We start from the raw sequence: 72,089 nt of genomic DNA on the forward strand, positions 1-72,089 counted from the left end.
ACACTACATTGCCAAAAGTATTCACTCACCAATCCAAATAATTGAATTCAGGTGTTCCAATCACCCCCATGGCCACAGGTGTATAAAACCAAGCACCTAGGCATGCAGACTGCTTCTACAAACCTTTGTGAAAGAATGGGTCGCTCTCAGGAGCTCAGTGAATTTCAGAGTGGTACCGTGATGCCACCTGTGCAACAAGTCCAGTTGTGAAATTTCCTTGCTACTAAATATTCCACAGTCAACTGTCAGTGGTATTATAACAAAGTGGAAGCAATTGGAAACAACAGTAACTTAGCCATGAAGTGGTAGGCCATGTAAAATGACAGAGCGGGGTCAGCGGATACTGAGGCGCACAGTGCGCAGACAGACTTTCTGCAGAGTCAATCGGAGCAGTGGAGACGTGTTCTCTGGAGGGACGAATCATGCTTCTCCATCTGGCAATCTGATGGACGAGTCTGGGTTTGGTGGTTGCCAGGAGAACGGTACTTGTCTGACTGCATTGTGCCAAGTGTAAAGTTTGGTGGAGGGGGGATTATGGTGTGGGGTTGTTTTTCAGGAGTTGGGCTCGACCCCTTAGTTCCAGTGAAAGGAACTCTTAATGCTTCAGCATACCAAGAGATTTTGGACAATATCATGCTCCCAACTTTGTGGGAACAGTTTGGGGATGGCCCCTTCCTGTTCCAACATGACTGTGCACCAGTGCACAAAGCAAGGTCCATAAAGACATGGATGAGCAAGTTTGGTGTGGAAGAACTTGACTGGTCCTGACCTCAACCCGATAAAACACCTTTGGGATGAATTAGAGCGGAGACTGCGAGCCAGGCCTTCTCGTACAACATCAGTGTCTGACCTCACAAATGCGCTTCTGGAAGAATGGTCAAAAATTCCCATAACCACACTCCTAAACCTTGTGGAAAGCCTTACCAGAAGAGTTGAAGCTGTCATAGCTGCAAAGGGTGGGCCGACATCATAATTAACCCTATGGATTAAGAATGGGATGTCACTCAAGTTCATATGCGTGTGAAGGCAGACGAGCAAATACTTTTGGCAATATAGTGTATATTGCATAAATTTATAAGCAATTCTGCATTCTTATTTAAGTTGCACAAATTAAACACCTCATGGCAATTTGTAACATACAATGCAAATAAAGTGGTGTGTTGCTATAACTTTAAAGCAGTCACTTTTAGTGCACATTATAAGTTTTTTCAGTATTGTTGTTATGGAAAAAAAACAAAAACAACAACAATTAAAATGTTGGCATTTTGATTCAGACCATATCATCTATCAAAGGTCTTTCAATTTGATACAATTTGGATGAAGCTTTAAAATATTGCTTAAAAATGTAGTAATATATTCAGACTGTATAATGTTTAAGATGTACAAGATTTACATATTGCAGAGCTGTCTCTGGTTTAGTTTAGATTAAACTACCACTTAAACTGGGCAAACTGGTTAACTGAGAAACCAAGGGAGGTGATATGCATTTAAAAGTTTAAACTTTCTTCCTTAAATAAGTAAAATTATGTTTTACCAAATAAAGCATAATTTATTGTTTTTGCTCATCTCCATGTAACATTACGTTTTTAAATCATTCACTGTGACAAATACACATGCCATTTGTAAATGTTTCCTTCATGAGAAAACAAAATAAATTATAAAAATGTTAAATTTTCTTTCTGTAGAACCCAGAGTGCATATTACAGTTATGTAAGGTGTGGGGACTACTATTACATTAATATTATTTAATCCCCCGGGGAAAAAAATGTATTTAAGTAACAAAGCAAAATATAGTGAGATGCCTTCATTTTCAGCTTGTTACACATAAGGTCTGATCAAATCAGAGGATCAATTTAGAGCTTGGCATCACATAATGGAGACTTTCAGCGCTGATGCTCATTGCATTGCAGTTAAATGAGCTTTCAATATTTCATTGAGGAGCTCATGTTACTGCTCACACTGCTAGAGGTCAGTTCCTTAGAACTGGCTTGCACTACCGCACACATGCGCAGCTACGTCTTGTTTCTCTAAAACTGTATAGCCTATGTTTTATGCTTCTGTTTTTTAAAACAAAAAATGCATTAGTTAATTAAATTTGAAAACAGTGACTCAATAATAAAATAACTGTAATAACTAATACAATTTAAACTATTAGTGTGCAAAGGCTAGTGATCTTACCCATTAATGTGACTAATATACCTTTATCTTGATTGCACACTGCACCCCAGCACAAACGTTTTTGTAGGCTATGCATACCGTCAGAATTTAGGACCACATGGTATTATTTTTTTAATCAAAGTATTAACTTATTTTTTTTTTAACCCCTACTTATTTGTTTTTACATTTTTGTAAATGTTTTCACATACATTTTATACAAATTAGTTTTATTTAGATGTTTAATGACATTATACTTTAAAGTATACTTTAAAGGCTACTTTAATGCAATTTGTTCTCATAATGTGGTTATGTGAAATGTGTAAGTACAATCATATAAAAATAAATAAAAACAATAACAACCAGTGAGGAACAACAAAAAGGTAAAATATAAAAAAAAGAAAGGAAAAGGAAAGGAGTAAGGTCACTTGATCCTGCATCACATTGTTTTGAATAAACAACTCAAAATAATTAAAAACAGTTAATCATCACAGTATAATGCAAAGTCATTTAAGGTTTAGGGATGTTAATCAGTCCAGTTAGTAACCATAAGCGATTGTGAAGCAATTTTACCTGCTTTGGTGCAAGCGAAAGTGACAAGAGATGCACAGGAGAGGCAACAGTAGGACCCCACCCTCAACAAAAAGGGAATGGTTTTGCAAGTGGTGGCCACAAACAATTATTCTTTCCTTATTCTTCCTGACAATTATTTTCTAGTTTTGCATTTTGCTTGTGTCCTCTATGTGATAACCAAAAAAACTGCTGTTAGGTAGCAGGATGAAATCCTCAGAGCCCTTGTCAGACTTTATGCTAGTGCAGTGGGCCCTGTGTTTCTCCTGCACCTCCTGGACTATCCATCTCCGGGACCAAGTTCTTCGATGATGAAGGCATTGATGCCATTGACTGGCCCTCACATTACCCAAACATGAATCCAATTTAACGTTATGTACCAGTGCCTATGACACCGCCAATTAGTCATACACACTATTGAATCACATTAAGAACTACCATGATAATATTCACGCAGATTGGATCAGCCTGTGACTTCTTATTTTGCTTTTGAAGCCATGTCTTAATTTGTTGATGAATTTTGGTTTCCAGTGACAGTTGTTGCGTCATTTTGTTCTCAACAAATTACACAATTCATAACGGTAATTTTCACCATAAATGCTTCGATAATTTGAGCGTTCCTTTACCATTTTTGAGCAGTGTTGTCTTTCGATGGATTTCATTTACAGACGAGTATGATTAAACCTTGATTATAAAATCATTTGTTTGGACCACGAGTGACGTAAAGAATTGACTTAATACTTTGACTTTCCGTTCACAAATTTGGTTGTAAACTTGCTTTTATTTTAATTAACAACGCTAAACCTGGTGGCGAACCATTACTGTATTTTGGTTTGGTCTTGACACACTCACTGTGTGGTATACATTCTCGTCATTTGTAATCCATTAAATGTATTCATCCACAGCGCCGAGGATGGTACATGTCTGCCATCAAGCGGAGTCACAGAGAAACAGCGTTCAGTTACTTCTGAAAGAAGCCTTAGATGTTATTGCTTACTCATTCACGAATATCCCAATTTAAATATGAACTTTTTATTACAAAAGGTTATTACAGGTTACTGTACACAACTGCTTAAGAGGTTATGATATAGATAGGGAGCAATTAAACGAATCATGCCCACCAAAATATGCAAAAGGAAAACAATGAAAAATTCAAAGGTCCTAATTGCCTTACTATATAAACTGCATTAATTTAAAAAAAACGACTGTAAAGTTTAAGTGATTTTGATGCACAGAAATGTAAGATGGAGAACTTAATAAATGTCCAATGCCTATGATGAAGAACAAGCTTTTAAATTTTGTTTATAAATGATACTTAATACAGTGGGCACAATGATCACATTGGTCAATATGAAACAAATCCCAGTTCATCACACTGTAATATGCTAACACAAACAATTAAAGACACTCGGAACATCTTTCTCTTTTGTCTTAAAAAAATAAAAGTGTGAATGCATGTTTGTGCTTAAATGATTTGGGGATGCTCACTAATTCCTTTGCCATTGCAAAAATAGATACAACAGTATTGTTTTCTGGTCTGGAAAATGTACATGTCAGTATAATAAAATGGCTAAGTTTAGGTTCCAACTAATGGTGTATACACAGGCTGTGTTGCTATAGTAACCACAACTACAGAGGCAATCCTAAGAAACAAGGTTGTTATTTCAGAACTTTCAAACCACAACACCTGCAAAAAAATATCGTAAAGCATGAAATGTACTTCAACAAAATCAGTATCTAGTATTTGTCTTCATATAGCACAATACTGCATAAAGTTAAGAATTTAATTTTATACAATATTTAAAATGTATATTTATAATTGGACTTGCCCTACAAAACTTTTGACTAATAATTTTTGGGAATTTGGGGGCAGTAAGGAGAAAATTAAAGTAAGATAATTATGGCTATTTAGAAAGCCCTAACAAAAGCACCCAGGATGTGTACAATGACTCCCTTCATATCATTTTCTTTAAACACAGACTTCATTGTCTGGTTTAACAATCATAAATTGGTTGTAAATGTTTTATTATGAATATTATTTTAGTATTAGGCTTTTTAAAACAACAGTTAAAATAAACATATGAAGGACAATGTACAGATTGTAAATCAATGTACGTCTTGTTTGAACACTCTACCAAGTCACACTTAACACCTCTTATAATTATGCAAAATTAATAGGCTAGTTGTTTACTTATGTTATACGTTCTACCCTCGGCATTTGTATATATATAAAAAAAAAACACAACACCATACCTACAGATCATTAAATCACAAAAGACAGTTTTATGTAAAGTTCTGGACACCCCTGGGCAAATTCCATGCTTCGTTGATCGAAGAAGTTAACACACTGATCAACAAAGAATCAAAATTAAGTTTATTCTCCAGCTCTATTTCTATGTACTTTCTAAGTTTAACATATTGAAATTTTTTTTTTTAAAGAAGTCTCTTTCTCTATCTGTCTCTCTTTTACACACACACACGCACACACTGCGCGAAGTATTCAGACTCCCTGACTGTCTGCACACTTCATTGTGTTGGATTTAACTGAACTGCCATTTTAACAATCAATCCGTATGTATCATTTGCTAAATACAAAGTAAAAGCATGTTTTTAGGGTTAAAAAATATTGGCCAATTGGGCAAAAAAGACCTTGGTTAGGGAGCTGGGAGACAATAACGGACCAAATGGTAACTCTAAAAATGTCCTATGCAGAGATAAAAGGAACTGCTGGACAAATATCTCTGCAATTCTTGATGGATCATAAATGCAGAGTTATAAGACAGAAGCCTGTTTGGAATTTGCTAGACAGTATGTGAAGGACTTACATAACAAAAAGAGATTTTCTAGTCTGGTTAGACAAAAAATTGCACTACACCTCTGCCTAGCCAGTAACCATCCATATGATGAAACATGGTAGTGGTAGCATCATTCTATAGGGGCATTTTATAGCAGGAAAGAAAAAGACACTGGTAAGAAGTGAGTTGCAGATACATGCAGCCTAAAACAGGACCATCCTTGAGGAAAACATTCAAACACAGACTGGGCCAACTTCACAGAATACAGCCCAAACAACAATGATGTGGCTTCAAGGAGAGTTTTTGTATGTCCTTGAGTGGGCCAGGCAAAGCTTAGACTTTCATAAAATTTTGAAGGGTCTGAATTCTTTTGTGAGCAAGCTGTTTTGTATTTTTGCTTTGGAAAAACTCTGAAACTTTTTCCCTTAGTCATTATGGGCAATTAATGCAGATAATGTGTGTAGATAATACTAAATTTAGCAAATAAATAGTAATTGCTTTGAATTTTTTTGTACAGTTTATAAAGAAGTCTATTTTGAAGTTCAAAACTCAGTCTGAATGTGTATGCCTACCCCCACAGTGTGGAAACTTAACAGAACTTAAATCAAATTGTATTTGCAAGAGCACCTGCTGCTTGTCAGATGTTTTTTAGACTTGGGCTTTATGCTTATACTTTCTGTCCACAATTAAACCTATTTAAAAATAGAGTTACATCCAATTAATCGATGGAAGTATGGCATTTTAGTCAAATAAACAAAAAATTTTACAAAGCTAATTTAGGAGAAGTGAACTGACTGATGATGAAAAATGGTACTAATATATGACTAATAAACACTAGGCTATGGATAATATTTACCAGTTTGACAGAGATTGTGTTGTTTAAAAGTATGCTAAATATTGAAAAAATTCATAACTACACCAGTTTATAAACAACAACCAAAAACCCAAATATATTTGGCATGTCCAAACCATTAGCCCTTCTAAAGTCACAGTACATTATTTAATTGTGATATGGAATATTAAGTGAGTTTCTTCCAGATGTATTTGATGTAAAAATGCATCCTTTACCAATACAAATCACTTTTATTTTTTTAAAACATGCAAGACTTCATATAAAGAGTTAAATAAGTAAATTTTCCCCCAGTAACCATGTAAAATGTAGTCTTGAATTTATAACAAAGCTAATTTAGGAGAAGTGAACTGACTGATGATGAAAAATGGTACTAATATATGACTAATAAACACTAGGCTATGGATAATATTTACCAGTTTGACAGAGATTGTGTTGTTTAAAAGTATGCTAAATATTGAAAGAATATAAATTTCTTGGTATTTCAATTTGGTCGGAATGTATTCTACAGTGGTAACTAAACTTTTATATACTGGCCATACCAGACTGTTTTGTTTTGTTTAAAAATATCCTGAAAGTAAAAATGACATTTAATAAAACATGCAGACGTGTTTTGCCTAACAGATGTGTCTAACAGTGTAAGAGCCTGAGCATGGTAAAATGAGAACTGTGATTAGACATATTCTAGCCATACCAAACGGAATGCAGGGGAGCAGTCAAAGTTTGACCTAGGGGGGTTGTTTGACCTAGATAACCATAAAAAAATTATTAAGTCATAGTAGTAAGAATGTTATTAATAATAATAATAACATTCTTTTTTAAATATGAGTTTTCTAATCGGCTTCTTATGTTAAGTAAATTATAGAGTCTCTGCAATAAAGAGGTGTAATTGTGCTTCACTACAACTCCATATCCTGTGCCTCATCTTCCGAGAAATCAGACATGGAGCTTTCAGATGAAGAGTCACCTGCAGCATCCTCTTGCTCCTTTAGCGCCTCTTCTGTTGCATATTTCTGAATGTATTCTGTATTCAAAAAGAGAAGAACACATGCACCAATTATTTAAAAGAAAAATGTTTGCAAAAATGTGTGATCAGTTACTTTGTTGTACAGTTGTACACAAAAATGTTTTACACCTTAAGTGGGGGGGGGGGGGGGGGGGGGGGGGAGAGCACTGAATCCCCACTATTTTTTGCCAGCAACCAAGGCGATTTTTACAGCCCTAAAGAATAAGGTAAAAAACAAAAAAAACAAGTGCCCCCGAGTTTGATTCTAAGCTGGTCATGGCACTGCACGAGAGATGGATGATTCAGACAGCAGCAACTCTGGTAGTTGAAAAGAAGTGGCCAGCAACTGCAAGCATGTAAGAGATAGTTTGCTGCTCTCCTCAATCAGGTTGGGTTGTGCAGCAGTAAGGGAAGCTACAATCAGGGAATATAAAAATAACTACATTGGGAGGAAGGGGGCATTTCCTTTTTTGATAACAGGTACTGCAATAATTTTACCTATAAATGCTTTCCAACCTAGGTATACCAAAATTTGAGCAATATATTTAAACCAGCAATTCCTTAAACTTAAGGCATTCTTGGTTCAAAAGCCTTTTCAGGAAACATTAGAACATTTGGTAAAATGCAATAAAAACAAGAATTTGTAATTTGATCATTTTCTTGAATCTTTATTTAACTGGCAAACACACAAAGAAATAACTATATAACTAATATTTTTTCTTTGTATTTTTAGCTGCACATAACATAATGTTTACATTTGATTCCTGCAACATACTAAAAAAGTTGGGACAGACAAAATAAGATCTTTACAAGTTGCACCATTTTAAGCATCCCACAATGAGCAGGTGAATTGGTAACAGGTAAGGGTATCATAAGATCATAAGTCTTTGCAGACAATGATGGGTCATGGCTCACCACTTAATGCTGAACTTTAAGAGGGAATTGTGAATTGGTTCAAAAAGAACATCTCAATGCAAGTTTGCAAATAAGTTTTAATACAACTTTGCAAATAAGAAAGTCTTTCACCATCTATCAAACATACCAGTGTAAAAGATTCTGGGAATTTGGAGTAATCTTAGTCTATGTAATGCAAGGGCAAAAACCACTGTTAAATGTGCGTGACCTTTGAGCCATCAGATGACATCACTTAAGAAAACATCATGTCAGATTCTTGCAGCAACATGGTAGTGACAGACAAGAAAACACGTAGCCATAATTACAAGACATGTCGGAGTAAAAGTTTCTTCGTATCGGATGATGTGCCTCTTATGTTTACCCGAAGATACGAAAATATCGGCATTTTAGACCATCAAACCTCAAGAAACACACTGATGTTAATACTTTGTTTTAAAAATTCATTTGGCTGTATAAAGACTAATACTAGCAAAAGGACAAAAAAACACATGCCCTATTTTCATGTAATTACAATCCATTTGAACTACAAAATATTTTATTCAAAATCAAACACTGAAATTTTACAACCTACTTCTGTGAACCTTTGTGATAGCTTACTGAACTGTGTGTGTGTGTGTGTGTGTGTACATAATATTTCCTTGGTTTTGAACAGTTCTAAGCCCTTTTTTGCCCATGTTTCACACAATCCTCATGAAACTGGTGTTCACCTAAGAAAAAAAACGGTAGAGGGTTGCGTGGCAAATGGCAAAGTCCTTTGCCACAGACCTCACTGCCTGCCTTTATCCTTAACTATTTTTTACTTCTACTTTTAATACTTAAGTACATTTAATATCAGAAATTTACTTTTGATACTTAAGTACATTAAACATCAAGACTTATACTACAGTAATATTCTAAGAGGCGACTTCTAACTTCTACCAAAGTAAATTTCTGGTAAGATACCTTTACTCAAGTATGGCTTTCAGGTACTTTATCCACCACTGATTAAATACAATCAAATTGGTAAGTGAAAACATTTGAAATCTTTTACTTGTACTTGTGTTTGAGAATAAACAAAAATGAACAATTCATAGATTCTTGTTTTATCCCAACTTTTATGGGGTTCGTACACAGGATTTGCACACCTGAATTTGGGCACTTAATCCCATTAGTCATAATAGATGCTCCCAAGCATCAGACTGGATAGCGTACACTGCCATCTTCAGGCCTCTTTACAACTTTTAACATGGTTTAAGCTTAAAGTTTTGGTTGGGCCACCAGAGGACATGGAGTGATTTGCCCCTAAGTCAGTTCTTATGCTTTCAGCAAGGATGATGGGTATCATCTTCTTGCTCATGGTAAATTTGATGAATCGGCCATGAAGGTAAATATCTTGGTATTTTCAGATTTTGGTTGAAGTTGTGGGTTTACTTCTAGTGAACTGGTGGTGGGAGCTTTCTCACCTTGGTCTGCTTCAGCATCAACTACTGATTAGGAATCATTTGAAGTGTCTGTCCATTGACCTTTGCACTTTTGAGCTGGGCAAATCAAATATTTTCCATTCGCAAAGACACAATGTAGGCTATAGGGGGTATAAAATAGATTTACGACATCACAAGATATTTCCCGTAAGCAAACAAATATTTTCTTGTCCCATTACTTGCCATTGGTTTTTACTCTTCTTAATCAAATGCAACAAGAGCCCCCGCTAGGCTCACTGAGGCCCCCTGGTGGGCTGTGCCCGCCTGTTGTGAACCACTGCTTTACATGTTTTTAGCAAACCCCAACTCAGCAGTGGCTTTTGTCTTGCCACTCTGCTATAAGGGCCTGATTTATCATGTGCTGCAGAAACGACTATTGATATCTTTATTAGTTTCCCATCCAAGAGCTTCTTCTCAGCCACAACATTAAAACCGCTGACATGTGACAAACAACAGTGATTAACTTCTTACAATGGCACCAGTCAAATAGTGGGATAAGTTAGCAAGTGAAGTCAGTTTTTGAAGTAGATTTGTTTGAAGCAGCAAGCCAAAGAATCTGTGCGACTTTAACAAGTGCTAAATTTTAATGGCTAGACTCATCATCCCAAGGATCATTGATGATGTAGGGAGCAAATGCTAGCCCATCTAGTGTGAATGCACAGAAGAACTCCAGTAGCACAAATTGCTGAAATATTTATGCTGGCTATAATAGCAAAATGTCTAAACATACACAGTGCATGGTAGTTTGCTTTGTATGGGGCAGCATAGCTAGAAAAATGGTAAGAGTGATCCAGTGAGTGGTGTTTATATTTTAAGTGTAATATCTTCAATAAATATATGTAAAAATACTTTGAGATAGGGCATCAGCACCAGCATACAAATCATACTACATATTTCTAAGCTATTTACAAAAATGCATGTTATCATAACGTGTGTACCTTAGTGCTGTTGCTGAATTGCTTAATTTAAACACATTGAAAATGTGGGTAATTGGCCAGGCTAACTGTAAAACAATGGACTAACTTAATATTGATTTTATCTATATTGAAAATCACCTTTGATTTTCTGCTTGTACTCCTCTGGTCGGTGCAGGTACATGGCTGCAGCATCCCCATTTAGAGGGTCAATGGGGTTGGGATATGCAAGAAGCTGTGGCAGAAATGACTCGAATATATTGGTGAGATCTGTTTGGAGCAAACAAAAGGAAAATTGCTTAAATATATATTTAGATAAAATGTACCTATCACACCTAAATTGCACAAACTGGCAAGTATATACAGTGTATCACAAAAGTGAGTACACCCCTCACATTTCTGCAAATATTTTATTATATCTTTTCATGGGACAACACTATAGAAATAAAACTTGGATATAACTTAGAGTAGTCAGTGTACAACTTGTATAGCAGTGTAGATTTACTGTCTTCTGAAAATAACTCAACACACAGCCATTAATGTCTAAATGGCTGGCAACATAAGTGAGTACACCCCACAGTGAACATGTCCAAATTGTGCCCAAAGTGTCAATATTTTGTGTGACCACCATTATTATCCAGCACTGCCTTAACCCTCCTGGGCATGGAATTCACCAGAGCTGCACAGGTTGCTACTGGAATCCTCTTCCACTCCTCCATGATGACATCACGGAGCTGGTGGATGTTAGACACCTTGAACTCCTCCACCTTCCACTTGAGGATGCGCCACAGGTGCTCAATTGGGTTTAGTCCATCACCTTTACCTTCAGCTTCCTCAGCAAGGCAGTTGTCATCTTGGAGGTTGTGTTTTCGAAGGGAGGGGATCATGCTCTGTTTCAGAATGTCACAGTACATGTTGGAATTCATGTTTCCCTCAATGAACTGCAGCTCCCCAGTGCCAGCAACACTCATGCAGCCCAAGACCATGATGCTACCACCACCATGCTTGACTGTAGGCAAGATACAGTTGTCTTGGTACTTCTACCAAGGGCGCCGCCACACATGCTGGACACCATCTGAGCCAAACAAGTTTATCTTGGTCTCGTCAGACCACAGGGCATTCCAGTAATCCATGTTCTTGGACTGCTTGTTATCAGCAAACTGTTTGCTGGCTTTCTTGTGCATCAGCTTCCATCTGGGATGACGACCATGCAGACCGAGTTGATGCAGTGTGCGGCGTATGGTTTGAGCACTGACAGACTAACCTCCCACGTCTTCAACCTCTGCAGCAATGCTGGCAGCACTCATGTGTCTATTTTTCAAAGCCAACCTCTGGATATGACGCCGAACACGTGGACTCAACTTCTTTGGTCGACCCTGGCGAAGCCTGTTCCGAGTGGAACCTGTCCTGGAAAACCGCTGTATGACCTTGGCCACCATGCTGTAGCTCAGTTTCAGGGTGTTGTTGTTCAGGGCAATCTTCTTATAGCCCAGGCCATCTTTGTGGAGAGCAACAATTCTATTTCTCACATCCTCAGAGAGTTCTTTGCCATTAGGTGCCATGTTGAATATCCAGTGGCCAGTATGAGAGAATTGTACCCAAAACACCTAATTTAACAGCCCTGCTCCCCATTTACACCTGGGACCTTGACACATGACACCAGGGAGGGACAACGACACATTTGGGCACAATTTGGACATGTTCACTGTGGGGTGTACTCACTTATGTTGCCAGCTATTTAGACATTAATGGCTGTGTGTTGAGTTATTTTCAGAAGACAGTAAATCTACACTGCTATACAAGTTGTACACTGACTACTCTAAGTTATATCCAAGTATCATGTCTATAGTGTTGTCCCATGAAAAGATATAATGAAATATTTGCAGAAATGTGAGGGGTGTACTCACTTTTGTGATACACTGTATATTATACCTATATTGCACAAATTGACAAGTATATACAGTGGGGCCAAAAAGTATTTAGTAAGCCACTGATTGTGCAAGTTCTCCTACTTAGAAAGATGAGAGAGGTCTGTAATTTTCATCATAGGTATACTTCAACTATGAGAGACAAAATGAGAAAAACAAATCCAGGAAATCACATTGTAGGATTTTTAAAGAATTTATTTGTAAATTATGGTGGAAAATAAGTATTTGGTCAATAACAAAAGTTCAGCTCAATACTTTGTAACATAACCTTTGTTGGCAATGACGGAGGTCAAACGTTTCCTGTAAGTCTTCACCAGGTTTGCACACACTGTAGCTGGTATTTTGGCCCATTCCTCCATGCAGATCTCCTCTAGAGCAGTGATGTTTTGGGGCTGTCGCTGGGCAACACGGACTCCACGAATTTTCTATGGGGTTGAGGTCTGGAGACTGGCTAGGCCACTCCAGGACCTTGAAATGCTTTTTACGGAGCCACTCCTTCGTTGCCCGAGCGGTGTGTTTGGGATCATTGTCATGCTGGAAGACCCAGCCACGTTCCATCTTCGATGCTCTCACTGATGGAAGGAGGTTTTGGCTTAAAATCTCACGATACATGGCCCTGTTCATTCTTCCCTTAACACGGATCAGTCGTCCTGTCCCCTTTGCAGAAAAACAGCCCCAAAGCATGATGTTTTCACCCCCATGCTTCACAGTAGGTATGGTGTAACTCAGCATTCTTCTTCCTCCAAACACGAAGAGTTCAGTTTTTACCAAAAAGTTCCATTTTGGTTTCATCTGACCACATGATATTCTCCCAATCCTCTTCTGGATCATCCATATGCTCTCTGGCAAACTTCAGACGGGCCTGGACATGTACTGGCTTAAGCAGGGGGACACGCCCGGCACTGCAGGATTTGAGTCCCTCTCGGCGTAGTGTGTTACTGATGGTAGCCTTTGTTACTTTGGTCCCAGCTCTCTGCAGGTCATTCATCAGGTCCCTCCGTGTAGTTCTGGGATTTTTGCTCACCGTTCTCATGATCATTTTGACCCCACGGGATGAGATCTTGACCCCAAGGGAGATTATCAATGGTCTTGTATGTCTTCCATTTTCTTACAATTGCTCCCACAAATTTATTCACACCAACCTGCTTGCCTATTGTAGATTCACTCTTCCCAGCCTGGTGCAGGTCTACAAATTTCTTCCTGGTGTCCTTCAACAGCTCCTTGGTCTTGTCCATGGTTGAGTTTGGAGTCTGACTGTTTGAGGCTGTGGACAGGTGTCTTTTATACAGATAACAAGGTTAAACAGGTGCCATTAATACAGGTAACGAGTGGAGGACAGAAGAGCTTCTTAAAGAAGTTACAGGTCTGTGAGAGCCAGAAATCTTGCTTGTTTGTTATTGACCAAATACTTATTTTTCACCATAATTTACAAATAAATTCTTAAAAAATCCTACAATGTGATTTTCTGGATTTTTTTTTCTCATTTTGTCTCATAGTTGAAGTGTACCTATATAAAATTACAGACCTCTCATCTTTCTAAGTAGGAGAACCTGCACAATCAGTGGCTGACTAAATACTTTTTGACCCCACTGTATATATTAATACTATAACTGTTAATACTGCCAAGTCACAATTAGTCAACCTCTATATAATACAGCTGATCTTAAAACTTATTGCTAGTCTTTATGACCAAAAGTTGGATTACAACATGATTAAACATTTGGGGACTCAATAACAACCCTTTGTTTCAACATGTGGTGTTACCAAGGAGCTGCCACAAAGGGTGAGAAATTGTCATTTTATTGCTCTTAAAGGACAATGGTTATAAAAATATTTTGAAGACCTTAAACATTCCATCAGACACCATTAGGAGTACTGTCTGGAAGTTTCAAACTCATGGCGAAGCAGCAATCCTGCCTGGCTATGAGAGAAGGCCCAGATTTTTACCCTGAGGCATTAGAAATTTGACCAGGACAACGTAGATCAAAATAAAACTAAAGAAGGCTGGGACAAAATTGTCAGTGAAAACCATAAGATCATTTAAGAATCAAATACCTAATGTCTGGCATACATGACACATGCTATTCTTAAGCAAAAGAAGCACAGAAGCACAGAAATATAGTGTACACTGTCTCAGCCATACTAAGCACACAGCATTGGTATATTTATGTGATGTGTTTGTATAAAAAACATTTGACAGTTGTTTTGTCATAAATAAAAAAAGTAAAAATGCTTTAAAACATGGTGTTCTTAATGCAATCTGAATTTTAACGGTATTGTCCTGGACTGGCCCTTTATTGTGTAAAAGAATTTGTTTAATTTCATTTAATAATATAGGTTTTTATACTGTGGAACAGCCTTATTACAAATTCAAAAAGAACTGTGCCATCACACATACCATAGAGTGCTGTCCATGTTTGATTTATAACATCTAAACACACCGTCCCAGACCTGTAGTAAAGACAGGAACAGGTATTTACAGATTACACAAGTGCATTGCAGTCTGGATTTTGTAGCATAAATGTATTAGTCTATTTAACATTCAGAAACATTACATTAACTAAATTAACAGTTGTGCATATTTAAAAATGATAATTACTTGGTTTGTACATTTGATATAGCAGTACATAACTAACTTCATGTTAATTATTTATAAGTAAATACATGTCACAATGGGGTCCCTAAAATGTAAATACATAGAAAAATGTCTCAAAATGATTTGACACTTTGTTTACATCTTTGTACAACCCAAATTCTAAAAATATTAATGCAAATATAAACAAAAAGCATGGATTTGTGAACTGTCCTTCAGGTATTTACAAATGCAAGAGCAAGAATCTACTACACAAAGTGGAAGCCATATCAACCACATTCAGAAACAAGGCTGAAGTCTCTAGGCTCATCAAGTGGCCAATGGCCTAGATAACTTGCACAACTGCAAAGACACCAATAATATTGGGTGTTCCATATGCATTTTAATGCGACACAAACAGTCATGTAGACAATATCTTTAATGTGGCATATGCTGCTACCCAGATTACAGAGCTGCTTGTTTTAAGACAAATCAAAGTCTACATGTGTTACAGTTAGGCTTTTCCATCACCTATTGAAATTGTGTGCCCTTAGAGATTCCAGATTGTGGGGTCTGTCAATTAAGTTCTATTAATACTGTTCAAAAGAAAAGCTGTTAAAAACTAGTGGTAAACATCATGTCACAACTTATTACTGTTTTTAATTGAATATAGATCAAGAATTACATAAAAATTATTATCTGTTTTGTTAACGTTCTCCCTACTATCCCAAAGTTTATGCGTATAGGTTCTGCCAGAGCTAATGAAAATGTAACTGAAAAAACACCATGTTCTCTTGTCATTTCATATAGCCAAGGCTTAAAAAATAGTAAACAGTTTCCTGGGTCAATTCAAATCTAACCTTTGAGTAACATTTGTCATGCCCTGTAAATTGTTATTACCAGTAAGAAAACATTTAATAATTAAAATAATAAAATGTGATTACAAAAAAGTTTTGTTTTTAGCATTGTTTAGCATAAAACACTTCCAGTTTACTCTCATCTGCTTTCTCTCAATTTGGAGTGGTGCTTTTGTCCTTACCCAGGGTTTTAGTAATATAGTGCATGCATGCAGCTGCATTATTTTGCCTGATTTATGAAACAACAATAACGAGCAGACTGTGCTAACTGATAATCTCTGCACATGTGGATCTGTGTATGTGTTTTTTATAACAAAACAGATTTGAATGTAATTTGCATAGATCATCTTATACCAACAGCACTAATGTATAGTCTTGGCCGAAAGTTAAGACTGACACAAATTTTGGTTTTTACAAAGTTTGCTGCTTCAGTTTTAGATCTTTTTGTCAGATGTTTCTATGGCATAGTGAAGTACAATTGTGAGCATTTCATACATTTTAAGCTGTTATTGACAAATACATCAAGTTTATGCAAAGACTCAATATTTAGTGTTGACTCTTCTTTTTCAAGACTTCTGCAATTTGCCCTGACATGCTGGATATCAGCTTCTAGGCCAAATCCTGACTAATGGCAACCAATTATTGCCTAATCAGTGCTTTGAGTTTATCACAATTTCTGTGTTTTTTGTTTGTCCAACCCAATTTTAAGAATTGACCATAGGTTTTCAAGGGGAGTTTTCTAGCCATGGACCCAAATGTTTGGTTTACCGAGCCACTTAGTTATTACTTTGGATTTGTGACATGGTGCTTCATCATGCTTTACATGCAGAAAGCTTTACTGTTGGCATGACACAGGACAGTCTGAAGGGGGCTTCATCAAAGAAAATACACTATATTACCAAGAGTATTCGCTCGTCTGCCTTCACACGCATATGAACTTGAGTGACATCCCACTCTTAATCCATAGGGTTTAATATTACATCGACCCACCCTTTGCAGCTATAACAGCTTCAATTCTTCTGGTAAGGCTTTCCACAAGGTTTAGGAGTGTGTTTATGGGAATTTTTGACCATTCTTTCAGAAGCGCATTTGTGAGGTCAGGCACTGATGTTGGACGAGAAGGCCTGGCTCGCAGTCTTCGCTCTAATTCATCCCAAAGGTGTTCTATCGGGTTGAGGTCAGAACTCTGTGCAGGCCAGTCAAGTTCTTCCACACCAAACTTGCTCATCCATGTCTTTATGGACTTTGCTTTGTGCACTGGTGCGCAGTCATGTTGGAACAGGAAGGGGCCATCCCCAAACTGTTCCCACAAAGTTGGGAGCATGAAATTGTCCAAAATCTCTTGGTATGCTGAAGCATTAAGAGTTCCTTTCACTGGAACTAAGGGGTTGAGCCCAACTCCTGAAAAACAACCCCATACCATAATCCCCCCTTCACCAAACTTTACACTTGGCACAACGCAGTCAGACAAGTACCGTTCTCCTGGCAACCGCCAAACACCTGAATTCAATGATTTGGATGGGTGAGTGAATACTTTTGGCAATATAGTGTAACTTTACCCAAGTCCTCTGCAGTCCAATTCCTGTACTTCCTGCAAAATGTCAGCTTCTCCTTGATGATTTTGTGAAGTTGCTTCTTTGCTGCCTTTCTTGACACCAGGCCATACTCTAAAAATCATTCACTTCACTGTGCATGCAGATGCACTCACACGTGCCTGCTGCCATTCTTGAGCAAGCTCTGCACTTGGACAGCCCTGGCACTAGCTGGACTTTCTTGGGTACCCTGAAGCATTCTTTATAGCAATTGCAGCTCTCTCCTTGAAGTTTTTGATAATAAGATAAACAGTTGATTTAAGTGCAATCTTACAAGCAGCAACATCCTTGCCTGTAAAGCCCTTTTGATGCAAAGTAATGATGACTGCACATGTTTCCTGAGGTAACGATGGTTAACAGAAGAAGACAATGATTTCAAGCACCACCCCCTTTTAAAGCAACCAGTCTGCTCTTTTAATTCAATCAGCATCAGTGTGATATCAGCTGCCTTGTCCTTGTTAACACTTTCTCCTAAGCTAACGAGAAGATCACTAAAAACATCTTAGCATGTCAGTGTGATGCAGGGCTGAAATGCAGTGGAAATGGGGTTTTTGTAAGTAGGTTTATTTTCATGGCAAGGAATGACTGCAATTAATTGCAATTCATCTGATCACTCTACATAACAATCTGGAGTTAATGCAAATTGCCACAATAAAAACTAAAGCAGCGAAATTTGTGTCAGTCTCAAAAGTTTTGACCATGACTGTAGTCAGGAAAAGATTTAATACACTGACTGTTTCGTTAACCCTTGAAATAGAATACATTACAGGGTTGTTGCATATTTTGTTTCAGAATTGTCCACAAACTCTGTCTTGGTATATGAAAAATCTTGGGTTCATACTGTCTCCACATGTAATTTGTTTTTATATTTATATTAACTTTGGTTGTAAATAAAGCATCTTGTTATTATGACACTTTGTGATTTACATTTTAATAGGCTGCTGTGTGCATGTCAGTTATTGGTTAACTGCTGACTAATGACAGTCAGTTATTGATTAAAGGTATTGACAAAATGTACACATCTACTTTGTAAATACCTTCTGTCAGATAAGCATGTTGTATGAAGAAAATTTTCTCTTGCAATTTACAAAATGGGACCAAAAACCCCCAAAGCAGTTTTTGCCACCCATCCTATTCCAAGAGGACAGTCACAACCACTATTACTTCTCAAATTGATTAATTGTACTATCCTGAACATACACATTCAATATGATTCCAGAAACCCGTAGGACACCCAATTATGGAAAGGTTTACAACTGTCTTAAAGGCTCTTCACCAACTCTTTTCAACATAGAATGGTGAATTTTTTAATGCTTGAAAAAGCCTTCCCACAACAATTGCTTCTCTAAGGTTATGGCTGATGTCCTTTTTTGCCTGATGTAGACACACACCTAATACAGTGGCGTATTGCTGCCTAGAAGTTTTTATAAAATTATAATGTCATTCAAACGACATAGTGAAGGGTTTATGTCATTTAAATGAAAAAGTATGTCGTTTTAACAAGAGAAGTATGTTGTTCAAACTAGATATGTTAACAGCAAATGCCGTAAATCATAACAGCCATGATTTAATTTGCAATAACAATGTTGAATTGCTTTTGTTTTTTAAAATAAATAATGCATTTTAAAGGTATCTTCACGATCTTAAAGAAATTCGAAAATATCTTAAATATCTTCAGCTAAAAAGTAGTTTCACAACAAAGTAGTTGCTGCTATGCAACTGTAACAAATAATTCCCTAACCTGGTTCTACATAATAGGTGTCAAAAGGCATCTGGTTAATATAACACTACCATGTAACGATAGCATAACCCATCAGCATCATCACTCATTACATGGCAAAGCGTTTTTTTTTTTTTTTTTTAACCTTTCCTCTTCACTTATTTGCACTTTGTATATTAAACTATTGTTACCTGGTAATGTCTATATGAATCGGTATTTAAGCTTATTCAGTATGAAATTTGGGGCTATTTTCATATTCATATAGTTTATTGTATTCAATTAATTTTTTTATTGTATAAAAGCAATAAAACACTTAAGGTTGTGTGTTGTCGAGCTGTGATGATGATGAGCTGCGATGATGTATGACACTTACCTGAACACATGTTGTTCGAATGACATACTTTTCTCATTCAAATCACATACTTTTCTTAAGTAAACAACATAACTATGTCCTTTGAATGACTTTTCTTGTTATGACAATTATGCCATTCAAACAACAAACTAAAGGGTTATTTCAAAAAAGGGGAAAAAAAAGCTAAGCAGCAATACCCCACCATCACCTACAGAGCACCAAGCTTGTTTTGGGGTTTACTAATGTATTTTTTTGTAAATTGTTAATTTGTAGAAGCTTGTAAGGACTACACAATTGTCATTTATGTAATTACAGTGGTTATAAAATAGTTAAAAATATCAATTAAACTGTAAAGAAAAGCCTAGCTAGGAACAGATAGTTAGCTATAAGTAAACAGGAGTGCAATCGTTTGTGTGTTTAAAAAAAAATCTAATAATTATGGAGTTATTATATAATTATAAACAAATAACTAGGCTAAATAAATGTACATAAGAGGGCATTTGTATAGTGTCTCATGTAAAGTACTTTAATTCAAGATTGTACAATATTTATGTGGATGTATTATTGGCCCGTTTGTCACCAGCACACATCACAAGCCTTTCCTTTGAAGTTTAAAAAAAAGCATAACTTACGCCTCATCGATATTTGGATGAAAGATCTTATTCATGAACCCTGCAAAAAAAAAAAAAAAAAAGAAGTTTAATAAGCAAGTTTAATAAAAAAAGAATATTTTCTACCATGTAAGCACATGCTGCTAAGCACACGCTGCAATACTGTACCTATGGATGGAGATTTAAAGGGGTATTTATCCGGAAGATCTACTCGAACCTTCCATACACCCCCTTCATATGGTGCTGCAATGAGGCAAATAAATTTTTTAGTATTACATGATGCAATAAAAGTTTACTTCTTTTTAATGAAAATCATTTAATATATTTATATTATATTATATTTATATTTATATTTATATATTTATAGTTATTATTAGCATACAATATAAAACATTTTTTCCAATACATCACTAAACTTATCTGACATACAAGTGTTGACATTAAAAGTCTACAGACCCTTGTTAAATTTGAAAAAAAATCTGACTAAAAGAAATGATTTTTCACATCACACCTTTAATTTGACCTATAATCTGTGTGATTCAATTAAAAAAACAAACTTAAAATGTGGTTGCGTAAGTGTGCATGCATTCTTATAACTAGGGATGTGGCTGTGTTTAAAATTAACCAATCCCTTTTAAACTCATGTTAAATAGTAGTCAGTATGCATCTGCCATCAAATAAAATGACTGTGATTTACCCTATATAAGGATCATCTGTTCAAATAGCACTTTTTTACATTTACTTTATTGCATCTTCAACAAAAGCATGGTCCACAAAGAGCTTTCAAAGTATTAAAGGGATCTCATTGTGAACTGGATGTCCCTCCAAAATTGATAAAGACAAGAAGAGAACTGGTCCAGGTGTAGGAAATTATGAACAGTTCCAAATATTAGTCAACTTTGGCACAAAACCTTGATGAAAGTTTTCAAATGACCCAGCCAAAACTACACTGAACTTCATAAAGTCCTGAACTCAACATCACTAAACACTTTGGAATTACAGTGGAACTCGGATTTAACGAACTAAAAGGGGGGAGCAGTGGTCCGTAAAATGTGATTGTCCGAAACAGCAAGATTTTTTTTCCAGGGAGTGCGAAAACACACAAACACACAGCACTAAGGTCCACAAAAGGGCTAAACATGCACATACTACATGCACATAAACAGTAAAATAAACAACGTAAATAGATATGTAAATATGTAATAAACAACCTGTAAATAAATATTAAAATTGGTGTACTGTACTACTGGGGAGAAATTTCATTTAACATGTGTGGTAAAGAAGATGGTTGGTTTTTTTTTTTTATTGCCGTGATCGTATAGTCTACTATTCCGAGTCTGAAACACTGCTGGTGGCTACTGGAGCAGTGCTGGAACATAACTAAGCACTAAAACTTGCAAAAATTAAGCATAAAACACCAAGAAAAAGGTGAGAACAAAGCAAGCTTTCAACAAAATAAAGCCTATCACTCGTGTAAACAGAGAGACATGCACCAGCTAGCGGACAATTACTAAACTACTAGTCTTTTAAACAATTGAATTTGATTTGACATTTGATTTTCCAGATTTTGTCTGTTAAAACCGAAATCCATTAAATAGTCCGTTAAATCAAGGTTCCACTGTAATTGGAAAGCTGATGAAAGCCAGGCCTTAGCGTCTAACAGCAGTGCCCAATATCACAAATGCTCTTTTGCCAGAATGAGCTAGGATTTCCAAGGACACAACCCAAAATGGAAAGCTGCAACTATTCTAGCCACAACTCCATAATAATGCCTGTGGAATAATTTTAGAATGGGATGTCCAGAAAGCTCATTTAGGTCTGATGGTCAGGTGTCTACATACCTTTAGCCATATAACGTACACATTTATAAATAAACTACATGGTCATACATTCAAAAACAAAATTGGTAAATGCTGTCTTTGCTTATATACTATTGCTAAGGCCCTACCTAATTCACGACCATAAAAATCGCATCACAGACTGTGAAATAAGCCATTTCCTGTGTAATATGCAATTTGCTGTGAAATTCTAAATGTAAGGTTTGTGTTTAGTGATTTAACATTTTTCATTCCCGCAGCATTCAAGTGCCTCACATTTACTTGTTAATTTACACCATGTGGTGGTCCAAGTGTAACAGAGCATCTTTAGAGTTTGCTGAGTTTATAAAGTTTGTTTGTTTATTAGGATTTTAATGTCATGTTTTACACTTTGGTTACATTCATGACAGGAACAGTAGCCACTCATCACACAAGGTTAATCACTTCACAAGGTTACATCAAACACAGTCATGGACAATAAAGTGTGTCCAATTCACCTCACTTGCATGTCTTTGGACTGTGGGAGGAAACCGGAGCACCCGGAGGGAACCCACGCTGACACGGGGAGAACATGGACCCGGAAAGGACCCGGACCACCCACCTGGGGATCAAACCCAGGACCTTCTTTCTGTGAGGCAACAGTGCTACCCACTTAGCCACCGTGCCGCCCGCTGAGTTTATAAAGTAAGAAATAAACTGTACATAGACAAACTATTGGAAGCATAATACTTTACTGGCTTGTTCTTTTGAGGTGCAGCACAGACTACAGAGAGATGATCACATGTGTAGAGAAGCACACTTTTCCAATGGTAATGGTTAGTCAAAATGTCCAAGATGTCGAAGTCTAAAGAAGCTAAAAACACTACTCGGGTAACTGAGTTTGGAAAACTGTGGACGCAGATACACAGTAAAACTGTTTACACCCGCAAAAAATAATGTACAAGCTGTTTAATGTACCTGTCAATAACAACTTAACTATAATAATACTAAAATAATGATAATAACAATAATATACTTACTTCCTTGTGGTCCATAAAACTTAACTACAAATTCATTTAATCCACTCAGAATTGTGACTTCATGTTTACTCTCGATCCTGCATGGGACAGGTTAAGGTCAATACTTTTTAAAATTATTTAAACCAATGTAAGATTCCAGAAGTAATTAAAAATGCACACATAAAACTTCATTAAAGTGATATTAAATGTTTACAATTAAATTGCAAATGTAAACATTAATACAAATCATAAAAAGCTTGGACAGTATGGAAAATAGGCTTTTTTCCATTGCAGACAGTACAATAGTAAGATATTTCATGTTTTGTCTGGTGAACTTCATTTAATCTGTTAATCATTCCTGCATTTAAGGCCTGCAAAACATTCCAAAAAAGGCTTTTAAAGAATATACCACTTTGTTGCCATTCAATCTTACAACACTTAAGACATTTTGGCAACAAGGATACATAGTGATTTTCTAGGTGTTTTAGGTGATATTTTGTCCCATTCTTTCAGCAAACACGTCTTAAGGTGTGCTACAGTATGAAATGACCACAATATGACCACAATGACCACAGTACCGCTTTCATTGAGCCTTCTGAACCCAGAGAACTTAACGCCGCCACTGGACATGGTTTACATAGCTCAAGTGGCATTAGTAAATGTTCTTTTTAAACTGACAACAGATATATAGTCCACTTGGCATCTTGGGACCATTCATGTGTGGGGTTGCTTGTCATCTAAGGGAGTGGGTTTACTCACAATTTTGTATAAGAACACTGCCATGAATAAAAAGTTTTATCAAAACATCCTCCAGGAGCAACTTCTCCTAATGATCAAGGAGCAATACGATGATAAACAATGCTTTTTTTAGCACCATGTCACAAGGCACAAATGATAACTAAGTGGCTCAGTAAACAAAACATTTGGATCCATTGCCAGGAAACTCCACAAATTCCTTTGAAAACCTGTGGTCAATCCTCAAAAAGTGGGTGGACAAACAAAAAACACAGAAATTGTGATAAACTCCAAGCACTGATTAGGTATTAAGTATTGGTTGCCATTAGATTTGGCTCAGAAGCTGATATCCAGCATGTCACGGCAAATTGCAGAAGTCTTGAAATTGCATACATTTGCATAAACTTGATGTATTTCTCAATGAAAGTAAAAAAAAAAAAAACTTATGAAATTCTTATAACTGTACCTCAGTAAACCATAGAAACATCTGACAAAAAGATCTAAAAAACACTGAAGCAGCAAACTTGAATTTGTGTCAGTCTCAAAACATTTGGCCACAGCTGTATAATTATTAAGGATGTCCAACCAATAAAAGACAAAAAATAAATTAATTAATCGTCAGTTAAAAAGTTTGTATAAGAACACTTAAACTCATTTCCAGCAACTGAATTTGGTTTTACTTGAGAGCACAGTAAAAGTGCTCATTTGAAATGCAGTCTTGCCGCATTTAGTGCACATAATCCAGCTCACAGAAGTATTTGCTTCTAATCTGATTTTTTTTAATATATTTATATAATTAAGATAATAAATTACAAAAATACTATGCATTAACATCAGAAATAATAAAGAGACTTTCATAGCTGATTTGAGCTTGTGTGTAGATTCTTGTATATCTATGGTAGTGACACATTGGGAAAATTTTAAAGTATGCAGAGTAATGTAGTCCTACAGAGAAGGTCTTGTTTACATCTGCAAAATCTCTACAAAAACTATACATTTTGTCGAACTGTGAAGGTATGCATCAAGAAAACACTAATTAATGTGATTTAAAAAATGCCAATGATTTGTTTATTCTATTCAACATTTAATTAACTGTGAAAAGTACAAAAAAATATTGTTTTGGGTTACCAACTTCATTGCATTTTGCAAAAATAAAGACATTTAAAATTTGATGCTTTAAACACAATTAAATTGGGGCAGTAACAATAGTGGAGTAAAACGTTTACAGAAAATTCAAAGTACACCATTTAAAACCAAAGTACAACATTTTACCCCACTCTTCTTGAAAACACGTCTTAAGGTGAGCTACAGTACATGGTTGTCACTGTCGCATTTTTCAATTATAAATTCTCCACCCATACCCTCTGGCAGGCCAGTCCAGTACCCATACCATTTTCTTTAGCAGCCATACCTTTCTACACTGTTAGCCCGGATTTTATATTTAATCAAAAATTTTTAGTACAACTTACATAAATTATTTAAGTTTTTTTGCTCTACTAAAAAATGCAGAGTACAATGTACTCATTTGAGTACACATTTAAATGTGCTAAAAGATTTAAGTTTACTAAACAAAAAAAATTACTTTTCTATCAGATTAACTTAAAAAAGTTAAGGTAAGGTAATTAAACAGAAAAACGCCCCCATTTACGTGTAAGTCCGCCTTTTTTCAGCTTGCTGTTGGTGAATCAGGCAAAAATGATTTTCTTGTGTTCGGGTAGTCATTTGTTTTAACTTTTGTAACCTGTTGTTGCAAATTACTTTTTACTTTTCATTTAAGGCTTTTTGCAAAAGTAAACTTGTCTTTTGTGAAGTGGAACCTTTGTTAAACTAAATGGACAAACATTTTCTTCCTCATTATGCTATTTTTGAGTAGCATGTACACCAGTCTGATGGGACTTTTTCATCTTCCGTCCAATTTTGGTAGGTGTTGTACTTTACTTAACATTAAGATCATTTATTTTAAACAAAATTGTTGACACTAAATAAATAATCAAACAGCGCTGCTTTATTTGCCGTGCTTAGGCTACATGCTAGCATGCTAGCCTTCATACGAAGCAAAGAGTGTGCTGGCTTGCTATATTTTAATCCTTAAATGAATGGTATTAATGTTGATATTAATACTTCTGTTTCTTTGTTTTGTTTTAGAGAGCTGCAGCCAAACATTAAGAAATCAGCTCACTGTGTGAAACTGAGTACAGGTTCATGGTTACTGTGAAGAGCTGTTTGTGTTTCATCAAAACTTTATATACAGCTTGTACAGTTTTTAAGATGTTTTCTTGATATGTTGTATTTTAAGTAAATACTTCTGAAGTGAAATAAAGAAAAACTATTTTATAATTCTGTCTGTTTTTCTATAAACATTTGTAATTGATATTTAAAATGTAATTAACATGAAAACTAAGAAGAAATCAATATTTTTGTCCATTGAGCTCAAGATAATAAGTAGAATTATTGGGAAACGCAGTTGGTATAACCAAAAAAACAAAGTTTAATCAACTTGCCTTTTAGGTGTAATAACTTAATGTTTTAAGTTATGCTAACTCAAGTTTTCATTATACATTACTTAACTTTTTTAAGGCAACCGGTTTCCTCAAATTTTTTAAGTAGATTGAACTTATCCGGGCTTACAGTGTAATGTGTGCAGCATGTGGTTATTCATTGTCTTGTTGAAAAATGCACAGACATTCCCAGAAAAAAGTTTTGCTGTTTTGAAGGCAGCATATTTCTCTAGCTCTAAATTTTCATTGTACTTCTCTGCCTTAATGCTGCCATTACAGAAATTAGCTTTGCCAAAAGCATTAAGACAACCAAGCCATACCAAGACAGACCCTGGCATTTAGACTTTTAACAGTGTAGTGTTTGATCCGGAGAAATGTCCATTTGTTCCAAAAAAGATATGGAATACTGATTCATCTGGCCAAAATACACATTTACACTGTGATGGTCCATTCCAGCTGCCTCTAAACTCAAAGAAGTCGACACTGCTTCACATGGTTTACATAAGGCTTCTTTTTTGCACAGCTAAGTTTAAAGGGGCATTTGTGAATATAACTCCATAATGTAGTGGAGTTGCCCATGTGGTCAACTCAGCAATTATTGAACGCCAGATTTTGGTTTACACACTGAAATTTCTTTAAATTCCCTGAACTGTTTAATGATATAACGCACTGTAGAGTGAGATATATGAAAATCCCTTTCCTTGAGGAACATATTTTTTTTAAACAATTCAATAATTTTCTCATGCCCTAGATCCTCTGCCAATCAAAGACTCAGCCTTTTATAGATCAATGGAACCCTCACACATGTGCAAGTCACCCATGCCATGGGCATTGATGCACCCCATACAATGACAGATGATGGCTTTTGCACCTTTTGCTAATAACAGTCTGGATTGTACTCTTCTTCGGCACAGAGAATTCAAGCTGAAAGGTGAATGCTTCTGACCACAGCACTTGTTTACACTAATGTTCGGTTCATCTGAGATGACCTCAGTTTCTCTGTTTTTGTGTAGAATTGATTTATGGCTTTCTCTTTGTGTAATAGTTTTGTAATAGTTGCGTAATAGTATATTGCATTTCTTCATGCACCAGTGGACTGCGCTAAGGACAGCAGTTTTCCGAATTAATCCCAAGACCACGTGGCAGTAGTAAATCACAAGCATGTTTCAAAATGGTGTACTTTGAATAACCGTTTACTCTTATTTTGCTACCTGTCAGGTTCCAAGCTGCACAAGTATGTGCAGCTTGGAACCTGCCAGTCTGATCGTTTGGTTAGTGGCATTGGAGCACCACAAGTAACTGTGTTCTCCCCTTTTCTTTTCATCATGTACACCAGTGACTTCCAGTACAAATCAGACCTCTACCACCATAATTTTCTGATGACTGTATGGTGGTAAGGTGTATCAGGAATGGGCAGGACGGTGAGTAAGGAAACCTGTGAACAGCTTTGGTGAGTGGTGCGTGAGGAACCTTATGCTCCTGAATGTGTACAAAACAAAGGAAATGGTAGTGGACTTCAGGAGGAAGAGGACCACGATCAGTCTTGTCACCACAGTGAGTCAGAATGTTGAACTGGTAGACACTTACAAGTACCGGGGTGTCTTGCTGAACTGGAGGACCAACACAGAGGCTGTGTAGAGGAAGGGGATGAGCAGTCTCTACTTGCTGAGAAAGCTCAGACTATGTTGACACCCAGATTGTTGTTGGGAGTTCTGTCCTTTGCAGCAGTGTGCTGGGGATGCAGCATCAGACCAGGAGAAAACTCAGCAAACTGATCAGGAAGGCTGGCTCGCTGCTCACTGGACGGTTTTGAGTTGGTAGGAGGTCTCTCAATAAACTCACTACTATCATGAACAACATATAACCTGTTGACTTGTTGGTCAAACAGTAGAGCACTTTTAGTAACAGACTCATCCAGCTCTGCTGTAACAAGGAACGGTACAGGAGATTGTTTGTACCAAAAGTGATTAAACTGTACAAAACTTCTTCACTGTGTCAGGACATCATAGCACACTAAACCACTATCAGGACAGACTCATGGAACATGATTTGTCACTCTGTTTATGTAGTCTACATTTGCACATATATTAATATCTACTGCACATGACACTTTCATAATAGTATAGCATATTCATATTACATATCTTTATTCTATTTATACACATGCATAGTAAGGTACAGTAATTCTGCCTACTTTAAATACTTTTTGTTTGTATTAGTGTACCCTAAGCTGGTGTAACACCTGACTTTCCCTTTTAGATTAATAAAGTGATCTATCCATCTCTTTTTAAATGTATTTGTCTTCATTTTTTTGTACTTTTGTGAGTTAATTCTTTTGAATTCACATTTTAATTGCATTATTAAAAAAAGGTCTAAACTTTTTGCATTTCATTTATAAATTTCATTAAATGCTAATTTTGTATAAAGATTAACCAGTGTTGCATAAATTAATGTTAAAACTCAGTGTTTTACACAGCTTGTTAATCAGAGGATGCTGGACTTGGTTTCTAATTTGATTAAACAATATCTTAATGACAATGGTTTGAAATCGACACATAATTCTAGTGGTATGGGCTATTAGTTAAGCTCTTCCCTGGTGACACTGACGTGTCCTTGCAAAAAAGTGGAGAATCCGGTTTCAAAAAACGGACAAGTAATAACAGCTACAAAATCGTGATGTATAGGAGTTACGGCTGATGTGAAATATAATTTAACGAGTTTATTTGTACTCTTTATTTGATGTTTCCGGTTAGTAACAGAATGTCCAATCACAATTCGGTCACAGTAAAAACAATGAGCATGTCCTAGCTTTAAATCATGTTTTATGTAATGATTTTGTAAAGCATAGCGTTTAATTTGTTCACTTTGTGACATTTAGTCACTTTGTAACGTGACAAAAAAACACAGTAACAACATAGCTCGAAATGCTTATAGAAAAACCTGCTGTCCCAACTTTGCATAAATTTTACTAAGCGTTTCTTATGTTAACGAAAACGAGTGATCGAAAACGAAAAAGTTCCTGCGTTTCTGTGAAATTATTTTAATATATTTGCCCGAATGAAATACATAAAATATTTCGATAGCATTGTAAGCGAAAAAAATATAAATAACTCGCACCCATCTAAAGTTAGCAACATAAAAGGCCTAATCTTAACAGGCTATATACTTGAGCTAAAAGAAATTTTACTGCATAAATATGAAAACTCCGTAGTAATTGTTATATATTATATTAGTTTTATTATAACTTAATCAAAACCTAGAGTAATCCCACATCATTTTTATATAAACATAAACAGTACTAACCAAACCTTAACGTTGATGACAAACATTGTTTAAAAAAGACAAACAAAACAAAGAGAAAACATTCCGCTGTCGGATGTGAAGGATTATCCAATAATGACTAATATCTAACTATACTAAAGTTAAAATTCTAAATTGAGATTACTATTATAATACGACAACTAGGCCTTGATAAAAGCTATTCTGTTTCGCACCCTAGCAAATTAACACTCGTCTAATATACGATGTTTACTACACTATGTCAAAGTAAACACCCTACTGACATAGGCATTACACTGTTTAAATCAATATTAATTTAAAGTAATGAATAAAGGTAGAAACAACAATGATAGCAAACCCGTGCTAGGTAGCTATGTAGCAACCCTAGTTAGCATGTCACAAAAACAGCACTTGAATCCGAACGACAAAAATACCAGGTAACAAAACAAGTTTGTTATGACTCAAACATTTGTGCACTAACCCTGTCAACACATACATTAACAACATATCACAAAACATAATGTATTGCCAATTGCAAACCAGACAAGCACCTAACATAAGCTATATTATTTTTACGGTATTGACAACACTGGCATTTACTACTAAATTTGTAAATCACATTCGTTGTAGCAAATGACATGTATTTCTATTAGAGATTTACACTCCGTAGTATGACTGAATAAACAAGTTACAACAGTTATTATCAAGAAAATGTAGCTTTCCATGTTCCTGTTGTCTCTTTGTTTATGTTTTAAAGGATACAGTTTGACCACATCGGTATCCATTCGTCGTTTACCCGGACTTGGAGACGACATGTTTATGTCTCTGCGTGCAGTGCCACTATCTTCTAAACTGAATTATCGAACGCTTGGTCTCTATCTAAACTTTATATTACTGTACATTTACGTAAGCAAATGGTCGACTGCAAATGGTTTGACCTCCACTTTTTCCCTGCAACGATTTCTCTCTGCTGAACAGTCAGTACTTCTCTGGATCTGCTTTGTCGAGTTCTATACTATTACCACCGAGCCCTCCGCGCGTGTCGTCATATGTAAGAGACAGTACAGCAGCTTGTTAACTGTTTCCACTATAGCAAGGCAGTTTTTGTGTTTTTGCACTTAGTGGACAAATCTTCTTATTAGCACATACTTTAAAACAGTAAAGTGCTACGTTAAATATTTACATCCACGTTAGAGCTCAACTGCGCGTCGCCTGTCAGTATGAGTAAAACTGTTGCAAACTTATCTGTACATTTTATACTTTTTACTAGTCCTTAAACAACTTCGCAAACAAAGTGAACTAATTCCATACAGCCATATATTTATTGTTGTTGCGTATATAGTTAGGTTTTGGCTTAAATATACTACCACAACGTGGCGCATAAATGGCTACCTCACATAATTCTCATTGGTTGTGTTGCGTACTGAGGCGGTCTGTCGTTGGTACAGCGTAAATAGCTGATTTGTCATCTTCCTTTTAGGGTTTAAGCCTATTGTTATGTTATAGCTACAATGCAACGTGCTGTCCTTTTTTGGTATGACATATGTGGGTCTCAAGCCGGTCAAAGAGCAGTTAAATCACACGTCATTTAAGAAATCTCGTGAATCTGCCCCCTGATTATATATTGCACCACACACATGACTACATTTTTTTGCTTCAGTTTGTGCGTAAAGTATGTTTTTTTATTAAGTGAAACGTAATGTTTTATTAGGCTTTTGTTTGATGTAATATTTTTTTTCCACCTTCTTGTGGTACAGCTGGCTAGAAGTACTTACAAGCCACCTAGGTGATCAAGAAATCTCAAAGCACTTGCATTTCAGAATAACAGTTGATGTCACAGTAGTCTTTGTAACCAGAGCACTACTATTTTAATCAGTATGTTCTCTCTACTTTTTAATAACATATAGAACTGTGCGGTGGGGTATGCTTAGTGCCTTTGGGATGCACTTATGTCCTTCTTTTAATCTGTGCTTCTCTATTAAATTGGTTATAATAATAAACCCTACAAAGACATAGGTTTGTAAACTAATGAAAAACAGCAGATCCACACTTTTTCAGTTAAGTTTGGAATTAAAATTAGGTAAAATGTTTGGCATGAAATTAAAGTTGCTCTTATATTTACAAGGGATATAACAGTTTTAAGTCTCTGTTTTAATTTTACTAAATAGTTTTTGTCTTTTCTTCATATTTTAAATAATGTGGGCTGGCTGGGTGCCTACACAGACATAATTGGCTAAGCCTGAGAGACTAAAGGCTGAAAGGCTTGCTGCTGCAATTGTAGCCTTTACCGGCTGCTCAAAGACGTCTGCACAGAAATGGGGAATAATGAGGATCAGTCACTTTTACACTGTATGCAGGGATGGACTGGCCATCGGGAGGGTCGGGAGTTTTCCCGGTGGGCCGCTCTGTATGTGGGCCGCTGAGAGGGAGTGAAAAATAAATTCTGTTTTAATATTCCTGAATAATAATCCTGAAGTGTGCATTAGCCCACCACAGTATCCTCACTGCATGTCCATTGGCCAATCACAGAAATGTCCCTCCCCCAGGATAAACCGCAATCACAAGCACCGGTACAAAAGCCATGAATGAGTGCGAGATGGAGAAAGGGTCGAAAAAGCGTAAAGGAGGTGCAGAAAAATCCCGTGATTAAAAAACAGAAAAAGCTGCAAGCAGATGCAGAAAAGTGCAGGAAACTGGACAACCTGTTTGGCAGTGTGGAACTACAGCATAGCCAAAGAGCAGAAAAGGAAAAGTTAGTGTTCAGTGACTCTGCTTCGTTAGTAAAGCCGTTTAAGAAGAGACTGTGGGCCCATCTCAAATGTCGCCTATGCCCTACTTAGGGTACTTCCTAACAGTACAAAACATTTCTTTTAACAGTCGCTGAATGATTAATAAGTAGTTATCTAAGCTACTGTTGGATATCAGGGGCTTTAAACCAGCCGTTTTAAGGACGATTCTTGTGAAAGTTCTATGATATCATGTCCAACATAGTGCACTACATAGGGCGGTGGATATAATTTGAGATGGTACCATTAGTCTCTGCTCCTCAGAAAAAATAAACACTATCTTGTCCTCTATAATACAGAAAAGGAAAATGCAGGTGTTCAGGACATTTTTTTGAGTGATTATGTGCATAGCTCACATGGTTAATTTCCCTTGTCAACATATAAAGTATTTATTTCTTTGCTCATCGGAGCAATGCACTAATTTGGAACAAACGTGAATCACGTGTAAATAAAAGTGTAAAAAAAGCATATTTACCAGTGTTAAAGGTTTAATGAAAGAAAGGTTTAATTTTATTTCTTGCGGTTTAATGAGACAGGATGGGGAAATCCAATAGAACCATTTAAGAAATTGTAAATTTTATGTGTGTGATAGATGGATAGAACTATTAATCCCAAAAGAAAGTGTTGGAAATATATATATTTGTTTGTAGTTATTTTTTTATTATTTTAATTTTTAATATAGTGAGTTATTAACTTTAGTGGTAAGATAGATGAAAACTATTAATATCAATCATCTAACATTTGATTAGGGGGTGATATGTGTGGTGCAATGTGCTTGTAGTGGGCTGGTCAAGAAAAAAGTCCAGGGCTGAATTTTGTTCCCAGTCCAGCCCTGACTGTATGTAATACTGATCACTGTGTAAACCCACCTCAAACAGGTCAGAAGCGTCTGGCTACTGCACACGCGTTGGAGGGGACGGGTGTTAGGTGCGGCTCTCCTCGGTCAGTGTAGGAGTCTGCAGGAGTGGAGATTCAAATGCATAATTGCATTTGACAAGATTGGGAAAATTTGGTAGCAATGCATGAATGGAATCTGAATGTAGAAATATAGTACAATACATCACATTTTAAGTGAAATAGTTTGTAAAACCTCTACATAATATTTATTAAAAGATAAGTACAAACTCACAATGCTTTTAACATAACCTATTTCCTGACTCATCTTATTTCTGCTCTCCTTCTGTCATATGTACTGTAAGTCTTATATGTAACTTACACGTAAGTCTTGTAAATGACCCTGAGATTGTGAAGACACTTTTAGTTTTATGTGTATTTTTTAAAACATAAATAAATCAAAAAAGTCTGTAAAAATATGAATATTTATTTATGTATTTGCAAACAGCAGTAACACAGACCAGGGAGAGAGTTTTACAGACCATTTGCCATATATACTACCTTTTAGGAAACCAAACGTAAGCCAAAAGATCATTTATTAATTTCATGTAAATCAGCACTGACAGCTTGTTCTTTTTAATGCTGTTCAGTGCTTTACATAAAATTTATCAGCCATCTATGTTCTGTTCTGAAGGGCATGGGGTTCAGCTTGCAGACACATAAGACAGACTTTCATGACAGGTACTTTGCAAGTAGTAATGTATTTAATAAATATGAAAGTAAAGCAAGAAGTTGTTGCAGGGCAGTAGCAGATGTACAGTGCTGGCCAAAAGTATTGGCACCCCTGCAATTCTGTCAGATAATACTCAATTTCTTCCAGAAAATGATTGCAATCACAAATGCTTTGGTATTAATATCTTCATTTATTTTGCTTGCAATGAAAAAACACAAAAGAGAATGGAAAAAAAAAGTCAAATCAATTATCATTTTACACAAAACTCCAAAAATGGGCCGGACAAAAGTATTGGCACCCTCAGCCTAATACTTGGTAGCACAACCTTTAGACAAAATAACTGCGAACAACCGCTTCCGGTAACCATCAATGAGGGTCTTACAATGCCCTGCTGGAATTTTAGACCATTCTTCTTTGGCAAACTGCTCCAAGTCCCTGAGATTTGAAGGGTGCCTTCTCCAAACTGCCATTTTGAGATCTCTCCACAGGTGTTCTATGGGATTCAGGTCTGGACTCATTGCTGGCCACTTTAGAAGTCTCCAGTGCTTTCTCTCAAACCATTTTCTAATGCTTTTTGAAGTGTGTTTTGGGTAATTGTCCTGCTGGAAGACCCATGACCTCTGAGGGAGACCCAGCTTTCTCACACTGGGCCCTACATTATGCTGCAAAATTTGTTGGTAGTCTTCTGACTTCATAATGCCATGCACACGGTCAAGCAGTCCAGTGCCAGAGGCAGCAAAGCAACCCCAAAACATCAGGGAACCTCCGCCATGTTTGACTGTAGGGACCGTGTTCTTTTCTTTGAAGGCCTCGTTTTTTTTCCTGTAAACTCTATGTTGATGCCTTTTCCCAAAAAGCTCTACTTTTGTCTCATCTGACCAGAGAACATTCTTCCAAAACGTTTTTGGCTTTCTCAGGTAAGTTTTGGCAAACTCCAGCCTGGCTTTTTTATGTCTCTGGGTCAGAAGTGGGGTCTTCCTTCTAGATTAGGTGTCACTTTACGCCCATGAAAGATGACTTTTCTTTTGTCCAAGAAACAAACACCTTTATATTTGACAGCTTCGAACCAGTGTCACCTTTTCAGTTAAAGGAAATTGTCTCTCACATGAAGACCACCACATCTCCTCTTGATGTTATTCCCACTTGGCTATTAAAGGAATCCTTTGATGTACTAGTTTGTGATCTAGTTACAATTATTAACACCTCTCTCACTACAGCTATCGTTCCTAAAACCTTTAAGCATGCAGTAGTCCAGCCATTTTTAAAGAATCATAGTTTGGATCCAGAAAGTTTGTGTAGTTATCGTCCAATCTCTAAAGTATCATTTTTATCTAAAATATTGGAAAAGGTAGTTTTTAAACAGCTTATACACTTTTTAAATGAAAATAGCATCTTAGAACTTTTTCAGTCAGGTTTTAAATCATTACATAGTACAGAAACGGCATTGCTTAAAGTGACTAATGATCTTTTGGTGGCTGGAGACCAGGGTGATTGCTCAGTGCTAGTCCTGCTAGATTTATCTTCTGCCTTTGATACAGTTGATCATGGCATTTTAATTGAGCGATTGGAAAAATGCGTAGGTATAAAGGGTGTGGCTCTGAACTGGTTTGTGTCTTACCTTAGTGATAGAACTTTTGCAGTAAATATAGCTAACCAGTACTCTTCCACTTCCGTATTGAGCTGTGGGGTTCCCCAGGGGTCAATTTTAGGTCCATTATTGTTTTCTTTATACCTTTTGCCATTAGGACAAATAATTCGAAACCATGATGTGAATTTTCACTGTTATGCAGATGATTTACAGCTGTACATTCCCTTGGGTCTTGGCCAACAGTGTTCTCTGGCAAGACTAGAACAGTGTGTTTTAGATATTAAAAGGTGGATGACAAATAATTTCCTGCAGCTTAACAATAGTAAGACAGAGGTTATCCTGTTTGGTTCACCCAAGTCAGTACAGACTTATTTACCTGATTTGGGAATTTTTAGTTCCTATGTTAAACCATGTGTAAGAAATTCGATAAGCAAATTAGTGCTGTGATCAAAGGCAGTTTTTTTCAACTGAGGCAAATTGCTAAAATTAAATCATTTCTCTCTAAACATGATTTAGAGAAAGTAATTCATGCATTTATTTCATCGAGGTTGGATTACTGTAATGCGTTGTATTTAGGATTAAGCCAGAAGTCAATTAGCCGTTTACAGATGGTTCAAAATGCAGCAGCTCGCCTTTTGGTTGGTGCAAAAAAAAGAAATCACATTACTCCCATTCTGGCATCTTTACACTGGCTACCTGTTCATTTTAGAATACAGTATAAAGTTTTATTGATTGTTTTTAAAGCATTAAATGATATGGCTCCAGCTTATATTAAGGACCTGCTTTGTTACTACGAGGCTGCGCGAGCCTTAAGGTCATCATCTCAGCTACTTCTTTTTGTTCCACGATCCAGATCAAAGCAAAAAGGAGATCGGGCCTTTTCAATTGCGGCCCCAAGATTGTGGAACAGTTTGCCGCTAGAGATTAGGGCTGCATCATCATTGACCTGTTTTAAAACTAAATTAAAAGCTTATTTTTATGCTATGGCCTATGATAATAGTTGAGATTGATGGGTTTGTGTCGTTGTGTTTGTGTATGTGTGTATATGTATGTGTGTATATGTATGTGTGTACATGTAAATTTGTACTTTTTGTGAAGCACTTTGGGCAGACATTATTGTCTGCAAAAGTGCTATATAAATAAAATGAACTGAACTGAACTGAACTGAACTTCCTGGGTATCCTACCATAGAGTCCCTTTTCATTCAGACGCCGACGGATAGTACGGGTTGACACTGTTGTACCCTCGGACTGCAGGGCAGCTTGAACTTGTTTGGATGTTAGTCGAGGTTCTTTATCCACCATCCGCACAATCTTTCGTTGAAATCTCTCGTCAATTTTTCTTTTCCGTCCACATCTAGGGAGGTTAGCCACAGTGCCATGGGCTTTAAACTTCTTGATGACACTGCGCATGGTAGACACAGGAACATTCAGGTCTTTGGAGATGGACTTGTAGCCTTGAGATTGCCCATGCTTCCTCACAATTTTGCTTCTCAAGTCCTCAGACAGTTCTTTGGTCTTCTTTCTTTTCTCCATGCTCAATGTGGTACACACAAGGACACAGGACAGAGGTTGAGTCAACTTTAATCCATTTTAACTGGCTGCAAGTGTGATTTAGTTATTGCCACCACCTGTTATGTGCCACAGGTAAGTAACAGGTGCTGTTAATTACACAAATTAGAGAAGCATCACATGATTTTTCAAAGGGTGCCAATACTTTTGTCCACCCCCTTTTTTATGTTTGGTGTGGAATTATATCCAATTTGGCTTTTTGACAATTATTTTTGTGGTTTTCCATTGAAGACAAATTAAATGAACATTTTAATATCAAAGCATTTGTAATTGCAATCATTTTCTGGAAGAAATGGAGTATTATCTGACAGAATTGCAGGGGTGCCAATACTTTTGGCCAGCACTGTATATGTGCTTGCACAGTTTTATATGGTTACCTTTCTTTCTCTGTAGTCTTGAAGGTGTTGGTGGCATGGCATTGTCAGGGCTCCTGCCAAAAACCTCGTTGTTCTTGTCCTTTTAACTCCACTCAAATTTATTTGTATAGTGGTTTTTATAATAGACAATATAGCAACTTTACAGCACCCAGGAACAACAAACCGAAAATGCCTGTTGAGCAAGCCAAGGGTGAACTGGCAAGGGAAAACTTTCTTAAAATTACAGGAAGAAACCTTGAGAGGAACCTCAGCAGCGACCCATCCTTCTTGGGTGGCCTGAAGGGTAATTTAAATGAATTAGATTTAATCAAACCATACATACACAAAAGTAATTTTAAACTAAATTTATTACTAGTGAAAAGAAAAAAAATTATGTGATTTCTTCAGTATTCAGTCCAGTCTGTGATGAAGTCTAATAGCGAATTCTGGACATTTTGAGTGCAGATATGACATATTCACATCATATCCAGCCGGAGCAAAACCTTTAAATCATCTTCTGGCCTAATTGTGATTTCATCCTGGCCTTTTTTTCCATTCGTTAGAACTCCCCTCTCCATTGTCATTAGTAATTACCAATGTTAGCAAGCTGAATTATAGCCTGTAATATGAACTGTGGACATGTTTGTCATGCCCTAAGAAATCTGCAAGCTGGTGTGCTTTATTTTTCTCCAGATTTAAAACTTAAAACTGTTTTCTCAGTCTTGTGAATAAAATGGTATGGGGGAATTTTGCACCAGATTCAAGTAAATGCTTATGAATGACATCACTCCCTCATAGAGCAGAAAATGCACCTGGATGGGCAGTAAGTAATGAATTGTTTGGAGAGTAGCTCCATAGAAGAAACCACCTTTTGTCCTCTCTTGCCCTTAATTTCAGTGTGTAAAGTAATTACACAGCCCTCTTTCAAACTTCGTCAGGGATATGGCGCTGTTTGCTTGCACCACCCGCCAGACCAGACAAGGCTTATGCTGACATCAGTTCAGGGCTGTCTGAACTGGGGAACCATCGAAAATTTCAACCAGCCCAGGTAAAGCTTATGCTAATCACCAAGGTTTTTGTGACATGTCTGCTCTATGTGTGCTATGTATTGGTATATGTATAGTCAAGTCAAGTCAACTTTATTTATATAGCGCTTTTTACAATAGACATTGTCTCAAAGCAACTTTACAAAATCCAGGACCAACAGATACAAAAACCCCTGTTGAGCATGCCGAGGGCGACTGTGGCAAGGAAAAACTCCCTGAAAATTACAGGAAGAAACCTTGAGAGGAACCAGACTCAGCAGGGCCCATCCTTCTTGGGTGGCCTGGAGGATACTTTAAATAAATACACGATTTACACAAATCATACAAACACAGAATTAAATTATCTAAAAGTCATAACTGGTAATAAATAGATAAATAAACAATTAAATAATAATAGAGTTGTTATCCGCTCTAGTCTTCAATAAAGTCTGTAGTGATTTCTTGTCGTTGCAATTACTCCAGACCCGTCACATCTGACAGGAGCAGCATCGTTGTCCCGGCAGTCTCGACTTTAATCCTTAACCTCGGCGGGTAAACAGGTTTCCATCAGAATGCCCTCGGTGTAAAACAACAGAGAATGTAGTTAATAATGTACAATGCTAGTTGACAAACAGTTTTACAGAGAGTTTTAGACTCCGGCAGCCCTAATTATTACAGCATAACTAAAAGGGAGAGCGAGCAGGTAACAAGGTCATGAAGGCTTTCACAGGACATCAGCGCCCAGTATACATATCTGATAGCATCAGAATACATATCTGATAGCGTCGAGAGGCCTTCCATGAGGTCCTCTTCAGCAGAAGACTTCACTGAATCATTCATCTGCTTTACTGTGTCCACAGTTGCAACAAGATCCTTAGTTTGATGATTTATTGTTGTACAGTTGTACATCTGAAAAAAAGAGCAATGCTCTCTGTCAGACAGACAGTAATTACAGTAAGTACTCCATGCCAGAATCAAAAACTGGTGAAAAACAATGTTATGGGTATTTTATTCTTAGTGTTCAACACACATGAAGTGAAATCAATAATAGGGACAATTTAAACCAACTTTTGCACCAAGTATGGCACACAAGCATTGTCAAAGACCTTACATTGGTATCATCTTTCTCCCCTCACCCAAAAAAGCAATGTGACTACTAGGTATTGAGCATTGAGCACATTATCTCTGAAACTGTGAAATTGTGTGCTCCATTTTTGGTTTCTAGATGAAAATTTTGACAAACAGATGGCAGCAATCACAAAGAACAAAAACAGTTTTCTTGACATGTTGACTGCAAAGCCAGTAACACACTACGCAGGGATAAAATTTACAGACAAGCGTTTTCCCTCCAGGATTTTTACTATTAGCAGGAACACACCTGATTTGTGGTTAAAACTGGGTGCAAAGGAATCTGATTTGTGATCAACTAGTTTTTTTCCTATACTCTCTGTAGATGTTAGCCAGTAAAGTACGCTGTACTACCATGGCATTCGCTTTTTTTGCTTGTTGTCAGTTTAACCCTGGCAAACTACCAATCTGAATGTAGGGTAACAGAGCAATCGCAGCAGGGTTTGTTTTAAGCAAATCAGTGCTCACATGTAGAAACACAACCAGGCGCAAAGATATTAAGAAATTGATCACTGTTAATTGTAGAAATAGCGTGCAGCAAGGCAAAGACATAAAACAGATGTCAAGAAAATTCAGTGCTTGTTCATGGATGACAAAAAATTCTTTGCAGAGTAATTTCATGAATTTCAGTTGTTTCAGACGAACAAATCAAAGACTACACAACAGGAGCAACAGTATTGGAAGCAAATTGTCTTAAAACAACTAAAAATGGGAAGAAATGTCATTACTGCTGTTTGAGTTGGTCATCTTTTAGACCTTCATCAGTGGTCACAGGACGCTGCCCACGGGGTGCTGTTGGCTGGACACTAACACACCACCACCTAAATAATACCTGCTCTGTAGTGGTCCTATGGGGGTCCTGACCATTAAAGAACACGGTGAAAGAAGGGTAACAAAGCATGCAGAGATACAGATGGACTGCAGTCAGTAATTGTAGAACTTCAAAGTGCTCCTATATGGTGAGTGGAGCTGATAAAATGGACAGTGGGTGTAGAAACAAGGAGGTGGTTTTAATGTTATGGCTGATCGGTGTATATGAAATGTAGCTTTTCTTGTAGATATAATGGAATTCAATAATGATGCAGTGATTAGGAATACCAAAACTTCCATTAGGATATTCTGTCGGTTTGATAAGCAAAAATAGCAAGAGTGTGCAAATAGCTGTGTGTGCGTCTGGCTGAGAGTGCATGTCTGAGACTGCCAGACCGCAAGATCACAAGATTCCACCAGTGAAATGTTTAAAAAATATTAAATATATGGTCATATATCAGCAATATGTGAGGGCAAGCAGAGATGTGGTAGATGTGCAGGTGAGCATACAGTGGGGCCAAAAAGTATTTAGTCAGCCACTGATTGTGCAAGTTCTCCTACTTAGAAAGATGAGAGAGGTCTGTAATTTTCATCATAGGTACACTTCAACTATGAGAGACAAAATGAGAAAAAAAAAATCCAGGAAATCACATTGTAGGATTTTTAAAGAATTTATTTGTAAATTATGGTGGAAAATAAGTATTTGGTCACCCACAAACAAGCAAGACTTCTGGCTCTCACAGACTTGTAACTTCTGTCCTCCACCTGTATTAATGGCACCTGTTTGACCTCGTTATCTGTATAAAAGACACCTGTCCACAGCCTCAAACAGTCAGACACCAAACTCAACCATGGCCAAGACCAAAGAGCTGTCGAAGGACACCAGGAAGAAATTTGTAGACCTGCACCAGGCTGGGAAGAGTGAATCTACAATAGGTAAGCAGGTTGGTGTGAATAAATCAACTGTGGGAGCAATTGTAAGAAAATGGAAGACATACAAGACCATTGATAATCTCCCTCGATCTGGGACCCCACACAAGATCTCATCCCGTGGCGTCAAAATGATCATGAGAACGGTGAGCAAAAATCCCAGAACTACACGGAGGGACCTGATGAATGACCTACAGAGAGCTGGGACCAAAGTAACAAAGGCTACCATCAATAGCACACTACGCCGAGAGGGACTCAAATCCTGCAGTGCCAGGCCATATGCTTAAGCCAGTACATGTCCAGGCCCGTCTGAAGTTTGCCAGAGAGCATATGGATGATCCAGAAGAGGATTGGGAGAATATCATGTGGTCAGATGAAACCAAAATGGAACTTTTTGGTAAAAACTCAACTCATCGTGTTTGGAGGAAGAAGAATGCTGAGTTGCATCCCAAGAACACCATACCTACTGTGAAGCATGGGGGTGGAAACATCATGCTTTGAGGCTGTTTTTCTGCAAAGGGGACAGGACGACTGATCCGTGTTAAGGGAAGAATGAACGGGGCCATGTATCGTGAGATTTTAAGCCAAAACCTCCTTCCATCAGTGAGAGCATCGAAGATGGAACGTGGCTGGGTCTTCCAGCATGACAATGATCCCAAACACACCGCTCGGGCAACGAAGGAGTGGCTCCGTAAAAAGCATTTCAAGGTCCTGGAGTGGCCTAGCCAGTCTCCAGACCTCAACCCCATAGAAAATTTGTGGAGGGAGTTGAAAGTCCATGTTGCCCAGCGACAGCCCCAAAACGGGCTGATGAAAAATATTATGATGAAAAATACAGACCTCTCTCATCTTTCTAAGTAGGAGAACTTGCACAATCAGTGGCTGACTAAATACTTTTTGACCCCACTGTACACTGTACAACTATGAGAGAAAAAATGAGAAAAAAAAATTCAGGAAATCACATTGTAGGATTTTTAAAGAATTTATTCGTAAATTATGGTGGAAAATAAGTATTTGGTCAATAACAAACAGCAAGATTTCTGGCTCTCACAGACCTGTAACTTATTCTTTAAGAAGCTCTTCTGTCCTCCACTCGTTACCTGTATTAATGGCACCTGTTTGACCTCGTTATCTGTATAAAAGACACCTGTCCACAGCCTCAAACAGTCAGACTCCAAACTCAACCATGGTCAAGACCAAAGAGCTGTCGAAGGACACCAGGAAGAAAATTGTAGACCTGCACCAGGCTGGGAAGAGTAAATCTACAATAGGCAAGCAGGTTGGTGTGAATAAATCAACTGTGGGAGCAATTGTAAGAAAATGGAAGACATACAAGACCATTGATAATCTCCCTTGGGGTCAAGATCTCATCCCGTGGGGTCAAAATGATCATGAGAATGGTGAGCAAAAATCCCAGAACTACACGGAGGGACCTGATGAATGACCTGCAGAGAGCTGGGACCAAAGTAACAAAGGCTACCATCAGTATACACACTACGCCAAGAGGGACTCAAATCCTGCAGTGCCAGGCGTGTCCCCCTGCTTAAGCCAGTACATGTCCAGGCCCGTCTGAAGTTTGCCAGAGAGCATATGGATGATCCAGAAGAGGACTGGAAGAATATCATGTGGTCAGATGAAACCAAAATGGAACTTTTTGGTAAAAACTCAACTCGTCGTGTTTGGAGGAAGAAGAAGAACCCAAGAACACCATACCTACTGTGAAGCATGGGGGTGGAAACATCATGCTTTGGGGCTGTTTTTCTGCAAAGGGGACAGGACGACTGATCCGTGTTAAGGGAAGAATGAACAGGGCCATGTATCATGAGATTTTAAGCCAAAACCTCCTTCCATCAGTGAGAGCATTGAAGATGGAACGTGGCTGCGTCTTCCAGCATGACAATGATCCCAAACACACCGCTCGGGCAACGAAGGAGTGGCTCCGTAAAAAGCATTTCAAGGTCCTGGAGTGGCCTAGCCAGTCTCCAGACCTCAACCCCATAGAAAATTTGTGGATGGAGGAATGGGCCAAAATACCAGCTACAATGTGTGCAAACCTGGTGAAGACTTACAGGAAACGTTTGACCTCTGTCATTGCCAACAAAGGTTATGTTACAAAGTATTGAGTTGAACTTTTGTTATTGACCAAATACTTATTTTCCACCATAATTTACAAATACATTCTTTAAAAATCCTACAATGTGATTTCCTGGATTTTTTTTTCTCATTTTGTCTCTCATAGTTGAAGTGTACCAATGATGAAAATTACAGACCTCTCTCATCTTTCTAAGTAGGAGAACTTGCACAATCAGTGGCTGACTAAATACTTTTTGGCCCCACTGTAAGTAGGGATAGTGCGAAGGAGCTGAACTTAAATGCTGCATCTGTGGAGGAGAACACAGTTCAGCCTACTGCGGCTGTAAAGCCAACAAAAGTGCAATGGAGGTGCAACAAATGAAGGCTCCTCAAGAGATAACATATGCAGAAGCAGTGAGGAAAGTGTATAGGGTGAGAGATGTTTTGAAACCAGGCAACTAAGAAAACAGCAAATGACCCTGTGGAAGCTGTGAAAAGATTGCAGCTAAGGAAAATGCTAATTGTGAACAAAAATTAGTTTGTTTATGGTTAAGGTGACAGGAAAACAGAAAAGAAGTACTGAAAGAAAAGTTAGCTGAAAAAAATCTTTAGCAACTGCTGGCAGTGCTTCATGGTCTTAGATATACTGCAGTGTAATGCTAGAAACCTTCAACTTATGGACAAGAATTTAAACATTTGTCTCAAATGTATCACACAAGCCTAATTTAATATGTGTACAAGAGACATGGTTAAAGCCACATTGGGACTTTGTATTATATGGGAAAGATGCAATTATAAATGATGAGGAAACAGGAAATGGTGGAGGGGTAGCAACATTTGTAAGTAAATGGGTCAGATATATTTTAATCTATAAAGGAAAGTAACATTAGGGACAGTGGTAGCCTAGTGGGTAGAGCTTTGGTCTATTAACTGAAAAGTTGAGCGTTTGAATCTCAGCTCTGCCATGCCGCCACTGTTGGGCCATTGAGCAAGGGTCCAACTGTGGCTTCCCTCTCTTACCCTCTCTGCTCCAGGGGTGCCGTACAATGGCTGACCCTGCGCTTTGACCCCAGCTTCCAAATAAACTGGGATACACGAAGAAAAAATGTCGATGTACTGTACGTCTGTATATGTATATATGACAAATAAAGGCATTCTATTCTATTAATCTGTGATACTTAATATTTGGACTGAAAAAGTAGTGAAATTAATTATTACAACCCCTGTAATAGACTGAGCACAGACACATTGAATGCTGGTTGAATGTAGGTTGTCACAAGCAATGAAATTGGGAGAGAAACTGTCAGAAGTATAAAAAACTATTAGAAAAATTAATGGAATAAAAACCACTGCTGAAATGAGTTATGCAGTGAAAATATAGATGCACTTAGTAGTGTAGAAAAAAGCAGAACTTTTTGCAAAGACACATGTGAAGACCCACATCTATCCTTAACAGCTTATCCTTAAAAAATCTATCCTTAACAGCTTAACAGTCTAAAGATTAGACTCTGGCTCAAAATCCAGGGAAAGAAAAAAGAAGGATTATATCAAGGGAGATCTGGACCTGCCATTTACTTTGTTTGAACTAAAGAGAGTTATTTCAAAAACAATCAAACACATATTAGATCGCAAAGGGCATAAGGAAGAAAGAATGGAACTAGAGAAGCGCACTGGGAAACGAAACATTAAACATTAAAGAATGACTTTAGAGTATTTTTTGCTGCCAAGCTTATGTTCACACTCTAGTCTAGAAGGAGAAGTAGAGCTGGATACTATTGACCACAAGGGGCATCTAATGGGAAATAAACCACTAAACAACAGCTGTCTGGTACTTTCAGCATTACGAGCATTGTCTAGTTTAAACAAGAATACATTACTGTAATCCATACAAACATTAAGATTACCTGTGTATTATATTTGGTTTTGTACGCATTTTACCCACATGTATTAACTGCTATACTTAAATCATCTCTAATAAAGTATCTTTATATCGTGACGTAGTGTATGTGTGGCATTTATAACGCGAACTAAATCAGCAATCGATACAGTGTTACGGAGATTTTGTTATTGGTGTGAATGCGAATGTATGGTGTGGCGCGGAATGTATACGTCATACGCGAGTCGTCAGCAATGGAGACTGGTCGTGAAACATCGGCTAAGAATTCACTTTTAAGAGATGGTATTTTAACTTCTTGTTATTTATCCGATGCTTTGAACATGCACAGTGCATTTCTGGTTTTATATATATATATATATATATATATATATATATATATATATATATATATATATATATATATATATATATATATACGAACTATTACAGGGAAAGGAGATATGTCAACAGTCTTGTGTTATGCGTTACTAGTCTTGTAGTCTTGTATTGCAGATTATGGGTCACATTAAAGGTGGAAAAAGTTTTAAAATGATTCAACTTGGTATAATTTTTTTTTAACCAAAACCTGGCATTGTAACAGGGGTGTGTAGGTAGTAAATATACAGGAAGATGGAACGCCTGCTGGGCATTACTGCCAGTCGCACCTCCTCCGGTGCCCATGTAGTTTTCCGCTGCAGGGTCATCAGCCAGGAACCACCATTCATTGACGTTTTAGTTAGTTGTTAGTTAGTTGTTCTTTCCCCAGCACTTGTCTCTCCTCCTCAGCCAAAGCCAAAAGCTCCCCTTCTCAGCCTCTTCTAGCTCTTTAGTTGCCTTCTTTAGGTAGGCAAGGTATATCTAGGTATATGTACTGTACACTTGTAAAGGACCTGTCTGTCATGACAGTTTTGTATTGTAACAAAATGAATGTAATTCAATGTAAATGTCTGTTAATAGTAACTAATTGCTATGTGTGGCCGAAATTGTTAATATGGACGTGTCTCTCTCAGCATTCCAGTGTCTTTAATTGCGCTCTAATTTTTACTTTTTATTCATTCTAGATTGTTACTCGGACTTCCTTAACGATGAGTTTGATGCAAAAACATACACAGCACACGCCATCCACAATGCCGTCATTGCCGAACAGCTCGCCAAACTGGCTCAAGGCATCAGCCAGCTGGACAAAGAGCTCCACTGTCAGGTGAGTTTTCACAAGATGACTAGACATGGACATAAAAGTAAAAACGTTTTTACATTTAAGTTAAAGATATTTCCAAACCTGGGGCGCACATATTGTCATACAGGTCGTGGCTAGACATGAGGATCTCTTGGCTCAGGCTACCGGGATTGAGTCTCTTGAAGGTAAATATTGAATTGGTTGCTTTTGTCATAACAATGGGTAGACAAAGCTTGTTGTAATTGGGACAATAACATCTGGTGGCATGTAAATATGCAGAAGCTGTACTTACATTAAGCACTTCTTTGTGCAATTTAGATTTACAGGTGCATTAAGCACTAAAATGTAAAACTATGTTTAAGTGGGGACTGTCTCAGAAATCATGCGCATGTATATCAAACAAGTTAACAATAACAGCGAAAAAGTACACTCCACAGGTCTAATCTCACACTTAGTTACACATAGTTGCCATATACTGTACCTCTGCAATATAGACACAGAAATAAGATAGGTATAACAAAATTAACTGCTTTATATTTTTGAAGAATTATACTCAGTGATGTAGCATAAATATAATAAAATATTTAAAATGAAGTATGTGTTAGTCATTTCATCACAGATAAAGAGAAGTTGTAGAACTCATTAAAAACTCAGGACTGTCATGACACAGGTCCAGGTTTACAAGTGTACAGTGTATATAAAACGTATACACAACCATGTTACAATGTCATGTTTTTGTGATGTAAAAACTTAGACCAAGGTAAATAGCTTTTTCCACCTTTACTGTGACCTATAATTTGTATTTAATTAAAAGCCATTTACAATATCTTTGTTGTGAAATAGAAATACATATTGCACAATAATGTGGCTGCTTAAATGTTCATACCCTTAAACTAATACTTTGTTAAAGCACTTTTTGATTTAATGACGGTGTTTGGTCTTAAAGCATGGTACATCTTGACTTTTCTTTGCCCACTCTTGAGATGCCCTTCAGATTTTAAGGGCATTTCTTGTGCACAGCCCTCCTCAGATCATCCAACAGGTTTTCAATTGTTTTAGGTTCATTGCAATCAGAAATATTCGGGCAGCACAGTGGCGCAGTAGGTAGCGCTGTCACCTCGCAGCAAGAGGATCCTGGGTTTGATTCCCAGGTAGCGCAGTCCTGTCTGTGTAGAGTCTGCATGTTATGGGTTTTGCGTGGGTTTTCTCAGGGAGCTCCGGTTTCCTCCCACAGTCCAAAAACATGTAAGTTGCCATGATTGTGTTTGACATTAAACTCATAGTAATAAATCATGTGTAATCTGTAACTACCTGTCCGGTTGTGGTTGTAACCGAAGTGTATAGCATGGCGTTAATCCCAATAAACAAACTATTAGTAACATTTGACCCCCCAAAGAAATAAGAATTTATAACTCTATCACTTTCACTATTAGGTCATTGCACACAATCCTGGCATAAACAGTTGATATGTCTGTTAAGAGTAGTGTCAGGTGTTATTTATACTTGTTGATTCTACTTCCGGTTCTGTTGCACTTTTTGACCAACCCATAGCTTCATAATGGAACTTTAGGAATCAGTAAATACATAATGCCTGTAATATACAATATATTGATACAAAATTATCATTTTATAGCTCTAGTACGTCCAGTGGTGTAAAAGTGCTGCGAATGATACCCTTGCAAACCAGTTAAGCCTTAATATCTCTTATTCACATTGTGTATTTCTTTTTTTGACTCTGTACAGCCATGGCCAGAAATACTGGCACCTCTGCACTTCTTTCAGAAATTGCAGCACTTCTCCAAGACAACTGTTGCAATTACAAATACTTTGGTATTTCTATGTTTATTTATTTTTTTTGCATTGGAACAACACAAAAAAGCTGAGAAAAGGGTCACATTTTATATACTTTCACACAGACCTCTAGAAATAGAATGGACAATATTTTAGGTATCCTTAATACACCCTTTGGAAGCAATAATTGAAATTACTCTAATCATGAATGAGTTTCTTGCACCTTTCTACTGGTATTTTGGGCCACTATTATTTTGCCAACTGCTCCACTACTTTGTCTTAATCAATTCATGAGTGCTTTTGAAGTATGCTTTGGGTCATTGTTTTGCTGTGTGATCTATAGACACTGAGACCCAGTTTCTTAAAATTCTTTGGCAGTCTTCAGATTTCATGACGCTAAAGCAGCAAAATATCAGTGCAACTCCACCATGTCTGATGGTAGGGACTGTTTTTATTCTTTGAAAGCCTCATTTCATGTTCTGGAAATGGTACAATAATGTGCTTTACCAGGAAGCCCTATTTTGGTTTGTTCTGTAAGAAGGACAGTAAGTTCTGTTACTCCAGTCTCATTTAACTCCAGTCTCATTTAAATAATGATGGATAGTTCAAGCTGACACTGTTGTAACCTGTATTTGGAGGTTAATTGGTTAATTCCACAATTTGATTAATCATTTTTCTTTTTTTCTTTTTCATTTTCTCCCAATCTGTTTATATCCAATTACCTAATTGTATCTCCCCCTACTGCTGCAGACCCCTACCCTGACCAAGGAGGGCCATACCCTTATAAAACAGGCCCCTTCTGACAAGTGAGTACTAGACAAGTGCTTGTTTCACCTGAGATTTGTGCTCAAAATCTTTTGTTGTTTCAATTAAAAAAAAGAATACCATGTAAATACCAAAGTATTTGTATTTGCAACAATTTTTGGAATAAGTGAAGTGGTGTCAATATTTTTGATGAAGGTTGTACAGTATATTATAGGTAAATACATTATCTAATAAATCCCCCCCCCCCCCCCCCCCATTGCATAATTGTCTTTTTTATTCAGCCACAATCATTAAATTGAATAAATCCAAACAACTTTGTAATAAAACATAAATGAAAACACTGAGTGAACTAAAGTCTCTGATAGGGTTGGGCGGTATTGCCAATTTTCGTACCGTCTTCAGAAAATACCGTGGTATACGGTATTACCGCGCGGGGGTGGGTGGTGCGGACAAACTTTACAGTGTACAAAATATTTCAATGTTATTTCAATGCTTATACTATCTGATCTATAATAAATACGCATAAGTATAAATGCATCTGTATCAAATACACTTTCCAACATACATTAACATATAACATTTTAGCCATTGTAACCTCTCACTCCCCACACAAAACAGAATAATAGCAGGCTAAACAGTTCAATATATTTCAAAAGTTAACTGGTAGGTTTATAGTTATAGCTATTTCTTAAAAGTGTATGAACGTGTACGATTAGTTATGCCTGTAATACAGAATTAGGTTCTATACCGTAACAAAAAAATTTGAATGTAAATGTTAATGTTGCGATGACGGTGATGTAAAATAATGTACAATAATTCAAAGTTCAAACATTTGAGTGGTTTAACGAAAAGGCTTCTTTAAATGTCACACAAGCTCAGTGCAAAACAACACGAGCACAGTCGGAAAAGGTCAATTCCAAAATCTTCCCTACACACTCGCTCCCTGCGCCCTATAGTGCATTCTTAAAGGGCCAGACAATATATTTATAATTCACATTACACGACATGTGAGACATTCTTTTTTCTTAAAATAGCGTTTTTATTTAGGAATAAATAGTTCTTACACAGGCAGGAAAAACTACGGCAGACACAAAAGTCAGAACAGGGGATCGGGCGTAAACGTTATTATTACTGTTTGCTCCTTATTTTCCACACTTGTGCTCGATTTACACTGAATATATATTAAGTAAATACGTACATGTCCGCGCATGCACGCGCTTGTGTTAATTTCCGGTTGAACTGATAAAATACCGTCACCATTTTTAAATACCGCGGTATACTGTAATACCGTCATACCGCCCAACCCTAGTCTCTGACCTATGTGTGTATAATTTTATGCGTTGAGCTGCTATGACATAACTGGCTGGTTGTATAATTATAGCAGTACAGGTGGTTCTAATAAGGTAATTAGTAAGTGTATTTTTTTATACTTTTATATTTTTATATTATAAATGCTCAAAAGGATAAGCTTCTGCTCGGTTTGCTTTTTTGAAAGACAGTGAATGTTTTCTTGTCTGGTTTAGGTGTTCTTGATATGATGCAGACAAGAATTTCAGCATTACAAAGTGCTGTGGACAGGTAGCTTTATTCAGTTTTTTTTCACTGCTAAAAACAATCACTGAATCTTCTTTCCTCACCCATATCTGTTTGTTTCCCTCACCTTTTAAAGAATAAGGACCAAAATAGTTGACCCATATAACAAGATTGTGGTTCGGACCTCCCAACTTGCTCGACTACAGGTATGTTTTGTATTTCAGCTGCATTGGTATTGCATTTGTTTTTAGAAAGAGAGCTCATGCACGTTTAAGTGTAATAAAGAATATCTATGAGTGTTAGCAGTGAACACCAAATTCATTAAATTATTTTAACTCGGTGAGCCCTGATTACTAAGATTTGTTTAAAATTAACAAATATAATTAAAATAAAAAATATTAAAAAAGAAAACTATTAATCAGCCACACTTTTTCTTAGAACCCCAAAATCAGAAAAAGTTGGGCCAGAATGAAAAATACAAAAACCCTGCAGTGTAGCTTACATTAACTTTAAATTTTATGTCATTGTAGACAGGATTTAAAGTTGTGTGGCCTTGGATTTCTTGGAATTCAGGATTTTAATATATTACATTTAAAGATATTTAGCACCATGTCCCGGGATAAATGAAAATTTCTGCCTAACATCTTATAATAACAACACTAATATTATCAGGAAAAGTTTTAAAATATCGACTGCATCACTATTTGTTATGATTAGCATGTTTAGAGCTTTTTACCAGCTATTGTTTAAAATCTACATTCTTAATGTTAAACTAGTTTTGCTGTACAGTATAAATTTATATTTCTGGCATTTAGCAAACACTTTTTTTATCACATCCAATAAAGTCACTTAAAATTGTGACTGAATACAATGCAAGCAATAAATCTGCTCCAAATTTAATTCAGACCGGGGCGATAACACTGCTGAGATTCAGACCTCAGAACTCAGCGGTAGTGGGCTAGTGTACTTTACTGCTGCAGCGTGTAAAATAAATAAAAAAGTTCATAAGTTAAAACCTCAAATACTGTTTTTCTGTACTGTTTTCAATTTAATATAGGCCAAATAGAATTTACAAATCACAAACTGCCATGCATTCCACTTGCTGTCCTGACATTTTTGAAACTGAAGTTTAAAAACCATGTGTACTTATCTTTGCCTAAAAGCTGTATAAAGTTAGCTGTAGCATACTGAAGCATCAGTAATTGCACAAATTTTTTGTGTCAGGGAGAAGACCAAAAATGCTAATGAATAATAATGACTGAAATTTGACCACAATCTTCAATATTTACAGTAACAACAAATATTTTACAGTATTAAGTTCATCTTTAAAAACATGAAAAAAAACTACAGAGAATGCAACCAGTAGGCTGGTGTTCCTGAACTTTGCTTTATGCTAAATGTATTTTTAAAAATAAATAAATTATTTGGTTTTTTATGTGATGCAGTATGGGCTACAACTTGTAATGTTTTAGTTTAATCTAAACTGTCTATGTAACATTTTGTTGTGACAGGGTTAGATTGCATGAAGTCCATTTTGCAATTTTTTTAGTAATGTTCTAAATGTACACTATATGGCCAAAAGCATTTGGGCACCTGACCATGACCTCGAACACCTGGTTTTAAAAACTAATGGTATTAGTTTTTGAAAGGGATAATATGATTTATTACACCATTTAGAAACTGTTGTGACAGAAACACATAAATTAAAAAAATTAGAAGGGGTTTTCAAATACCTTTGTCTATATAGTTTACATGTGTACAATATTAAATTTAAAATTTTTTTATTATGTTTATAGATATAAATAAGATTGAGAGATAATTCCAGACTAAAATAAAGTTTAAGTAAACTTGATTCAGATTTGTGTGCAAGTTAAATAACACTTCATCTTAGGCCTTTTAATAAAGTAAATGAATCATTCATTTTAGTCAGCTTGTTTGGTTTTGTAGGTGGTGTGCGACCTTCTCAGGAGGATAATTCGTATCCTGTATCTAAGTAAACGATTGCAGGGCCAGCTTCAAGGTGGTAGTCGAGAGCTGACTAAAGCTGCTCAGAGCCTCAATGAACTTGGTGAGTAAGCAGTGTCCTTTAGACAAACTTTAACAAATTTTCATAAATCTGCTAAGTCACTGCCAGTCTGTAGTGTCACAATCAAACAATTACAAGCCAACATATAATATGAAGCCTTTACTACTGGATTTTACATATGCCATTGCACATTTTAATGTTTTACAAGTTCTGTACAATTTTACTTTTCAATCAAGTTTTCAATCACATTTTTCATGTCTCGTCCAAGACTTCGAAGCATTAATATTTAATTTATGAGTGAATTAAAAGGGTAAATAGATTACAGCATACATTATAAAGATCATACTGGCCTAATTTATTTATTGCCATGACATCAAAAAAACATTGAATGGCATTCTGACCTCGGTAGAGAGGTCGGTAATTGTTACTTTCAATGCCTAACCATTTATTCTGAATGAAAACTTTTACAAGTAATTGTAATAGTAAATGCTTACTTGAGTTCCAATATGCTAAATAAAAAAACATGACAATGTGGAATGTTTTATTGTGTGTCTATATAAACTAAATTAATAGGTTCTTTTGAGCAGGAGCACCTACAGTTGGTAAACAGTTACTTATATGACAGTAACAATACTAAAATTACTGAGACAATCTTGGGGGGGGTTATAATGCACATTTTCTCAACTAAAATGTATGGGGTTTAAAATAAATTATAGCTAAATAAAATATTTTAGGTATGTTCTGTCACAGTGGGTATGCTTAGATTACACAGTATGTGTAAACCAAGTAATACCTCTAAAAAAAACTTCCAGGTACCACTTATTAAGGCCAATGTAACCAGATTCTGTTCTTCCACTGCTGGAGACTCCTGTCAGGTCAGAGGAGGGTATTTTTGGAGAGCCACTCACTGATCTCTGTGCTCCTACACTTTTTGTACAGGTGTCTCGGGCTACTAACCAGGGTCCTTGTACAGAGTCGAAGACTTCACCCACTTTCAGTCTGGTGTTTTCCCACATGGCAGACTTTAATGGCCAATTTTGTCTGCTGCAGGCATTGCCAATTATTATGTTGGGAGTGAAATTTTAAAACACACATTTTGCTTTCCAGACTATCTGTTTCAGGGAGTAGATGTATCTGGCATTGACGTCATTGAAAATGACCTGGTGTTTATCAGTCGTGCACGTCTTGAGGTGGAGAACCAGGCCAAAAGACTACTAGAGCAGGGCATGGAGATTCAGGTAGGAACATTTACATCCAATCCACATTGATCAAGCTTTGCACATTGCTCTGCAACTTTCTACAGTTTGTCTATATGAGCCAGAAAGACACAACATTGTCCATGTTGAGAAATATCATACAGAAATGTACTGCATATCATTGTACTATGTACAATGACAAAGTGTTCTATTTTATTCTGTTTTATTTAACCATGCCAATACTTTACCTGTATGTCAGCTAGCCTCCTGCTTCGGAATGTTAAAAGACAGGTGGTGTTTTATTCATGATTAAGCTTTTAAAATTCCGTGACTAACCAATTTAAATGTCAAAGGTTTTTTCAGACATTATGTACTTTGAGACATTAAACACACTATAATTAAAAGCAGTACACTGTAAACTCCAAATGCAGATCAGTTATGTTAATGATGTTCTGGACATGTTTAAAACTTCTGTTGCTGTCCTATATGGAAAATCCTGTTATGTATTTTTTTTTTTAAGCACACTCAAACATTGTTATGGTTATTCAGTCTGTTAAAATCTAAAGTCTTCGCTATTTATGATACATTTAGTGTTTACTTATAGAGTTTGGTACATGCATTTCTCCTTTCCTTTTTTGTCTGCAGAACCCATCTCAGGTGGGCACAGCGCTTCAAGTCTTCTTCAATCTAGGCAATTTGAGAGAGACTATCCTTAGTGTTGTAGATGGGTACAAAGCATCTGTCCAAGAGAGTGTGACCAGTGCCGTTGAAATTAAAATCTTCACTCAGACTCCTAACATCAGAGGTTGTAATTATTATTTATGTTTTTATTTTTGTAACTGTATGTAGTAATGTACTGTAAGTGTAAGAAGAGAGAGAGAAGAAAAAAGAAAGAGAAACTTACAAATGAATTGCATAATTGGCCTCTTGTACTTTTATGTCTATAGGTGCTCCAGGTAGAGCTGTGATGCCCACTCCAGGAAGCACTGCTACTTTTCGTGCTGCTTTGTGGACCAACCTGGAAAAGATGATGGACCAGATATATTCTGCATGCAGTCAAGTATGATAGAGGATAATACCTTACAACATTAGATTTTAGTGTAATATTAACTTATAAAAAAAAATTTTACAGTGCAAAAAAAAATTAACAATGTTTAATTATGTGTAGGTGCAACACCTTCAAAAGGTCTTGACCAAAAAGAGGGACCCTGTCACCCATGTGTGTTTCATTGATGAGTTTGTCAAGGTATGATAAAAAAAATTATATACTTTTTTTTATATTTTGATTTTATTTTCATGCAGTGTACTGGTTACAAGGTTAACAGGTTTTACTTGTTTTGTGATGTTTGCTGTCACTTTGCTTTTACTTTTACTGAAACAAGCACTTGCATTCAAATTCATGAAATCGGATAGGACGCATATTAATAAAAATAGATGTGTTTTATTATAGTATCAGTTACAATATGGTATAGAATATGATTCAAATACAAGACTCAAATAGCTCTGCCATTTTTAGGCTATTTATTGAGATCATTATGGTCTACTGTTATGAATAATCCTAGTTTGGTCTCTGTTAATTTAAGGTCCATCAAAATTAATTGCCTACAAACTATAAAGCAAGGATATTCTAAATGCACAAAATGTTCAAATAATTGCAAGGATTCAGCTTTTAGCAATAATCCAATTAAGCTTACATGCATCTAAGTTATCAGCTCCTCATAAAGAGGCTCTTTTTTTCTCCTAGATGCCTCTTTGTAATATTATCGGCCAAGCAGTATTTTAATGATAGTTCTTTAATCTTTAAGGTTCTGAGGTTAAAATGCATGTCAGGTCTTCCATTTAAAAAAACAAGTGTATTTAATATTGAGGTGTAGATACATGTGGAATCAGAAAGTATACAGACTCCTTGACCCTTTGATCTATTGTGTTGTGGATTTGATTTAAAAAAAACAAATGTTTTTTACCCAATAATCCACACATAATAACCCATAATGATGAGGTATAAACAATTTTTTTAATGAATTCAGAATCAAAAACTTACTCTCAAAAGAATTCAGGCCCTTTAATCAACACTTTGTAGAAGACTATTTGGCAGCAGTTATAGCTGCAAGTCTTGGATATATCTCTACAGACTTTGCACAACTGGATTTGGGCAGTTCATCTCATTGTTTATGGCAGATCCTCTCAAACGCCACATCCTAACACCCTCTTCCGGTCTCACCACAGATGTTTGATTAGGTTTGATTAGCAGGGCTTTGGCTGGTCCATCTAAGGACATTTCCCTGAAGCCAATCCAGCGTTGTTTTTGCATTTAACAGCACTTTCTTCAAAATTACTTGTGACCAACTGCAACCAAATACAATCCAAATAATTGAGGGCTAGGGGCCTTGCTTAAGGGCCCAACAATGACAATTTCTTGTAGGGATGGCTTGAACTTGTAGACTTAAACTGTTGTCCCATTCTGAGTTTGTGTAGGCTTTGAAGACATTTCGGAGGATTTTCGTATATTTAGTTGCATTCACCCATCTTAATTCTTACCAGTCTTTCTGTACTTTCTGTCTCTAGTACTAAGAAGCAGCTCCATTACATGATGATGAAACCCCTATATTTCACTATAGCGATGCCAAGTGATATTGAGTGTCTATCAGCATAGTTGCTTGCTGAGTTAATTCTTCATCTCATCAGATTTTTCTATTTTTGACCAGATACTTTTTTATTTCATTTAATAAACTCTAAGCTTTTTTTTTTATCTCACACATAAAAGATGGCAATTGTGATGTGTTTGTATGTATTTATTGTGAATGGTTTTTGTCCTTACTCTTTGGTTTTGTTTTACTACATCACCCCTCTCTTTTCTCTTTTTGAAGGATGGTCAATCGGACATCTTTTACATATTCTGGAACTTCATTACACAGATGCTTTCCAAAGAACTTCAAAAAAGCACAGAAGGTAGGAGATCAAGGAAAATAAGAATTTTCCTTATGAGAAATAAGACCATACATCAGCTATTTAGGAAAACATATCAGGCCTTGTGTTGGCTGTGTGAAAAGTAAGCTAAAGGATGCTTATCAACTTTCTGACCTTGACATAAACTTTTTTTTACATCATGTGGTCTGCTTGGCTCTCAAACTGTTTTTGAGTATACTTATGACTAGATGTTCATCGTTATTTCTGGGTTTCTTCTTTCATTCAACTCTATCTATATAGACTAAGAGTAAAACAGCCCACAGTTATTCCATTAGGATTTTTACATGATGTTTTACACTTTTGGTTACATTCATGACAGGACAGGTAGTTACAGGTTACACATGATTTATTAGTTCAAATTTAATGTCAAACACAGTCACAGGCAATTTTGTATCTCCAGTTCACCTAACTTGCAAGTGTTTCGACTGTGTGAGAAAACCAGAGGTCTCGGACGAAACCCACAAAGCCACAGGGAGAACATGCAAACTCCACATAGAAAGGACCAGTACTGCTTCACTTGATAATAGAACCCAGGACCATCTTGCTGTGAGGTGACAGTGCTACCCACTGAGCCATTGTTCCACCCCAGTATCTTAAAACCTTAGATTTTTTACAGATTTTAATTGGTAATTAAGCTAAGAAATGCAAATTTACTGTGCCAAATTTTATTTTATTTTTTTAATGATGCTCAAATCTGCCTCTCAATGCAACACTAAAATATTGTATAAAAAGGAAAGACCCCTGCGTGTTTAACATTTTTTATGTATGAATAGATAGTAAATATTAAATAAAATAGAAGGTGTAGAAGATAAATGCACAAGGCTGTAAATAAATTAGATATCATTATTATTTTTAGGCATTTTTGTTCTATCTTTTCCTGCATGTCAATTTTGCATGTACAAAGCAGTTTGTATGTTTCTGGCCTCAGACTCAAACAAGACACTGTCAAATTCAACTATTAGGCACCACAGGCACAACTGCACCAAAATGTTGTCTTTGGGGTGTTTAAAAAATGTAAATTATGTAAAACAAACATTTTGTTAGTAACACATTCAGTCATTGCCTTTGTGATGGTGAGTTGTTACTAATTAAATGTAAAGTTTTTTTTTTTAAAAGGTTTTTCTCACAGCTGTAACAGATGTTTTCACAGCTGGGCATGATTAAAATTGTTTAAAAGTTTTACTGGTAATGTCTGTAATGAATTGTACATGGACAGTTGAAATTGCATGGGCTGAGATTGATGTAGAAATAATTACAATATAGGGTAATCATTTGTATACTAGTTTTTCAATAATTGCTGTTAATGTCTTATTATATTTTCTTATTCCATAATGCTACTGGTCGCAATATATACTGGTGCTGGTCATAAAATTAGAATATCATGAAAAAGTTGATTTATTTCAGTAATTCCATTCAAAAAGTGAAACTTGTATATTATATTCATTCATTACACACAGACTGATATATTTCAAATGTTTATTTCTTTTAATGTTGATGATTATAACCGACAACTAATGAAAACCCCAAATTCAGTATCTCAGAAAATTAGAATATTACTTAAGACCAATACAAAAAAAGGATTTTTAGAAATGTTGGCCAACTGAAAAGTATGAACATTAAAAGTATGAGCATGTACAGCACTCAATACTTAGTTGGGGCTCCTTTTGCCTGGATTACTGCAGCAATGCCGCATGGCATGGAATCCATCAGTCTGTGGCACTGCTCAGGTGTTATGATAGCCCAGGCTGCTCTGATAGTGGCCTTCAGCTCTTCTGAATTGTTGGGTCTGGCGTATCACATCTTCCTCTTCACAATATCCCATAGATTTTCTATGGGGTTAAGGTCAGGCGAGTTTGCTGGCCAATTAAGAACAGGGATACCATGGTCCTTAAACCAGGTACTGGTAGCTTTGGCACTGTGTGCAGGTGCCAAGTCCTGTTGGAAAATGAAATCTGCATCTCCATAAAGTTGGTCAGCAGCAGGAAGCATGAAGTGCTCTAAAACTTCCTGGTAGATGGCTGCGTTGACCTTGGACCTCAGAAAACACAGTGGACCAACACCAGCAGATGACATGGCACTCCAAACCATCACTGACTGTGGAAACTTTACACTGGACCTCAAGCAATGTGGATTCTGTGCCTCTCCTCTCTTCCTCCAGACTCTGGGACCTTGATTTCCAATGGTAATGCAAAATGTACTTTCATCAGAGAACATAACTTTGGACCACTCAGCAGTCCTTTTTGTCTTTAGCCCAGGCGAGACGCTTCTGACGCTGTCTCTTGTTCAAGAGTGGCTTGACACAAGGAATGCGACAGCTGAAACCCATGTCTTGCATACGTCTGTGCGTGGTGGTTCTTGAAGCACTGACTCCAGCTGCAGTCCACTCTTTGTGAATCTCCCCCACATTTTTGAATGGGTTTTGTTTCACAATCCTCTCCAGAGTGCGGTTATCCCTATTGCTTGTACACTTTTTTCTACCACATCTTTTCCTTCCATTCGCCTCTCTATTAATGTGCTTGGACACAGAGCTCTGTGAACAGCCAGCCTCTTTAGCAATGACCTTTTGTGTCTTGCCCTCCTTGTGCAAGGTGTCAATGGTCGTCTTTTGGACAACTGTCAAGTCAGCAGTGTTCCCCATGATTGTGTAGCCTACAGAACTAGACTGAGAGACCATGTAAAGGCCTTTGCAGGTGTTTTGAGTTAATTAGCTGATTAGAGTGTGGCACCAGGTGTCTTCAATATTGTACCTTGTCACAATATTCTAATTTTCTGAGATACTGAATTTGGGGTTTTCATTAGTTGTCAGTTATAATCATCAACATTAAAAGAAATAAACATTTGAAATATATCAGTTTGTGTGTAATGAATGAATATAATATACAAGTTTCACTTTTTGAATGGAATTACTGAAATAAATCAACTTTTTCATGATATTCTAATTTTATGACCAGCACCAGCATAGCATGTGTTTGCTAAGATATTATAAGACCTCTTCAAAAACACATTTAGTAGTTACAGTACATTTTGCTGAATAACAAATAGTAAAACAAATTTAGCAAACAAATAGTGATTGTGTGCTAAACTAAATAAAATGTAATGCAATTTGTCAAATTAAAAACTTTTTACTAAAAATAACAAAACATAGAAAGATTCCATGTAACCATTTATGTATGATTGTGTATGGAGAGATCAGTTGTGTCTGTGTGGGCCACCACCTGGTTGACAACACAGTGGTGGTGGGCTTGCGAATTAGACTGGAGTGTCACCCAAGTGCCATTTATGCAGACATTTCATCTAATCTTTCTTTTTACTTCGGTAGACTCCACATTCTTGAAGCAGGCTCTTGAAGGGGAGTTTCCAAAGTTCCTCAGGTTGTTTAATGAGTTGTGGAAGCGGCTGCTGCAGTACAGTGCCAATATACAGGGCATTCTGGGAAGCAGTGGTACAGGGCTGGATCTTGATCTTACAGTGTCTGAAGCTGACACTCAGGATATCTTCACAAACAGTAAACAAGATTATGAGTGAGTTAAATCTGCAAACAAACCTGTGATTGTTTTTGGGTGATTGTATAAGACATAAGAAACTTATTTTAAATGTGTAAAAAAAACAAAACTGAAATTTTTAAACTATGCTCAAAGAAACATAAAAAACAAGATGTTGACCAAGAGAATACAATAAAATATGTTCCTACAATAATAAATAATAATAAATAACTAATAATACATTTTAAAAACAATTACCAGTTTGTGTATATATTTTGCCATTTTATGGCCATAAAAATGTGTCGAGTAATTTGTGGGATTAAATTTTACAGTTAGTTTAAATTTTTTTTTTCGATATTTACAAATTTTTTTAAACTAACATAGATCAAACTGTTGCATTATCATGATCCTGCATTACTATGCATAGGTCCACATATCATTCACATATTATCATAGCAAATAATTCCCGTTTTTTTTTTCTCTCCAGTCTAGAGAAAGCACTTAAAAATTCCCTTCTGCCATATGAAGCAGCTTACTTATCCAAATCACTCTCACGTCTGTTTGATCCCATCAATCTGGTGTTCCCGCAAGGTGGAAACAGCACACTTTCAAGTGATGAGATGGATAGTATCATAAAAGCTATTGGCAGGTTTGTGATCTCATTACACTTTAAAGGGTTTTAAGATGTTGCATGTAACAATTTGTTAATGTAATGTTGTTATTAATCTGTTGCAATACAAAGTTCTCCAATAATGTATCATTTAATATAGGAATTATTTCAGTAAATAATTTTTTATTCAGTCAGTAATCCAACTTACAGGTGTTTTTGTGCTTTTGCAGTGAGCTAAATGTAGCCTTGGTTGATACTGGGCTTACCATTGCTGTTGCCAAGAATGTTTCCAAGACTGTGCAGCTCTTCTGTGTAAAGTCTGAACATCTGGTGAGTGCCATAATAATGCATATGTGTCTGTGTACTTAAATTTTCCTTAGTGTTACAGGCAGCACGTGGTGTTCGGCACCGACAAAAAAGGTCTAAAACTAAATACAGATAACATGTTGATGACAATAAAAGTTATACCGAATAACTGGCAAACAATGAGGGGAACTATATATTCACTGACAGATGATGTAATTACAGTGTATGCAGTGTGTGTATGCATGGTGTAGCAGGATGATGCTTTTCTCATTAGATTTTTCTTTTTCTTATAGAATAAAGAATAAAAAAAAATCAAAACTTGGCACCACTGGCTTTTAATATCAAAACAGCCAGAAATAAATGGAATTCTTGGAATCAGTCATTTTTATGTAATGTAAATGAATAATGAGAATATCAGAACCAAGACTTTAAGGCGCCATACGTATGTATTTGTAAATATTATAATAATAATATGTTTGGCTCTGATGTTTGGTTATACAACCAAAGATAAGGGATCTGACACTCCTGAGGTATCTGGGAGTTTAAGTCCTAGCTCTGGTGAGTGGTTGTAGACCATTGTTAAATGTTGAGAACTCCTTTAAAATGTGGGGAGTTTAAGTCTGGTCCAAGAGGATGTAACAGAGATTCCTGGCTGATTGGTGTTGTAGATGTTTTCACTACAATGGCAGTCCTTATTTTGTTAACATTTTAGTGCCATCATGATCAGAGATAAATGTGCTGTTGGTAATCATAGTGCACTTGTTAAATTTGGCCGGTATGGGCAGGCAGAAAGACCTGAGTGATTTTGAGGGACAAATCATTAGGGCTAGCCAACTGGGTTGAAGTACCATCTGGGTTGAGGTAAATGGCATGAACTGCCGACTTGTTGAGCAGCCAAACTCATTTATGCCAGCGGACATGAAGGCTAGGGTGTCTGCAGTAAACCAAAAGGGCTACTGAGGCTCAAATTGCAGATCATGTTAATACTTGTGATAAGGTGAATGTGTCACAACACACAGTGCATCATACCCTTCTGTGTATGGGGTTGTAAAGCTGGAGACCAGTCAAAGAGCCCTTGCTGGGCACATTGTTTACATTGCTGGGCACATTGCCCACATGCATTGTTTACCTTTGGAAGATATAGCAACAGTGCTCCAACACAGGCACACTGAGTGAAAAACCTTTTTTAAAACCCGAAACACCTCAGGTTAAAAAACAGAAGATGTAGTGAAAACAAGTTGCTGAAAAAAAGGACTTGCCCCTTTTGTTTAGTTCTACTTGGCCCCATGTGAAAAAAGTAATTGCCCCCTAAAAAGTTAACAATTGATCCTGTCTGTCAATGTGAAGCAGACAAGAAGTTACCAAAAAGCAGCACATGATGCCATGTTCATTGATTCAAGTACATATACGAGCGTTCATTGAAATCTCCTAGTCTGCAAAGGGTTACACAGCCATTCCTAATGCTCTGGGACAAAGCATAGAGACGGGCATTATCCCCAAATGGAGAACTTGGAACAGTGGTGACCCCTGGAGTGATGCATCAACAGCTCATCTAGGAGGTCACAAAAGAACCCAGGTGAACATCTAAAGAACTGCTGGCCTCCCTTGCTTCAGTTACAGTTAATGTACATGATTCCACAATAAGGAAGACACTGGGCGTAAAGGGCATCAAAAAGGCTCATCTTGCATTTGTAAAAAAACTCTAGATGAACCCCAAGACTTTTGAAATAATATTCTGTGGACTGTCGAGGGTAAAAGTTTTTGGAAAACATGGGTCCTGTTACATCTGGAGTAAAGCTAACACTGACTTTCACCATAAGAACATATTACAAGCAGTCAAACATGGTCATGGTAATTTGATGGTCTAGGGCTGTTTTGCTTTCACGACCTAGACGACTTGTAATAATTTTTTACCCTGAACATAAAGACTTTGTCTGAATCCTGACCAAAAGAGAGATATTATTCCAGAGTTGTGCCATGTATAAAAATGCTTTCCCCCTGTTGTTATTTTTTAATTATGTGAATTAACAGTAGCCCCGCATTTTGTGAACAAGTAAACTTAAGGAAGTGCTCAGCTAGTTCACTTAAAACTATATTTAAATTTTGTATTTAATGCAGCATTTCTTTGTCAGCCAGTACTGAGATGATAGAATGGGACTAATCTAGTAATTTTACAAGTAATGTACATCTAGTAGTATTACTATTGTGTGCATCAAAGATGTCAATCAGTTTTAACTGAGGTGGATGTCAGGTTAAACAACTTTTCCCTTTCGTCCTTGGATTTCACAAGTAATTTTTATCTGAATTAAGTTACATGACATACAGTCTTTTATTTCTTTTACACAATCATCCTTTTAATTGTGTCAATCTCATTAGGTTTTGCTGTAGATGGTAAATAATAGAAGTTCCAACACTGACCCCTGTGGGACACCATGCTTTTGCAGTTTCAAAGCTTTTATTATTTACATACATAAATAGGTAATGGTCAGTCAGACAAGACTTAAAAGACTTATAACAAGAGTCTGTATCCAGTAAAAAAAGAAAAAGTATGAAACCCTGCACTAAGATCTAATAGAACAAGAAAAGAGATGCAACCATTATCGTAAGACATAAATAAATTATTATATCCCCTAATTAATGCAGTTTTATTATTGTGGTTGGGTTTCATAAACACGCTTTCTCTGCAGATAAAAGTAATAATGGGAAACATCCTTTTCTAGAATCTCAGAAATAAAAGGAATGTTTTATATCAGCCTATAATTAGAAAGCACAAACTGATCAAGATAAGGTTTCTCAATCCAGGGTTTAATGACTGCACATTTACCCATGTTTTGGGTACATATTCAAGACAGGGAGTGCCATTTTAATAATAGTAAGGACTAAATCTGTAAGTAGACATGATTTACTATTATTTTATCAAGAAAGTTAGCTCAGTGTGGGAGATTTTCCCCACTAATCATTTTAATTTTAACTCTGGCAACATCTAAGGTTTTGTGGAATATGGACTCTTCCACAGAACCTTAGCTGTGTTGGGTTGCCTGTTCCAGCTCAGGCTCTGATAGTGAGTCATCAGTTTGGTTTGTTATGGATGAATGCAGCTGTAGTAGCAGACATAATATTGTGTTTCAACTGACAGCTAGACAAATATTATTACTTAATACATTGAGATATATTGATCAATACCCTGTTCAGGTATGTTTATTGCAATGAGTAGGTCCCATTACATACACTCTATTTCATCATAAATTTTAAAGTCTCCACCAAAAAAAGCCCTATCTGTAGACATCAAATTTAAAATTATATTTTAATTATTAAATTATATTAAAAAAACATTTTAATAATTCTTGTCGTAGTTTTATTGCATTTTACGAAATGTCATAAATTTTCTGCTAATGGAGTTTGTAGATCAATTTATTTGATCTATATTATTTAGTTTCATGAAGTGATATATTTATTTTTATATTTCGGTCATTATGTTCAATTTTACTACATCAGTATTTACAGTCTGTAAATGTTAGATTTGCTATAACCATCTGTTTAAAACAAACTGATGAAATGTCTTAACACCTTTCTTCTAAATTGGGCAGTTCTCAACTTTTATTTGTAATGTGTCTGTATCCACCTTAATTATTCTCCATTTATTAATGTTGCAACGTGAGTACATCAACCTAGGACTCCTAATACATACTGTCTTTCTTTTTCAGCTTTGTACCCAGGGGGATGCCAGTCAGGTCATTGGGCCTTTGACGGAGGGTCAGAGGAGAAATATAGCTGTGGTTAATTCACTGTACCAGCTGCAACAGGCTTTGGCTAAAGTGAGTACCCCACACGGTAAACATAATGATCTAAAAAAGATCTGCTAAAGTGTATTGTATGCATGAGGATGGTTATGTACACTAATTTTAACATTTCTTGTACATTGGTATAAAAAAATAACTTATGTTGCTGTGGATGTTTGTTGTGAAAATAAGGCATAGAAAATGTCCAAGGTCGAGAGATTTTGTAAATGCAATAGAAACAAGAATCTGTGATGTATTAATTATTTCAAGTTTATTTGTCATTTGTACAAATGTTAGCAGCAGTTGTACATTGAAATGTGTGTTGGGAGGCTCGGGAACTCTACGAGTGTGCTATAATAAAGTACAAATAAGATAAAAGTACAAGTACAAATAAAAATACAAATAAGATAACAATATAATAAAGTCTTTTAAAAGTATATAATATATAAACAAGGAAGAAAAATATAGAAAAATATATACAATTGCAGTTAAAGTGCAAATTTGCATTGTAAACAAAGTGAAAATTGCAGTAAATGTAAACATTGACCCATAGTAGACATTGCAGGCGTTATGGATATTTCACAGACAAGATTAATAATGGCTGTTAATAATGCTAATAGTAATAATAGAAATACTGATGATAATAATAATAATACTGCAGGATAGATTGAAGTTCAGATTGCCACATCATGTTTTGAAGTAATGTGGTATTAATATTAATATTGCACATGCCCAAAGTGTGAGTGTTATGAAATGTGAGTGTTGATGAGTAACTGAAAAAGGGGTGAGTTATTATTATGCATTGTTTAGCATTCTGATGGCTTGTAGGAAAAAGCTGTTCTTTAGCCTACTGGTCCTGGCTTTTATGCTGCGGTACCGTCTGCCTGATGGCAGTTTTGTGAACAGTCCGTGTGCAGGGTGGGTGTGATCTGAGGTAATTTTTAAAGCCTTCTTTAGACAACGGCTTCGGTAGATGTCCTGTAAGGCTGGCAGCTTGTGACCAATGATGACCTCGGCTGCTCTCACAACTCTCTGAAGGGCCTTGCGGTCATGGAGAGAGCAGTTTCCATACCAGACAGGTATGCAGCCTGTTAGTAAACTTTCAATGGTGCATTTGTAAAAGTTTTTCAGAATTTTGGGTGGGAGACCAAACTTCCTGAGCCTGCGGAGAAAGTAGTCTTTGACGAGCAGACTTAATCACTGACTTAGTGTGGAGGGACCAAGTCAGGTCATCAGTGAGGTGTACTCCGAGGAACTTGGTTGACCTGACTCGTTCCACAGCAGCTCCTCTGATGTACAAGGGGGTGTGTTCATCCTCTTGCCGCTTCCTGTAGTCTACAATCATCTCATTTGTTTTGCTGATGTTGAGGTGAAGGTTGCTGTGGCTGCACCATTCAGCCAGCTCTCTGACCTCTTCTCTGTAGGCCGTCTCGTCACCGTTCGTGATGAGGCCCAGGACAGTGGTGTCGTCAGCAAACTTAAGTATGATGTTAGAGCTGTGTTTAGCAACACAGTCACGAGTGAAGAGAGAGTACAGGAGGGGGCTGAGAACACATCCCTGTGGAACTCCTGTGTTAAGAGTCAGGGTGGAGGAAATGTGGTCACCAATCCTTACCACTTGAGGTCTGCTCGATAAAAAGTCCAAAATCCAATTGCAAAGATTGGTGTTGAGTCCAAGGTCGTTGAGTTTAGTGGCGAGTTTCATTGGGATTATGGTGTTGAATGCTGAGCTGTAGTCGATGAATAGCATCCGCACGTAGGAGTTTTTGTTGTCAAGGTGAGTCAGTGCATTGTGTATAGCCATAGCAATGGCATCCTCAGTGGACTTGTTTGGTCGGTACGCAAACTGAAGGGGATCAATTGATGATGGAAGAGATGAACAGATGTGGTTTTTGATAATCCGCTCAAAACACTTCATGACAGAAGAGGTCAGAACAACAGGTCTGTAGTCGTTCAGGGACACAACTGTCGACCTCTTAGGTACCGGAACAATGGTGGTCCTCTTTAAGCAGGTAGGGATGACAGACTGGCTGAGAGAGAGGTTAAGAATGTCTGTAAAAACCTCTGCTAGCTGGTAGGCGCATTCTTTGAGGACACGACCATAGATACCGTCAGGACCAGGTGCTTTTTTATTTTGCACCTTTACAAAGCTTGATAGTATTTGGTAAATACAAACTAATTTAGATTGTGATTCCTGCAAAACACACAAGAAGTTGGAACAGATGCACCAGTGTTAATTTCGTTGACGAATGATTTTCGTCATAGTTTTCGTCAACGAACCTTTTTTTCATGACAAAAACGAGACGATAACTAAATAGAAACTACAGGTCCTTCTCAAAAAATTAGCATATTGTGATAAAGTTCATTATTTTCCATAATGTAATGATAAAAATTAAACTTTCATATATTTTAGATTCATTGCACACCAACTGAAATATTTCAGGTCTTTTATTGTTTTAATACTGATGATTTTGGCATACAGCTCATGAAAACCCAAAATATTCAAAATCTCAAAAAATTAGCATATTTCATCCGACCAATAAAAGAAAAGTGTTTTTAATACAAAAAAAGTCAACCTTCAAATAATTATGTTCAGTTATGCACTCAATACTTGGTCGGGAATCCTTTTGCAGAAATGACTGCTTCAATGCGGCGTGGCATGGAGGCAATCAGCCTGTGGCACTGCTGAGGTGTTATGGAGGCCCAGGATGCTTCGATAGCGGCCTTAAGCTCATCCAGAGTGTTGGGTCTTGTGTCTCTCAACTTTCTCTTCACAATATCCCACAGATTCTCTATGGGGTTCAGGTCAGGAGAGTTGGCAGGCCAATTGAGCACAGTAATACCATGGTCAGTAAACCATTCACCAGTGGTTTTGGCACTGTGAGCAGGTGCCAGGTCGTGCTGAAAAATGAAATCTTCATCTCCATAAAGCTTTTCAGCAGATGGAAGCATGAAGTGCTCCAAAATCTCCTGATAGCTAGCTGCATTGACCCTGCCCTTGATAAAACACAGTGGACCAACACCAGCAGCTGACAGGGCACCCCAGACCATCACTGACTGTGGGTACTTGACACTGGACTTCAGGCATTTTGGCATTTCCTTCTCCCCAGTCTTCCTCCAGACTCTGGCACCTTGATTTCCGAAAACAGTACTTTGGACCACTGAGCAACAGTCCAGTGCTGCTTCTCTGTAGCCCAGGTCAGGCGCTTCTGCCGCTGTTTCTGGTTCAAAAGTGGCTTGACCTGTAGCCCATTTCCTGCACACGCCTGTGCACGGTGGCTCTGGATGTTTCTACTCCAGACTCAGTCCACTGCTTCCGCAGGTCCCCCAAGGTCTGGAATCGGCCCTTCTCCACAATCTTCCTCAGGGTCCGGTCACCTCTTCTCGTTGTGCAGCGTTTTCTGCCACACTTTTTCCTTCCCACAGACTTCCCACTGAGGTGCCTTGATACAGCACTCTGGGAACAGCCTATTCGTTCAGAAATTTCTTTCTGTGTCTTACCCTCTTGCTTGAGGGTGTCAATGATGGCCTTCTGGACAGCAGTCAGGTCGGCAGTCTTACCCATGATTGCAGTTTTGAGTAATGAACCAGGCTGGGAGTTTTTAAAAGCCTCAGGAATCTTTTGCAGGTGTTTAGAGTTAATTCGTTGATTCAGATGATTAGGTTAATAGCTCGTTTAGAGAACCTTTTCATGATATGCTAATTTTTTGAGATAGGAATTTTGGGTTTTCATGAGCTGTATGCCAAAATCATCAGTATTAAAACAATAAAAGAAGTGAAATATTTCAGTTGGTGTGCAATGAATCTAAAATATATGAAAGTTTAATTTTTATCATTACATTATGGAAAATAATGAACTTTATCACAATATGCTAATTTTTTGAGAAGGACCTGTACATAAAAGGATAAAAACTATGACGAAATGAATTGACACTTTCGTCAACGAAAGGGACGACATCCAATAACTGATTTAGTTTTGTGGAAGGTAGGGACAAGTTAGGAAGAGATCCAATCATAACTACTTTAGCGTATGTGGAGAGGCGGGACAAGCCGGGTAGCTATCCAATCAGTGCTAATCTCTTTTGCAGTACAGCGGTAAGACCACACTTGCAGAAATTTGATCTAAACCCGGGAAGACCAGACTAGCCTGTGAACTGTCTTTACTCATGGAACTAGGTCAACTCCACAATGTCAACAGGGATAAAGAGGAGAGCCGATATATGGACACATTTCTCATTTGACGTCGTGAAAAACACGATCTCGGGTAAAAACACAACAAATCTGAAACATCTGGCACCGCTGGCAGTATAATGGCAACATAATGGCACTGCTGCTTTTACAGTACCCAGTTTTATAAAGAATGTAATATGCAATTTGTTAAAACAATGCATATATTTTTCAACCAGAGCAAGCCTACTGATCATTAATATTTTGTTATTGTTATGCTCAATAAGGAAGGTCATGTAAATAAAGATGTTGTTTGAAATAAGTTAAATCTGTTTTTGTGTGTATTGCACATTTGAACATTAATAATATTCCATAACTGGTTAAAATTTTTTTAATTTTGTGTAAGTGTATATAATGACTTAAATAATTCAAGGGAACTGATGAAAAAGCATTTACATTTTACACCCTTTATATTTTAGTCGACTGAATCGACTGTAGATTTAGTCGACTATATTCTTATGATAATTAGTCGACTAAAACTAGACTAAAACTAAAACAATTCAGATGACTAAATTATGACTAAAACTAAATGACATTTTAGTCAAAAGACTATGACTAAGACTAAATCAAAATGTGCTGTCAAAATTAACACTGAGATGCACATGTACCATGATGTTATTAACAATTTTAATGGTTTGGCAACTAAGGATACTAACTCTTGATATAAGTATTCAGCTGCTTAACAGTCAATGGTTGCTTGTGTCTGAAGCCATGCTGTCACCTTGATGCTAAATATGTCTCTCCAGAATCCAAATATGACTAGCCATGAGTACTGATGCACACCCATACCATTGACAGATGTTGGCTTTTGCACCTTTTGCTGATAACAGACTGGATTGCCCTTTCCATCTTTGGCTGAATAACTCATTGTCCATTTTTTTTTTCCTGAAAACAAACTGAGAAATTGACTTATTTGATCACAGGATAAGTTATTACTGCCTTTTGGTCCATCTGAGATAAGCTTACACCCGGAGAACTTGGCAGCATTTCTGCATCATTATTTATGTATGAACTTTACTTTTGTTTTAGGTTGTATTTCTATGTACATCAATATGTTGTGTTAAGTGACAGCAGTCCTGAAGTACTCTTAAGCCAGTGTGCTAGTTTTATCACAGTAGTACGCCTTTTTGGCATGCATGTTTTGCTTGCACTGCTTTTTGAGGGATCGAAGGCCAAGAACATTCAACATTGGGTTCTGGCCTTGCGCTGCATGGACTACATTTTTCTGGATTCCCTGGTCCAGGTCCTTTCTGTGTGGAGTTTGCATGTTCTCCTCATGTCTGCGTGGGTGTCCTCCGGGAGCTCCGGTTTCCTCCCACAGTCCAAAAACATGCTTGTGAGGTGAATTGGAGATACAAAATTGACTGTGTTTGAGATTAAAACTTGTGAACTGATGAATCTTGTGTAACGAGTAATACTGTTTCTGTTGTGAATGTAACCAAAGTGTGTAAAACATGACGTTAAATTCCTAATAAATAAATTGTTTTTTTCATAATCTTTGTGTAGTCCATTAGTTTGTGCACTGTTTGCATTGGAATTAATCACCTTTGTTGGTTAAATAAAACTTCTCGTTGTTGGAACCTTATCTTTCTTGTTGTGGTTTTCCTCACTCCTCCTCTTGGCCTCTATGACCACGCATCCAACATCATCAGAAATGACTTTGCTGAAGTGTGAAGGAGGAGAGTGTCCATAATAATGCTCATGGTTTTGGAATGCCCTCTTTTTACCATTTTTTTTTTATTTTTTATTTTTTACAGATGTTGTGCTTAATAAAATAACCTTTGATCATTTTATGTGTTTAGGTAATATCAGGAATTCCCTCCTTTCCACTGGCTGCAGAGCAAGTACTTAAAGCTTCCTTGGAGGTAACAAAACACACATTTGATTTATGTATATAATTAGTTAGCCTGATATGATACTATGAGCATCTCTGCATGATTAATGAAGTAGCTCAAGCATTTACTTACAGAGCTTAGAGTTCTAATTCTGGCTCATTGTGCACAAACAAACAAAAGCAACAAGAAAGGTCTGTGTGACAGCAGTAAATGAAGCTTAATTTTGATTATAGCATTCTGTGATTATATTGATTTATCATGTTTAAGGAATCCACTGTGATCTTGTTTATCAAGGTGGCACTGGAAAGAAAACCTTACTTGGCGTGACAAGTGATGTGGCCAAGCTGAGTAAAACACTTCCATCAAACCAGATCTACAAAGTATTTGCTGGCATCTACTTCATAGAAATACTTTGTAGCAAACGAATGGCTAGTTGTCAGCTTGAAGACGATGAAAGTCTTGCCAAGAGAGGCAAAGGATCTGTTGATTCCATGGTGGGGAAAAATGAAAGCATTGTCATTGTCAAGTGGTAACTGTTACCCTGATCTTATTCTATTATCCTGATCAACAAATCTGTTACCTGTTATCCTAATGTACAATTAAGCCTCAAGACAAAGCATGGCACTGGAGCAAATCAGAAAAAGCATTTGTAGAGGTCAACAACCCACACACTGTAACGGAGTACAACACATTCATGTGTGGAATAGATATGCTTGATGCATGCATTGCAAGGTACTGAAGTCCCCCATGAGGTTGCAGAGATGAAACTTTTACCTCTTCTAGCACACCTTCATGTTAGGACTACTTTGAGTCCAAAAGCCAGTAAAACAAAGGAGCTTTTAAGCAGAGATTGCCACTAGCGTGATTCTTATGAATTTTCCAAGGGGTCACTTAATGCCACACCTCCTCTCCCACTAGCAGAAGAGTTTGTGATGGAATTCCAGATGATGTTCACAAAGACCAGGTTGCACACTGGCCTTTGAAATGTGACAAGCATGGTTAATGTAAAGTCTTTAAAGTTAGTGCAACCACCACCCTCTGTGAGAATTGTGATGTGCATAT

At 36.9% G+C, this 72,089-nt stretch overlaps 2 protein-coding genes across 2 annotated transcripts in view; one reads left to right on the forward strand and one right to left on the reverse strand.

Moving 5' to 3' along the window:
* Nucleotides 1-4,121: 4,121 nt before the first annotated feature.
* On the reverse strand, nt 4,122-30,713 carry ube2h (ubiquitin-conjugating enzyme E2H (UBC8 homolog, yeast)). Its single transcript, XM_062994616.1, has 7 exons — nt 30,386-30,713; nt 23,133-23,209; nt 20,465-20,539; nt 20,318-20,357; nt 14,991-15,043; nt 10,806-10,934; nt 4,122-7,393 (listed from the first exon to the last, which is right to left on the reverse strand). The coding sequence occupies exons 1-7, from the start codon at nt 30,436-30,438 to the stop codon at nt 7,269-7,271; spliced, it is 552 nt and encodes a 183-aa protein (XP_062850686.1). The 5' UTR covers nt 30,439-30,713; the 3' UTR covers nt 4,122-7,268.
* Nucleotides 30,714-45,578: 14,865 nt separating this feature from the next.
* cog5 (component of oligomeric golgi complex 5) overlaps nt 45,579-72,089 on the forward strand; it is a 35,257-nt gene continuing 8,746 nt past the window's right edge. Inside the window, exons 1-16 of the mRNA XM_062994617.1 lie at nt 45,579-45,636; nt 46,395-46,534; nt 46,638-46,695; nt 50,590-50,644; nt 50,736-50,805; nt 52,547-52,667; nt 53,733-53,863; nt 54,467-54,626; nt 54,769-54,881; nt 54,990-55,067; nt 56,689-56,770; nt 60,108-60,309; nt 60,758-60,919; nt 61,111-61,210; nt 64,891-65,001; nt 70,995-71,057. Coding sequence (XP_062850687.1) covers nt 45,588-45,636; nt 46,395-46,534; nt 46,638-46,695; nt 50,590-50,644; nt 50,736-50,805; nt 52,547-52,667; nt 53,733-53,863; nt 54,467-54,626; nt 54,769-54,881; nt 54,990-55,067; nt 56,689-56,770; nt 60,108-60,309; nt 60,758-60,919; nt 61,111-61,210; nt 64,891-65,001; nt 70,995-71,057 — 1,695 coding nt within the window. The 5' untranslated portion in view covers nt 45,579-45,587. The remainder of the gene's footprint in view (nt 45,637-46,394; nt 46,535-46,637; nt 46,696-50,589; nt 50,645-50,735; nt 50,806-52,546; nt 52,668-53,732; nt 53,864-54,466; nt 54,627-54,768; nt 54,882-54,989; nt 55,068-56,688; nt 56,771-60,107; nt 60,310-60,757; nt 60,920-61,110; nt 61,211-64,890; nt 65,002-70,994; nt 71,058-72,089) is intronic.

Source organism: Trichomycterus rosablanca, chromosome 1 (assembly GCF_030014385.1).
Source record: "Trichomycterus rosablanca isolate fTriRos1 chromosome 1, fTriRos1.hap1, whole genome shotgun sequence".
Lineage (NCBI taxonomy): Eukaryota > Metazoa > Chordata > Actinopteri > Siluriformes > Trichomycteridae > Trichomycterus > Trichomycterus rosablanca.

Excerpts from the sequence above, each read along its gene's own strand:
- ube2h (XM_062994616.1), bottom strand. The coding sequence starts at position 30,438 with ATGTCGTCTCCAAGTCCGGGTAAACGACGAATGGATACCGATGTGGTC. Across the intron at positions 20,540-23,132 it reads GTTTTATGGACCACAAGGAA|CACCATATGAAGGGGGTGTA; the intron begins GTAAGTATATTA and ends GCCTCATTGCAG. Across the intron at positions 7,394-10,805 it reads GTACAAGCAGAAAATCAAAG|AATACATTCAGAAATATGCA; the intron begins GTGATTTTCAAT and ends TTTTGAATACAG.